Source organism: Crinia signifera, chromosome 3 (genome assembly GCF_055691185.1).
Source record: "Crinia signifera chromosome 3, ASM5569118v1, whole genome shotgun sequence".
Lineage (NCBI taxonomy): Eukaryota > Metazoa > Chordata > Amphibia > Anura > Myobatrachidae > Crinia > Crinia signifera.
In genome coordinates this window covers 221068072-221129019 of record NC_139219.1, presented here as the reverse complement: position 1 = coordinate 221129019, position 60948 = coordinate 221068072, and the positions used below count along the sequence as shown (strand labels likewise).

The following is a 60948-nucleotide window of genomic DNA, read 5'->3' as shown; positions in this document are numbered from 1 at the left end:
AATTTTTTGTTTATTGTATTGAAATTAAATATAAATAGGGGTAAACCCACTCTTCGATATTTGCTATGATGCCTTGGGACAAGAAGGCCAATTCTGGTACCATATGTGCCTTCTTGATACAGGCAGAAGACAGGAATTCACACACCTGGGCTGCAGCAGTCTATGTGGATTCAACATTAACGAAAAAAGAAAAAGTACACAATTCATACCGAGTACAAGTGCATGGCTGGACTGTGCTATTAATACCTTATAATGTAACAGGGATCATGTAAATTTAAAATTAGAAGAAACCTCATATACTGTTAAAAAAAAAATTTTTTTACCAAGTACACACTATGCCTTTCCTTTTAAAAGATGAAATGGAAACGTGCTTTATTATACAGATTGTTTGCTAAATTCACAGTAATACAAAAGATCCTAGCAGCAATATTACTATACTATCACCAAAAATTGAAAGGATTTAGGATTATAGAGATGGTGAGATGCGTTCAGCGATCCTCATCATTGTCATCATTAGTTCATATTTTCCATCAGGTACGGACAAGTGATCCACCTCCAAAACAGGCCAATGAGTCTTTGTTTAGCAAGAGACACATCGCTGGGAGCACACCCTTGTTATCACAACTGCACAACCCATCCCATCTTCCAATTACAAGTGTGAAAAATTTCTGAGGTGATATGGCTAAATCATTTCTGATATGTACACGCAGTTGACAAAAGTGCAAATTGCAGGTACAGGTCTGTCCTGCTATGTTGCTGCTGTGTATAGCAGCGTTTTGTAGTGGGACCATGATATGTACAAGTTAGGGCATACTGCTTCATATGCATCACTAGCCAGCTTGTATAACAATGAATAGGATCACCAGCTCCCATTCAGTGCACAGTGGGAGCATACGCATCACAGCAACAACACATGAGGACACATCTGTCACAAAGTGCATTTGTTTAGAATTCTACATAATAAAACCATAAATATTTTGCTTTATTGAGGCAAGTAATTGAAATAGAAAATGCAGTTAAACAGTATATGAAGCTTTATATTGTATGTGCCTCAGTACTTGCTTTATAAGATAGCTACCTCACATTACATCATCCCATGTTCTCCTTTGGCGTATTCTTTCAATGCACCTACTGTAGATGTCAAAGTGCTAAAAAAAACTTTCCTGTGTACCACAGCTCATATAAAGGTAAATGTTATGTTCTGTGCTGTATATTGTAGAATAAAGTTTTAAAATATAGCAGCATATCATGTGACTATAAATATGTGTATTATGTTTGGGCAGAATGGTGGTGTGGGGGTAGGTGTTGCAGATTCATAGTGCTGGGGCCTTGAGATCAGTTTTGACTAGAACATTCCCTGTGTAGGTAACACTGGGGTAACACTGAACTGTTCTGTATGTCACTGAGGAAGAACACAGTGCGAAACGCGTCTTATTAGGCATTGTGGAATAACCTTGGAATACAGAGGACAAGTAGGATGAATTGTAGTTTCCATCTATCATCATTAGGTTTCTTTCACTGTATTAAATACTGATAACTTTACTTACTAAATTGTAAGTGATTCTACTAACAGGTGAGAATAATACATATTTGACATTAATTATAACTTTCTCTCCTCTCACTGTGGGAATTTCTCCATTATAGCACATTTAATGTAAGTTGTCATAAGCTATTTTCTTGGATCGGAATCGTTCAGCTCTCTCCCCTTTCCATGTGACAGTTAGATTTTGTTTTGGAAATGTCATTTCCAGGAATCTTTTCACCTGAGGGAAAATAGAAACAATCAGTACAGGGATCAGGTAGGGACATTGTGCATTATATCAGTACAGCTGAAGCATCCAACAACAGAAATGTAGATTTACTCTAAGAACTGATTTTGCAACTGTCTTATAATACAGAATTTAGAGGTGCTGTTCATAGTTGCCATTTACACAATGTTTCTCCTCTAAAATCCTTCGTTACTGAGAAATTTATTCCCCAAGTGGTACGGTAAGATTTGTCACTTGACACATTCCAGCAACAATATCGCTGAAAGTAACGATGACAAAATGTTCATTTAATCATATTAAGTACATTTTAACTCCATTCCCTTCCTACATCCACATGCTGCTGCATTTTAAAGGTGCATACACACTGGGCATTTTTGCCCAGTATGTATGCACAGCAATAATGGGTTAAATCTCTGGGCTGAAAATTGCATTTTGTGTGGTTTTCGCCCTTTCAATCGATATTCCCGGGGGTGGACGGCTTTTCCCATAGCAGGATGCTATGAAAAGCTGTCCACCTTGTCGTTCATCTGCTGGTAATACTAGGAGATCAGCAGCAGTGGGCGCCAATGGTGCGGGAGCATGCATCAGTGCTCATTGCCAGGCCATACACACTGGGCTGCTTTTGAGCTGAAAGCGGCACAAACGGTAAAAGTGATCTGTTTTAAAAAAAAGTGTATATGGGCCTAAAGGGGTAAATTTACTAAGATGACATTTCTATTGAAGATGGGATGAAGATAAATAGCACTGTTCACAGAACTGAGATTACCTTTGTACATACTGTATTGGTCTTCAAATTAAAAACAGAATTATTGTAATGCTTAATTATACAAAAGAAGTAGATTGTAATACATTTTGGGGTATTCAAGTTGTCACCACAAACCTTGGTTGAAGAATATCTCAGATTAAGACACAATTGTTCAGAAATTGCTGAGAGACAATGAATTATCTTCTGTTTAGTACTGAGAACACACTTGCGGCCTGATTCAGACCTGCTCACTAGGCAGCGTATAGAAATCATTCAATGGACGCTCACCTCAACCTGGACTGACTTTTCCAGTATGAGCTTTCCGACAAATTCAGGATGGGCGCTGACATTATGCCCCCTGACCGCCCCTGCCCACTCCCCAGTGTGCGAACACCCCGGTTAGTGTGAAACTCACCAAAGAAGTTCACGCCAGGGGTTTGCATATACACATTTACACGTATGTGCAAACCCTTAACATCAGCCTGGGGAACGAATTCGGCCCGCTAAGAGTGGGTATGAGTCACCCCCTTGATCTGGAGGAAGGGTAACTTCCCTATACTAAAGCTTGACAACACATTATGAATGTGGCTGAAAGAGCAACCCAGAATAGTTTTTAGAAAAGTAAGGAACTTGGACTCACTTTGCTTGCCACAGGTTACTACAGGTTGAGTATCCTGTATCCGTGCATCCCTTATCCGAATTATTCCAAAAAACGTGGTTTTTGGAATCATTCAAATTATAATTTTTTTTTAACCCCCCTAACCCTCTTTTCATACTTACCAAGTCCCCGGGTGTCCACAGCAGGCCTCCGGCATCTTCTCCAGGGTCTCCAGCGGTCCCAGGAATGCATCCCACCGGTGCATTGTCACCGGTGCGCGCGCACACTCGCACGCAATGCATTCCTGGGACCGCTGGAGACCCAGAGAAGATGCCGGAGGCCTTCTGTGGACGCCCGGGGACTGCGTGGATGCCGAGGGACCACCGGACACCATCAGGGGACAGGTAAGTATGCCTAAAAAAAATTATTCCAAAAACCGAAAAATTCCCCTATCCGGAATGCTCGTGGTCCCGAGCATTTCGGATAGGGGATACTCAACCTGTATTCCCATTAGGTATCCATGGAGATTGTGAACTAGAATAAGGCCCAGTGTTCTGATGCAGTTTAGTTATGCTAGCCCAGGGGGTTCCATGTTCTAAACTTGAGCAAATTATTATTGTATGTGTTATCTATCTATCTAATTTAGGTTTAGTGGGTTTTTTACATTTGGAATGTATGAAGCTTCACTATTTTGCAATACACTGTTATACATAAAATGCCTCAAGCAGACATGCAATTAAATCAATGGATGTGCATCCATATCATGTATATTGTTTTCTGTAAGTCAAAGGACTATAGGTGCCCATACACTATTGTGATGTAAAGCATTGCAGCAGTGTATGGGCCACCCGACATCCCCTGAGCTACCCGGGATGGCCAATATATCACATGCGTCCCCGTCCCCCGCCTCTGGGAGGGGGTCCGAGTTGGAAGTTGGATGGGCAGCAGGTCCGACCACCACCTCAGATCCAATACGCATGGGACTGCGCATCAGACCCGAAGGGGACGCCAAACACCTCTGATATCTGCTGATTTCTCGGCCAAATCCGTAGGGATCGTGTGAAATCGGCCCAAATCGGACAAGTGTATGGGCACCTTAAGTATGTTTTTGCAGAGAAAAAATCTTTAGGTAGCAATCCAAAATGTAGAAGTATGGCAAAATAGTTCTGTTGCCCATTACAATCAATCAGATATCAGTTTCTGTTTTTCAAATCTGCAGTAGGAATTCACACATCTCACAGGGGTCTGTTCTGTAGTCCCAAAAGTAAATTTGGAAAGGGGGCAGGATCACCTCTAGCAGCTTTTTGAAGTACTGGACTTGCTGCCATGGAGATCTTGCATGCCCCCAAGTCCATTGTTTGTTTGTTTTTGTACCTCTGGAAAAAGGTTGGATGAATGGAAATATGAAAGCTGGAACCTGGTTGCTTTTTATTTTATTTATCAAATAAATTCTAACTATGCCTGAGCAGTGAGCATAATTATGAATATTTCCTTTATGCACAAGGACATAAAATAGAGGCGTGGTAGGTAGGGGGGGTAGGGTGTAGAATTAAGTTTTGCAAATATCATACCATTCTTCCCACCAAAATATTACCTGGTATATTATTTGCTGTTTCCTTTTAGATTCATTCAATAATGTGGAGATATGAAACGATAAATACAAACTTGTTTGGTCTGTGGGCAAAAGAATATACATTTTTACTAAATAGTCTAAACAGAATTGAATGGCACACATAATTGGGGCACAATATAATATACTTTGGTTTGTAATGTGTCATTTTACTATGCAGTTTGTGACAAAGTGGATCCGGTTTTAAAATGGGGCTGATGTAATAATGCTGGGTACAAACTAGAAGATACTGTATTTTTAATGATTGTGCTGAATCCAAGGGGTGGTCTAGTGTGTATGCTATTTGTCTATGATGATACGTGCTCCTCTGTACATGCAGTACAATGGAGGACATTGCAAGAGAGGGCATGTTATGGAAAGCAGCATAGTCCCTGCTACAACAATGCTGGCATCTGTTGAAATAATCTAACAAACTAATCAGCTCCTCACTGCCATGCTACATCTGTGTTCAGAAAATGTCAGTTAAAAGCTGATTGGTTGGTAGTTTATCTCAGTCCCATAATAGACTGTAAACCACAGGTTTTTTTTATCTGATATTTGGCTATGAACATCGCACCCAATGTGTGACAGATTGGAGATCATAAACAAAACCATACTGTACCTTAGTAAAGTCTGGCCAAGATGTTCGTAGCTATAGAGGACTATAACTTGTGACAAGGAGTCTGTGAAGCCAAAATACAGGTGGCAATGTGCTCCGAGATTTATACCCACACCCTGCTGGAAGCTAAGCTTTTTCCAAATTGTTCCTAGTGTAAACAGCACTAGGCCAGTCTGGTAGCTATCTTCTAAGGCAGAAGCACATCTGTTACCTTACTACAATGGGCAGTATTCAATGTGCATTTTGGCGATGTGCAGCGAATCCTGTTTAGGATTCGCTGCACATTCGCCACTGCTCGCCACGTTCCGGAGCCTCGCCGGCTCCAGTATTCGCTGCCCCTGACTGGCGAATTTTAACTCCTGCGGCGACGCCGCAGGGATCCCGAGGACGGCGGCAGGCAGGGAGATGGAAGTCTCGCTGCCTGCCCCAGAACGTTTGTGGGGGGGAGGTGGGCTCCCCGGGTGCCAGGCAGCACAGGCTGCCCCCCGGGGGTGCCAGCAGGGGACCGGGTATATTCACTACACCCGATCATGCATATGTAATGATCGGATGCAGTGAATATATGAATATCTAATGAGCGGCTCGGCTCCCGGCCCCCTGCTGGCTGGTCTGTGTAAAAAAAAATATATATATTTTTTTAATTAAATATATATCTTGCTAATAGACTGGAGGGAGGTTATATCAGCTCCAAGTAAATCTTCAATGGCCCTCTCGGTCCAGCAGGTCCAATTCAATGTCCTTCATCGAATTTATCTTACCCCAGAGCGCCTGAGGCACATGGGTAACTCCGCCAACGCCGGGTGCCCGAGATGCGGAGTCGAGCCTGGTACACACTGGCATTTAATTTGGGAGTGTGCGGGTGTCCAGGCGTTCTGGTTGGCTATTTGTGATGTTATGTTGGAGCTGGATGTTTCCAGTTCCCTTTTTAGTCCAATATGTTTGGTAATGGGGGTTGTGGATACCCGACTAAGCGGGCAATGGACCCAATTGATTAGGATCTTAACATCTTGTGCTAAAGTAATTATTGCAAGGAAGTGGATGGCCAAGGAAGGGCCATCGGCGGTGGAGTGGATTAATTTAGTTAATGCCACCTGCTCTCACGAAAAATACGTATATGCCACACGAGGGTGTTTTGCTAAATTTTATAGGATATGGGGTCGGTGGACGACCTCTAAATTCTACATTTCAGTATAAATACACTTTGATTCACTTTAGTTGTTTACTTATTTTTTGTTTGTGTGATGGCCTATATGTGTAGCCTCCGATCACGTTTGCACTTTATTTACGACAAGTTTTGGGTAGTGGTGGTATCCGTAACAAGTTCATGACACTTTAATGACGATAGTCAAATTATGATTAGTAGTGCACAGGAAATTATTTAATAGATATATTGAGCAATATGTTAACAGGTGGGGTCAGGAATAATTATATATTATATTTTTTGTTATGCTTATGCGTAGGATGATAATTTGGGAGCAGAAGAGAAAGCATGATGTGGTGCCACCTGCAGCCTTAGTTCTATTAGCATATAGGTGTAGATCTCTTATGTCTAGCGGGGGGTGTGACCGGCCACGGGGTTGTAGGTGTTATTGTATGTAATGTATTGTATTTTAAATGTTTGTCTATGAGAATTTTTGTAAAAGTAAATAAAAACTAAATTTAAAAAAAAATATATATATTCATGTGCTTACAGCACATGAATAAAAATAGCATGCCCCTCCTCAGAATAAAATTCCTGATTTTTTTACACCAAATGTCAAAAACAAAACACTTTATTTTAAAAGTTCACATTTCACTTCACCATAAAAAAAAAGCGATTGCTACTCGGTAAATCATGGCGAAAAAAACCTTGAAATGTATTCGCCATCTGGTCATTGAATAGGGTGATTCACCGTGTTAGTCAAAAATTTGCCTTACAGCACAAAATCGCCATAAAAACCTGGCGAATCAGCCTCATTGAATACCGCCCAATATATCTATCACATTTATCTTCCTATTACAAGCAGCAAACTGCACCTTCAACCTATAAAGTTGAAACAATGACATTTGAAAAGGCATTATATAACATGGTTAGTTTCTGGCTACTGTCTGGCTATTTATATTATATTTCTTAAGGTGATTCACAAATCAGCAAAATGTCTCTGCACCATGAATAGACACTGTGCACATACGCACAACGCTTACTCAAAGACAAGGAGACTCTTAACTGACCCCGACCATGGCAACAAGGTTTGGAGGGTCCCGGAAATCTGGTCCCCCACCCGGCCCCCCAGAAAGAGGGGCAAGCCTCCAGGAAAGCTGTCAATCTCTCGCTACCCCCCCCCCCCCCTCAGCGGGGTTCCGTGGGTCCAAATGAAGCGAATCACGTCTCTGTAGCCCTACCCACTGAAATGCAATGCCTGAAACACCAACATTGTAAGGCAGTGGGCCACAATGATGTAATCACGTTGGCCACACCCCCAAACAAGATGTGGGGGGTGCTCCACAAAATTGTGACAGTTGGAAGGTATGTCCTTCTATAACCAAATATAGTAAGGCATCTTTAAAATACAGTAAAATGACTTACATGTAGTTACTGAGATCCCCTTGCTATCTCCCTGCACAGTGTCATCTCCCGCTAGCACAGTGACTGTGAACAGGTATAGGTTTCCTCCAGTCAGGTTCCCAATGTTGATTGATTCATGCACTGTGTATTTAATAAAGGATCGATCTCCTACAACTTTAATGACATATGAGCTTTTATTTCCTATTGGTGCATCCCAGCTCAGACTGGCTGAATCAATACTAATATTGCTGGCTTTTAGGTTTGTAACACTTTCTGGTTCTGAAAAAAAGAGAACAGCCATCATTTATTTTATCTCACAAAAGAAGTATCCAGTATTTGCTTTTCCCAGCATACAAACTTAGATTAGATTTGTATAAAATAGACAGGTTTTTTTGGACCATTTAATAGTTAAAGAGACATAGAACTATCATCACTTTTTGACAATTCTCAGTTGAATTTATATTCAACCTATTCAATCTCAGTGTCGATTTTTTGACTAGATTATTCATCCTTCTGAGGAAGTTGCTGAGTCTAAAGGCGGGGAAACGCGTAAAGGAGACCCATAAGTTCCGGTACTTCTATACAACTTTAAACAAGCTTTGTTTTACTGCCATTGTCCCAGGAGCGTGGACGAGTCTTCCTGGCTGCATTGCACATGCAAGGAATCTGCAGTTGAGACCCATGTAATATCCACAACAGAGAGCCCTACCTGGAGCCTGGCAAGTTACCAAACCTTTAAAGCAATATCAATATTGACTGTTAAGCTGATTGACCAATTATTGGAATATGCATGCTAATATCTACTAACACCTAGGGGCTGTGAGAGAGCCACCTGTTGCTAATTGGACTAACCTGCCTATACAGGCTGTTACAGAACTTTCAGCCCACTAACCTTTGTTAGGATTATTAACACACCTGACACCCCTAAAGGGACAGTCCCATAGTGACCCCACTTCTAACCCTATTTTATTTTTCAAAAAAATTTTATGGTTGTTTTATAATTTGTATATTACCGGCCGGTGATTAATGTATAAAGATTAAATTGTAATAATTTTTAAATTAAAATATGATATATTGAATTATCACTTGGATCAGTGCTATCTCTAATTTCTATTGGTTGTCTTTCTGGTATCTCAAGGGGTGGAGTATCCCCTTGATAGTGACAGCTGCAGATCCAAGACTGTTATATATTGCAGACTTTTTTTCTTTCTAGATTTTTTGACTGTTGGAAAACACAAAAAATTTGCTGACCAACATGTTTTACTCCAAAATGCGCCCGTTTCTTTATTTTTTGCCATTTTAGCCGATGCAGATTTGAATTGAAACAAAGTCGAATCTGCATCAGCGAAAATAGACAATAACATACAGAAGTAAAAAATGGCCGCATTGTATAGGCATGTCTGGATTTTTTGGATTTTCAACATCCCATTTTCAATAGAATTCCCATCTTAGTAAATTTACCCTACAGAGAGATATACAGTACATGCAGATGGAGCCATTTTCATTCATCATGACAGTGCCCTCAGGCCTCTCCTTTTTCTATGGGGTCATATAGTTTATTAAACTACCATCCTGTCTGCCACTGCTGTGCCTCAATGTTTTATAAATGTGCTACAGTATATAGTAACTGCCATATGCTTGTGCTGGTGTTGGTCTAGCCAGGCAGCCTATGGACTATATTGGTAACTATCTGTGAGGTGATCAACTGTCCTGGTTTAATTTATTTATTTACTATATTGGTAAGTTTTTTAATACTTCATTAATTGAATCAGTTTCAGGGAAGGAGCATTATATTTAACCAAATTAATATTTTTGCCTGATGCTAAATGTTCATGTTTACATTTGCATACCACAGTACATTAAATACACATTTAATTGATCAATGCTCTATTTTGAAAATTAATGAGGACTCCAAATAGTTAAGAAAAAGCTTTGTAAACTGCTCTACAAAATTGGCTACCAAATACTCAAGGTACAGGTACTTACTTGTATATGTGGAAATAGAATGATTTTGGACTTTCACATTACTAAAAAAAGCAGAGACCTGGATTGTGTAATAATTTCCAGGCGTCAGACCTCCAATTATATTAGATGTAGTTGTCACATTTGTATTAGCAGTTGGATCTCCCAAGACCCGGATAAGATAAGAACTTGCATTTTCATCTGGTTTCTGCCAACTGAGTGTTATAGAAGTGGTGGTGACATTGAGTACAGACAGATTTGTCACTTCTCCTATAGAATAGACACAGAGAATATATCATATAAATATATATCAGTTAGAACACCAGACCTTGTTTTCAGAAGAAGCAGATCTAAGTGTCCTCAAAGATTGTTGCTTCTTATAGCTGTGTGGTGCAGCGGTGCGTGTGTATATAATATGGTGCACTGTTTGCAATACGCACTCATCATGAGAAACCATCTATAAGGACACATCTGTAGGATGCATTGTACATGTTGGATTTAAAGTGTTATCAGTGGGTAACTCCTTAGTCCCCAGCTTAATCAAGTGCTTATTTTTCATAAGTGGCTATTGGCTTTAATCATTTAGTAGCTGTCTACTTTACCCTTTCCACAAAAAAATCTTGTCCCCAGGATGCTCACTCTACACTCCTACCACATTCATCTCCACCTTACCTAACTTCTGCCCTCTGGTACCCTTTCTCACTCCTCATATCATCTGCAATCTCCCCTCTTCCCTAAATTGTAAGCTCCTAGGAGTAGGGTACTCCTCCCTCATGTTCTCACAGACCATTTATGGTCAATGACAACCTTTACCTACTAAATGGCCATTAAGCCCAGATACTCCACCCTCCTTTTCTCACAGGCCATTTTTCTAACCCTTCACCTATTCGTGACCGCCTCTACCAGTGGCTCTCAATCTTTTAGTCATGTCATCTACTGTATATTGAAGACAGGTTCCACCATTCACTGATTACTCCCTTACTCACCTTGTTTCCCATCTGTTTTGTGTACTGAGGAATGTGGTGCTAATTATCACTTCCCTGATGTGGACCACACATGTAGAAGAGGGTGCATGTTAGAGTGGAGCTATTAAGGTAAAAAACTTTGTTGGGTGCAGGAAAGGGGGTAGGGTATTATAAAGAAGCAACATGAGAGAAGGGGAAAAAGGAGTCAAAGTTATTGTTATCAAGATTGAGCCACATTAGACTAGTCTTGGATAGGAGGAGAGGGTCCAAGAGAGGAAAGGTTAAGTCAACTAATATACAGTATGATGATATATGATATTTCACAGAAATGGTAAAAGATGAGGTCAAGTTTAGGACCACTAGAGTGACAAATGTAAAATGCCCATCTTTTAGTCAATAGTGGGAGAAAGGTAAATAATCTTATAAGCAACAGTATTTGTGGGACTCAATGGATAAAGATTGGACTTCAAAACTGGAGAAGCAATTGAGGGGTTTGGGAATTTACTAGGCTTATCAAGACATAAGCTGGTCAGAGGTTTATATTAAAAGGGTTTATTAAAAGGGTTAAGTAATGCAACAACAAATTCAGGACTTATTTAGGACTTACATAGTGGCTATATCTGGACTGTGATGTTGTGTACTTCTCTCATTACAGGTAATAGAACCCTTGCAATTCTGGCCTGTACCTCTGCTCCTGCAGTTTTGAAATATATTGATTGAGTAATTCAAGACCTCCACTGGGTAGCTAGGCAGACCTATCACCCTGCAAATCACTAGGGAAGGCGGTGAAGGGAAAGGAGAGCCTAGAGTAAAGTTAAGGGATAAACAAAGATGATGTACAGATGCCAATTTATTACAGACAGGTCTGGCATTCTACATGGCACAAGAGAGAAGAGTATGATTTAGTGAGTGCAGAATGAGGTTGGCTGGGATACTAGCAGATCCGGGATCTCGGTAAGCTGCGATCCTTGCAGCTTACCGACTCAACCAGAATCAGCCCCATAGTGCAAATGTAGATTTTGAGGAGGATGAGGATCATGGAGGAACTAATGGACTCACCTGATGCAACAGTCGATTGATGGCCTGTCACATGTGACACTGTAATTGGTAATGGTGTGCTGAGGATGGCTTCTGTAGTTTTATCTGATGCTGATGGATACACTGCAGTCAGTGTTCCAGGTGACCCATTACCTATTAAAATTTGAGTGTTAAAACTTTTGAAAAAATAATGATATTCAAAATATATAACAAAAAATATTGTTTTTTACATATAGTTAGAAATCTGATGTTTTCAGAACATGTCTGTAGACATGAATTTATGTATTGTGAATGCCAATGTGATTATGAACAAAATTGAACCCCCCCCCCCCCTCTAAACATACCCTAGGTGCATACATTCTTACCTATCATTTCCGTAATTGCAGTTTGTACAGGTTGCAGTGTTGTTCTTGAACTAAATCTCTGAGTAGCTAATGTTGTGCTTCCTTCCAAGTAGCCAACGCTTCCTGATTGCTGTACAGATGCTGTTCCATTGGTCAGTGTCAATGTTGTTATTATATTGAGTACGGTTTCTGTAGTTGTGGCTGATGCTGAAAGATACACTGCAGTCAGTGTGCTAGATAGTTGAATTACCTATTTTGGCTTTGAGTGATCATACTGTTGAAAAAACAAGATGTACTGTATCAATATCCCAGCAGTTGAAATCATGATGGCCAGAATGCAGACAGTGGCATCTGAATTTTAGAAATCCTTATGATTTCAGTGACTGTTTAACTCTTAACCTCATCCTAATTTGTTCCCACTTATTCTGCTGATTAACTGTAAGAATACTACTAGTACTTACAAAATTGTGACTGTCAGGTAATTTTAACTGCCAGGATCCTGACAGTGTAAACTAAAAGAACATAACTTAAATGATTATAGAGAAACAGACTATTTGAAAGGCAATCAACTTGAACTAATATATTGATCAGATAAAGCTGTTGTAAACCAAAAGTTATTTAGCTAAAGCTGGTGCAATAGGACAGGCTACAAAACATATGTCCCGATTCTGAGCTAGATCTTGTATATAAAGTTGTTTTCTGCTGGCATATTGGATCCGCTGATGTGTCTAAAGACACAGTTGCAGATCATCTGCATGAACATAAGTAATTTTAATAATCCTCAAGTCAATGCTGGGCCAGTGAAGCTCACCCACAAAGTCCAAGCACACCCACAAAACAAGGCTGACAAGACCCAATTATTTAAAGTGGTCTCAGTTGCCGTCCAACACCACAGGGCTTGTTCTGCAGATGTGCCATACCAATCCTGCGCATACTAGTCCTAGGCACAGGACAGCAGCATACTGTCAGTGATTGAGGGACTGGTGACAGCTTCCATTTTTCATAACAGAGGAGTGTCCCTGCCGTTAGTGGGACAAGTTAGGATCTCCTTTGGAGGATGTAGATTTCCTGGCTTCTTAAGAAGCCAGTGGTGGCCAGCTTGGATTCAGTACTGAATCCCGGCGGTCGGGATCCCGGCATTCAGAATCCCGACACCGGAATCCCGACAGCCGAAATGCCGACAAGGGGCGGACGTGGATCGCCCCCCCTTGCGGGCTCGCTGCGCTCGCCACGCAGCGGGCCCGGTGCCTCTCTACGCTCGGCACACTAATTTATTCTCCCTCCATGGGTGTCGTGGACACCCACGGAGGGAGAATGTGTCGGGATTTCGGTGGTCGGGATTCCGGCGTCGGGATTCTGAACGCCGGGATCCCGACCGCCGCGATTTTAACTGCATCCCGCCAGCTTCCATTACCCCATTCGTCACACAGCTGGCAGAAGGTGTTGCAGATAATCCAATACTGTGTCCTAGGACACTCCTGCCACCCAGCGAATATACACGCCACACTGCAAATAGATGATTTGCATAGACACCCATTTGCAGGCTAGCATGCAGGAACAAAAACATGTGAACACTCCGGGGATCAAGTCAATCAAAATGATGGCCTAGGTTCCTAGTGTGTAAAATGTACACTATATTGTTGTTGGTAAAGATATAGTCAATGGTGTAAAGAACTCAAGTTACATCGGATCTCCTTTGTATGAAGATGGTGGTGATGTGCTTAGGTCTGTTAGAGTTGTATTTCCAATTCTGTAAGTGTTCTCTATCCACGTAAAAAAAAAAAAAATTGTGAGTGCACAGTGGGTGTGGATGGTGCAAATATGGGTATATCTAATAAATTGCTTACCCTCAGTGTACTCAGAGGCAGAACTACCATTGGTGCAGCAGGTGCATTGTACTGGGGGCCCTGGGAACTAAGGGGCCCAATGCTACCACCAACTGCTGTGTGGCATATTGTGAACTTTGCTTGGAGTGGATGAGGGGGGCCCATATTATATTTTAGCTACTCACAAGTTTTGCAACTGAGTATACACTAAGTTACTCTCATCCTGTGTTTGGATTACATCTGAGCTCCAGAACGGCCCACCTTTTTCTGCTGTGCCTAATTGATAATGCTGTCCCGCTTCCCACATAAATAAAGACAGTCACTCCTTTAGCTTATGGCACCTCCCCCAGCCAGTCCCCCTCCAATGGTGCTAGTGGCGTGTATGAAACAATGTATGAAGTGTGTGAAAAGCGGAGCCACCAGCAACCAGGGAGCAGAAAGGTAAATCCACATAGATACTTTTAGTACTTTTTTTCGAGGAGCTCAAGTAAGAAGTAAAAAAGAGCTGCATGGGGAGAGACACATCATAGAAGACACAATGGGTGAGGAGATTGCCATATAAGGGAAGACACGCTCAATGATGGGGACAAATGGAGGGAGACATGCTGGATGGGGGTTCCACATGAGGGAAGACACATTGTATGAGGGATAAACAAGTAATAAGTGGTGGTAAGGGGGAGAGCTGTATGAAGGATAAGAATAGACTGGAGAGAGATGTGTGAGGTGTAAGGGAGGACAGCAGTGCATCAATGGCAGTATGTGTATAAATGACAATGCTACTGTGGCCATTATGTGTAAGAGACACTACTGCTGTCTTCTTGTGTATAAGCAGCACTACTACTGCAGACATTATGTACTGTATAAGGGGCACTACTACTGAGTGCATTATGTATAAAAGTGACACTGGAACTGTGGGCATTTAATTGTGTAAGTTGCACTACTGGGTGGCACAACGTGTATAAGGGGTACTACTGTTACTTGTAACATGAATAAGGGGCACTAATGTATTACATAACATGAATATGGGTCACTATCATGAGATGTAGCATGAGTAAGACTCGTAACTATTTGGTGTTATATGAATTTAGAGCACTACATGCAGTGAAATGAGAATACAATTTTGCTATTCTGTAATTTGCATAATTTTAATTGAGTTACCTGTTTTGCAAGTTGTACTGTAGTCTGAACAACAGTCATTGCTTGAAAGACATAATTCATCACAGAAACATCCTCTAAAACAGGAATCATTGCGGCCCAGACAGCAAAGGATGGAGCCTGTGGAACAGCCTGTAAAGAAATCAAGTAAGCATTCATTATTCTAATGATTTGGATACAGACAGTACTGTAGTGCCAATCTTTTATGAATTTCAAACATTTGTCTCAACAGAAGTTTTTAAATAAAGGCTTCTATATATAACGATTTTCTTGAGGATGGTCTGATTCAGGCCTCGTGAAAGGGGGAGTCAAAGGGGACAGCCATCTCAGGCCCTGATGACACAAGAGGCCACAAACCCTTCTGCCGCACAAGCAGTGTGACACAGTAGCAGTTTGGGCTACTCCGGACTGCCGAGGAGCAGTGCTGAGTCCCGCTCTTGTGTACGCCAGGTGACAGTGGCATTTAAAGCATGCAGCAACCGCCTGCAGACCTTCCACTGTGCTGTGCCTACAGGTGAGGGACAGGGACGGTTAGTCGACCCCGGATATGGGTCATTGGGTCAGCCCAGTGTAGGTCAACATGCATTGGTCGACACCCTTAGTTCGACAGGCCATAGGTCGACATAGACTATAGGTTGGAAAACAGGGAGTGAGGGCCTGCGCTCAGGGTGTGTAATAATAAGATGATGCCAATGTTTAAGTATCTGAAAGTTTTATTCACTGACAGTATACTGTACACGCTTCACGTTACTTGGATAAAGTAAGTGGGGGTCAATGGTTAAAGGGTGGTGGTTAGTCTCAGTGGTGCGGCTGGGAGTCGAGCGCGCAGCACTCACACAGAACGTCAGACGCCGGCGGCGAAATCCCGCGAGACGGAACCCCGGAAGTCTCGTCTGTGTTAGGCTGTGGTACCGGCGGATCGAGCGGTCAAGGCGCCGATCCAGCCGCGGTGTGATAGAGCGGACATAGGAGAAGACTTCAAGGACCAGCACCACCCGGACGGTGTTATCAGGTAAAAGTGCACTGCGGGAGGTACGGGACGCCAGCCCCCCGCACCACTTACACCTGCAAGCCTGTGACTGTGTTTTTCTCCCATTGACTGCCTCTCCCCACCTACACAGTGAGTGTTTTATCCAGCAGCACCACTGAGACTAACCACCACCCTTTAACCATTGACCCCCACTTACTTTATCCAAGTAACGTGAAGCGTGTACAGTATACTGTCAGTGAATAAAACTTTCAGATACTTAAACATTGGCATCATCTTATTATTACACACCCTGAGCGCAGGCCCTCACTCCCTGTTTTCCATTATATCTTTAAAGGGTAGCCCTCCCTTTCCACTGAGGACCAGCAGCTTGGGTGACCAATATTGCCCAATAAGCTATAGCGCCGACCACTTTTCTCTTTACTATACTATTTTGTGGGCTAAGGTACTGGCAGCTTTTCCTTATGGGAATATTGGACACACGCTTAGGTAGAGAAAACCGGGCCACCCAGGTTTTTGATGACCTAGACATCACTACCACACTACAAGAGGATGGCCAGAGATTCTGTGACACATTCCTTACATTAGAAAAATTTGTAACCAAAGAATCAAAATTATGGTGGGATGTCACTACTTTACAATGGTATTTAGACCACAATTTGGTACCCAAGGGCTTGAGAATTAAAAAAAACACCTACCCATCACCTAGATGACAATGGATTCATGACACAGTGGAACCAAATCACCCATGACTGTTCAGTAAAATTGACACAGCTCATTATAGACACACAATGTACTGAACTTAAAACCCTGGACAAAGATATTTCTACACTTAACAACCAACTTGACAGATTCAGAGACCAAACAGAGTTCCAACAGTTAGAGAATTTATCACAACAGAGAATTTTAAGGAATGAGCAGACAATCATTAACACTAAAAAGAACAAAATTATCAGAGACAAACTAGGCAAGAAGCAACACAAACCGAAAGTTACCAGACAAGCAGATAGACATAAAAAAGAATCAGTGAAAACAAACCCCAGGACACCGACCAAAAAGAAACACCCCAAAAAACATAATAACACCCCTGTATATAAACGTCTCAACCTTACTTATCAACAATACATGACCCAGATACACAAGACGAGAATAACACCAACCATCACTCAAACAGAACACAACGATAGAGAGGAACCAGAAAACTTAGACCTTAGCACATTAAGTGGAGGTACCTGTGACACCTCTTTCTCCACTTATAGCATTACAGAGGACGATCCCCAAACCTATGAATCACTGGCTAGGCAGTCCCTAGAAAGAGGCACCACATTACCGTTTGTGACACTTAGACAAAACCCGTGTAACCCCACACCAGGACTGACACAGCCTGAAGACGGTAGGCCCACCACCCCAGAAGAGATTTCAGACACTTTAAAGACAAAGACAGCATGTGCAGAACAAGTTTTTTTAGAGATGACGGCAGGGATCGGGACCTGCGTAGAGAACCCGGTAGACCCGAATACAGAGACGACAATACCACAGACACAAAACACAAACAGAAACAAGAGAAAGCTCACCACATTAGAAGAGGATGCAGAGGAGGTAGAAATCAACACAAGAAGGAACAAACCACAGGACAAACACAACAAAAACTCCAACAAAAAAAGACAGACAGTACTGGGATTTTCAACATTAGCAACCTCCAACTTGAAGAAAGACACGTGACACTACTTAACAAAGGACTTAAATTTGCACCGACAGCCAAACAAGAGAAAGCTCACCACATTAGAAGAGGATGCAGAGGAGGTAGAAATCAACACAAGAAGGAACAAACCACAGGACAAACACAACAAAAACTCCAACAAAAAAAGACCAGACAGTACTGGGATTTTCAACATTAGCAACCTCCAACTTGAAGAAAGACACGTGACACTACTTAACAAAGGACTTAAATTTGCACCGACAGCCAGACTTGACAAATTTCAGACATACATGGACTTACACCGTTTCACCAGAAAATTAGCACTAGCCAAATACCACCACAAACCCCACCCATACCAACAGAAAAAAGAAACCGCAGACACATACAAACACTCCGATCTCAAACCCCCATCCAAATTTTACCCCCAGCACATGAGAGGACATTTGGTCGACACATTCGAAACACTAGTCACACATGACTTAGAAGATCTCAACATTAAGGGACACAAGAAACACATGAACCTAACCAAACAAGAGACGGAAACACTTAAAGAACTCAAAGATAACAAGAACATTACAATCAAACCGGCGGATAAGGGGGGGGTATAGTATTGCTGAACACTACAGATTACACACAGGAAGCATTAAGAATACTATCAGACCCCAACACATACGAAATCTTACCCACAAACCCAACAGCAGCATACCAACAAGAACTAAGAACACTTTTACAAGAGGGCAAAGACGCAGGCATTCTCACTGAAAAAGAACACAATTTCCTGGACAATAACAACCCGGTCATCCCCGTTTTTTACTATCTACCTAAGGTACACAAGGACACCCAACACCCCCCAGGCCGCCCCATAGTATCAGGCATTCAATCACTCACATCCAACCTTTCCCAGTATATCGACAGATTCCTTCAGCCATATGTCAGCACACAAAAATCCTACATTAGAGACACAACAGACATAATCAGGACACTACAGACAATTAAATGGGACGACACATTCTGGATCTGCACCAGTGACATTACTTCATTATATTCAGTCATCAATCACAAACAGGGGATAGAAGCTATGGAACATTACCTCAGACAAGACAGCACACTACCTATTGACCAGACATGTTCATTTTAGACTGCATCAACTACATCCTGGAACACAATTACCTTTGGTTTGGAGACAACTATTACAGACAGACAACAGGGACCGCTATGGGCACCAGATTCGCCCCTAGCTACGCCAATCTGTTCATGAGCTGCTGGGAAGATCGTTATATCTGGGCAGACAGCGGGCTAGGGGAGAATCTGGTGCTCTGGCGAAGGTATATTGACGATATCATTTTCATCTGGAGGGGGACTGAGGAGACTTTGAAATCATTCCTACATAATATCAATAACAATAACAACAATCTCATCTTCACGACGGAATACAGTAAAACCCATGTTAATTTCCTAGACCTCACAATTTTCATTGAAAACAATCACATCAATACCAAGATATATCAAAAACCAGTCGACGTAAACAGTTACATCCTCTCCACCAGCGGACACCACCCCAATTGGTTAGCAGGCATTCCCACAAGCCAATTCCAAAGAGTCAGACGAAATTGCACTAAAATATCAGACTACAAGGCACAAGCAGCAAACATGAGCACCCAATTTAGAGAGAAGGGCTATGATGAGACCAAAATCCAAGAAGCATACAAGAGAGCAGAGACCACGAACAGAGACGAATTACTCACATACAAAGACAAATCCGACAACAAAAGAGACAGCTTCAAAATGACGTTCATCACCAAATACAACTCTGACAATAGACTATTCTACAATATCATGCGTAAACATTGGCACATATTATTAGAGGACGAGATCCTAGGAGACATACTACCCACAAAACCCCGAATGATATATAGGAAATCAGCAGATTTGAAACAAAAATTAACTCACAATCACATAAAGATACAGGACAAGACAGACAAGAGCAAGGGTTTCTTTCACTGTGGAAGATGCAAACTGTGCAAACTCGGGCATATAACCACCACTAGGAAAACAGAGACTTTCAAATCCAAAATAACCTCAGAAGAATTTAAAATCACAGAACATATAACTTGCGATCACATGGGAGTTATATATCTGGCTAACTGCCCATGTGGCCTGCAATACGTAGGACGCACCATCAGGAAACTCAAAACCAGGACAGCTGAACACGTCAGACACATTAAAAACGGCTTTGAGAATCACAGTCTCTCAAAACATTTTAAAGACGTACACGACTGCAACCCATCAGGTCTGTCAATCATTGGGATCAAACTGGTACATAAGAACTGGAGGGGAGGGGATTTCATTAAAACCATTAATACTGAAGAATTAAAATGGATCTTCACTTTAAGATCCATGTTACCCAGGGGACTGAATGCAGATAACGAAGTCAGATCAATCAGCCATTATTGAAAAATAAGCAATTAACACCCCACCACCAGATCAGTAATTACAGGTTTAAGGACAATTTATTATGACATCAGGATCACATATGCCCAATACAACTGTAGAGGGACCTACAGCACTGTGACCTTGACTGCAGAGGTACCACTATTAACTTAGGACCCTCCCCCACATTCCTATCCACATTTGCAATTGATTCCCATTATGTCACAGTGCGCCCCATGTACACACTGGGCGATTTTTTGATCTTATGCAACCAATACCAAAATAATCCGTTTCTACTCTATTTATCGCAAACCCACACCCCCTGTTTATATGTTTATCACCCAGCACTACAAAACAGGTCGATTTATGTACAGACTGGCTTGCACGAATGATAAATCCATTAAGGGCGTTTTGCCCTTTTCCAAAATGGCCACCATCAGCACACATTAGGGCTGTCACGAGGATAAAACCCCGGTCAGAACTAAGACTCAGCATCACTCCCTGAAGAAGACCCACGAGGGTCGCAACGCGTTGGAGTTTCATCGTTACATCGATTTCATCACTAACACCTAACCTAGTCTCCTCCCGGCTGGGAGTCGAGCGCGCAGCACTCACACAGAACGTCAGACGCCGGCGGCGAAATCCCGCGAGACGGAACCCCGGAAGTCTCGTCTGTGTTAGGCTGTGGTACCGGCGGATCGAGTGGTCAAGGCGCCGATCCAGCCGCGGTGTGATAGAGCGGACATAGGAGAAGACTTCAAGGACCAGCACCACCCGGACGGTGTTAGCAGGTAAAAGTGCACTGCGGGAGGTACGGGACGCCAGCCCCCCGCACCACTTACACCTGCAAGCCTGTGACTGTGTTTTTCTCCCATTGACTGCCTCTCCCCACCTACACAGTGAGTGTTTTATCCAGCAGCACCACTGAGACTAACCACCACCCTTTAACCATTGACCCCCACTTACTTTATCCAAGTAACGTGAAGCGTGTACAGTATACTGTCAGTGAATAAAACTTTCAGATACTTAAACATTGGCATCATCTTATTATTACACACCCTGAGCGCAGGCCCTCACTCCCTGTTTTCCATTATATCTTTAAAGGGTAGCCCTCCCTTTCCACTGAGGACCAGCAGCTCGGGTGACCAATATTGCCCAATAAGCTATAGCGCCGACCACTTTTCTCTTTAATAGACTATAGGTTGACAGAGATTGTAGGTCAACATGAAGGTCGACTTGAAAAAGGTCAATATGGTGGTTTATTTGGTGTCTATGTTGATTTATGTCGACATGGACACCATAAAGGTGTACCGCTTCACTTGCCATTCTTCAGACATGGTGCTTCGCTATGCTCAGAACACTATTTTATTCTCCCTCCACACCCTAGTGGATGGTAGGGTATGAAAAACCACCTTCTTTGCAAAAAGTCCTTTAACCGACCTTTGTCATGTTGCCGTAAAGTCCCTGTTAACCTATAGTCCATGTCGACCTAAGCCATGTCGACCTTTTATAGGTATCGACCTCACAGGTGCCCGACACCACAAGATAGGACAGATGGATGTTTAAAAAGAAAGAGAGAGAGTACGTGAGTGGCGAGCCTTGCCCAAAAAAAGAAGTGCAGGGCAACAGACTGAAGAGGATAAAATGGGAGAGCAGAGAGGATCTTTTGGAAGGAAGCACCAGAAACCCTGTGCCAGGTGGACCCCGGTCTGCAACAAACTTTTACACCCTTTCACCCCCCTGGGACCATTTATGAAACCAGTCAGGCGTAGTTCAGGATGCCATGGGTTGGGGGAGCAGGACTTCCACTGGGGGCCGACAGCACAGCCTCAGTATGGGGCCCGGTACCAGGAAGACTGAGGCAACCCTGCCTCCTATCCAACCGCACACACCCTGGGACAGCTTGCACTGGTGCCCAGACAAACAGGTTGTTGGTTGAGGAGAAAAAATCCCAGAGTGAATACCCAGGTACCAGGAGAGACCGGGCACCCACCTTGAAGTGAGCCCCATTGTGCCTCTAATATGACTTCCCCCAGGCCTGCTGAATGGTCTCTGCTGACAGCCTGCTGCCACACCAAGTGACCTCCTGGCGACACTAACCACTTTTGTCAAGATTCCCCCAGCTATGCATATGTAAGTATACACGGCTGGTACAGTGAAACTGTGAATGTCTCATTAATTAGTTATGGTTCCTTTGATTGCTCAATCCCGTTAATTGGATAACTGTGGTAATTCTAGAGCTAATACATTGTGATGAGTGCTGAACCCCAGGATGTGTGTATTTATTAGTCCAAGACCAATCTGGGGGATCCTGTTGGGTCGGCTCCAGCCTCCTGACACCCCTGGCCTCTCTGGCGACTCTTAATAACCTCAGGTCTAATCGCACACGTCCCCGTGACAGCGACTACGCATTTGAATGTCTGCCCTATCAACTTTTCGGGGTTCTGACCGTAGTTTTTCCGACATCGGAATCCTGACTTACACAGGCTATTTGACCTTTTCAGGGTCCACAATCCCCATAGAGGGAGAACAGAATAGGAATAGGTTTGAATTCATTCAGGCTCCTGACAGCCGGGATTCCAATGTCGGAGAAACGACCTTCAGAATCCTGACTGTTGGAGAGTTATTCTATACTGTACCTGTAGTTCTAATGTAAATATGACAGACCAAGACTAGTAGGGGCCATAGCACTCATAAAGTAATACAGAAGTTTGTTTATTGCACTACCATTTTATCTCATATTTCTCTCCGTACATTTTTGTATAATCTTAACAAGTTTAAGTTAATACCCCATATACTGTATATAAAAATATATCCCAAGATAATGAAACAATAAAAAGGGACAATTCACTTATATAAAATGTATTTTTAGTTGGATAAGACCAGCAATATACTACATTTAAATACTTTATTTCTGTGCATGACAATCCGGAACTTTTCTTTGAGTAATAAAGCAAAGTAACAATCAGAATGATTAACAAAAGGTGCCAACACACCCTGTGGAAAATGGGTAAGTGGTAGTAATCAGACGATAACATACATTACCATTCAAGGTGAAACAGGTACAACCACTAAGTAATGTAAACAAGGATGGGGAATAACATACTCAAACAAATTCAATATCAAGTAAACAATTTAGTAAAAAAAAACAAAAAACAACAGCAGAATATATGAATACAATAATGTCCTTGTGCATGGAAGCACAACTGAAATTGTTTATTTAAACAACTGTGGGGCTAATTCTAAATTGGGCAGATAACTGAAAACGGGGAATGTTTGCATATATGACACGCACAAATACAGATGGAGTCACACTTGTTCCTACCGCCATCTGTATAAATGTATATATTTTTCATATGGCCATTGTATTCTGAGTAGAACAGAGTTTGGTCTGTCTTGCTGTTACATTGGTTGTTTTTGGTTGGCACCAGTGCCAGCGCACAGAATAATCTTGTCTAGTGGGAATGGATGATTTGGATCAGGGCCTAATTAAATGATCCAGGTGCCCTAGGCTAATACACATGTAGCCCCCTTTGTAATGCTGCTAAACATATGTGTATGGGCACACAGGGACTTGCCATTCATACTGCCAATGTGCATGTAACAAAGGTTATACAGCTGGCATGTAGGATCTAATGCTTGAGACGTGTGTAGGAGACTTTGTTGTTTCGGATATTTGCTATATCCTTTTTCAAGATGTGAAAAAGGATATAGCAAATATCCGAAACGCGTTGATTGACCTGCTAGAAGTGAAGGAGGGCAGCCAAGCAGGACCACTCTTCAAACGGACCCAGACGCTTACAAGCAGCAGCAGCAGCAGCCCGGCCGTATCAGCAATACATTTGCCGCGCATCTACTGGGAGCCGTCCCCGCACTGGGTTGTTATCTCTCTTCACTCATATAAGAACCTTTTATCTGTTTGTCATTTTAATCATCTGTTTGGAATAAAGTATGTGAATTACCCTCAACACTGGCTGCAGCTCTTTGAAGAAAGATACCTTTACGGGAATGCGTGACATAACTCAAAAGTAAGTTGAGTAAATGTCCCATTGCAAAGCTGTTACTAAAGGGAAGCAGTGATAAAGAAACCATTATGTGTATTCCAGAATAGAATCTTAATGTAAGTTCTCTTCTGAGTGTTTTTTCAAGCATAGAGGAATCTTCATATATTGGCCCTTATTCTGATCGGTGCGGCCGGATCCGATTATGCGGCCAGGACCGTGCGTGCGAAACCCCGCCTTCCATACGGATCGCCAACTCCGTCCGTACGCGGTAATAAGCTGGCCGAACGGACCGCACGTATATTTTTCACGGAATACGCCTCCTCCATCTCAGGGAACCTCCCCCATCATTCGATGGTCGCAGACCATCGAATGCAGGACCGAGTGCTCCACCAGCTCCCACAACCTCAGACCACATGGACATTTTTCTGTGCAAAAGCAGGGATCTGGGCGGGCAGCTGACATCCGGCGATGTCATATGTCCGCCCCCTACACGTGCGTCACGGCCGCATTACCATACGTACGCCCAGCGTTTTCATGGGAACGCCCATGAAACGCGGGGCGTATGCATATGGTAATGAGCCCAAATAGCCCTTCACGCCCCTCTCCACCCCCTGTTCGGAGTGTTCACATTTCATGCGGGATTTGGCCGTATGCCCCGCTCGCACATGCGCATAGACGCCTCTGCACATGCGCAGACACAAAACATCGGCGGCACGAACGCACGCGGATATTACTGCACCGACCAGAATAAGGGCCATTGTCTGGAAGACTCCGTGTAAATACCTGAAAGGAATTGAACATCCCCCCGTACAGATAGTGTCCACCCTATCTTAAGTCAGCGCTGGTTACCTTATTTTTTTGTGTGATGTTGGACAAGAAATTAAGACATTTCAGAACAAACCATTGCAACATCAACATGTATTGGCCTACTTAACAGCCCAAACCGGAGGATATTGTTTAAACCTTGAAACTAACCTTGGTATACACTGCTGCAATTATCTGAGTGATAATGATACTGATCCAGACACCATTATTAGCAATTACATGAATGAGGTTTGTGATATGAAGGAAGAGTTTAGATCAGTGGTCAGGGAACTCGGTCCTCATTACCCCACACAGTGCATGTTTAGCTGGTAATCCAGCAGGTGCACAGGTGTACTAATTACTCACAGACACATTTTATAAGGTCCGCAGGTGGAGTTAATTATTTCACTTGTGATTCTGTGAGGAGACCTGCAAAACATGCACTGCGTGGGGTAATGAGGACCGAGTTCCCTGACCACTGGTTTAGAGCATCTCATTATGATAAAACTGTTGTAAATGATGATTGGTGGTCATGGCTAAACCCTGGTCCATGATTTTCTGGCATATTTAATTGCAAAGTTTATTCTTGTGATTATCATAGTGAATTTGATTATCTACATGATTTACAGGTGTGGCCTATGCTGTATTCACAAGGTCTCTTCAAGGAGAAGAGCATTTGAGAGATGGCATGAGATGATCTCGAATAAACTTTACATTCAGTGAAACTCCGTGGACTTGAGAGGACACTTTGGTCCTTGAAATTCTTTGAATAGGACAGGGAACATGTATAATGTGCCTGATCACAGTGAGGAATTGACAAAGCTATAATTCTGGTAGTTATAGATTTGGTTGCATATTCCTATAGATATCCAATATATACTTATAATCTGGAACTAACTCTTACCAGCTAACTATGTTAACGTTGAACTTCCGTCAAGAACAGATGAATTTAGGCCTACATAATATAAAACATGTCTACTGATATGGCTACAGTATGTCTGGTTTTAAACACTAAAGTGATTGGCCAGCAGTTGCACGTACAGTATATGGGACTGCCAGCTCCCATTGTAAAACATGTCCTACATTCCTGCTATTACAGTATATACCGATGCGTCCACTTTACAGCAACAACACAAACAGACAGATCTGTACATTCTACATATGCAACCAATTATGAAAAGTTGGAAAAGATCAAATATTTTTGGGGAACAAATTAGAAAATCTGTTTACTTGCCCATAATCAGTCAGGGCCAGTGCTAGGGTGCGCAACACCATCCCTACAAACTATATACTTTACAAAGTGATAGTGGGTGCTGGAAAAAAGGGTGTGGACTTACAAAAAGGGGTGTGGGCACACAATAGTACGCCCATTTTTAAATTATGCAAAACAGTAGCACAATCCTACCAGACGTAGTGCCCATTATTCCTATTACACCACATAGTAGTGCCCCTAAATTGCATGTAACTCTTTTCAGTACCAGATGCTTTCTCAGGGGGTTGGGAGGTGCTTTAATATGATACAACAAAAGTTATTTGCAAATCCACTGGCAAATGTTTACAAATGTAAGACCACTTACACAATGGTAAGTACACTTTAGGGTAGAGTTTCCTTAGATCTAAAAGAAAACTCAAACACAGAAAAAACCCATAGTGCAGCAATGTTGAAACATGAGGAAAATAGTGCTGTTTATTCAGGTCACTCACATTCCATAGGAATAAATGCGCATATCAATAGGTCTTTATCTCTCTCTCAATCCAACATGGTCCCCCAATTTACACGTTCCCTGGGGACTCGATAAAAGGTATATAGTGCAACACCGTTTTTCAAGGTTAAAAAAAACAATTTATTGGTTACACTCACATGTGATCAATAAAAACAAGCAAAATACCCATTCAGGGTGACAGGATCCAAAAATGTGCCGTGGAGATCACGCAAAACCCTCTGGATATCCGACCAGCGGTCCTCAGTGGGGATGCAGCTCCTTCCAGTGGCCTCAGGAATTTCCTGCCCGAAAGCGCGCTTAAGCTGAGTGAACACACCACCGAACGGACCCTATCCTGAGGCCACTGGAAGGAGCTGCATCCCCACTGAGGACCGCTGGTCGGATATCCAGAGGGTTTTGCGTGATCTCCACGGCACATTTTTGGATCCTGTCACCCTGAATGGGTATTTTGCTTGTTTTTATCGATCACATGTGAGTGTAACCAATAAATTGTTATTTTTAACCTTGAAAAACGGTGTTGCACTATATACCTTTTATCGAGTCCCCAGGGAACGTGTAAATTGGAGGACCATGTTGGAATGAGAGAGAGATAAAGACCTATTGATATGCGCATTTATTCCTATGGAATGTGAGTGACCTGAATAAACAGCACTATTTTCCTCATGTTTCAACATTGCTGCACTATGGTTTTTTTCTGTGTTTGAGTTTTCTTTTAGATCTAAGGAAACTCTACCCTAAACTTACCATTGTGTAAGTGGTCTTACATTTGTTAACACTCGCCAGTGGATTTGCAAATAACTTTTGTTGTATCCTATGTCTCTTTGAGCCTTTTGGTGAAGGCTTTTTTGTATTTCCTGGGCAGAGTGTCACTGTTTGCGCTGTGGGTTGCTTAGTAATTTACATTCCTATCTAGGTGCTTTAATATGCCAGAGCCTGCAGGAACAACAGACATCTGCAGGGTAAGCAGAGCGGGGAGAGCCAGAGCCGAATTTCCCATTAGGCAAGTGAGGCACCGGCCTAGGGGCGGCACATGTTTGGGGGCGGCACTTGGATGCCTGTGATAGTACTGTCAGCCCAAAATGTACCAATAACTGCAAAATATCCACTGTACTGTACTATATTCCATCTTAAATAGAGTGTAAATGGATAGGACATGCAGATACTGCCCCTATAAACTGTCCTACTTAGTAAACATTATTGTTGTGCCTAGGGGCGCCCTCATCCCTAAATCCGCCCCTGGGGAGAGCACCTATCCAGCATGGAGCCTCCTTGCTTTGCATACTCTGCAGAGCGGGTTCTGCCGGCCCTGAGCACTGCTGCTGTCAGTGAGGCAGTGATGTGCATCTTTTCTGTGAGTAGTGTTTCTGTGAATGCTAGTGTTTTACAGTTTTTCTGTGATGAACTTTTGTTGACTATTGGAAGTAGTTAAGGCATGCACTAGAACATGTGCAATTGTTGGGAAGTAATGCATGGCCATGTGATCTATTGGACAGTAGTGTATCCAATCAGGGCTGTCTTAACAATCTAGTGGGCCCCTGGGCAAAATAATTTTTAGGGCCCCCCCTCTCCTCTTCCTCCTCAAATACCCCCTCCACCCACCTATGTGCAGCAGCAGCAGCAGAGGGCTTGGAGCTTGAAGTATTGATCTGGGCAGTGTGTGGCGGGGATCCGGGCAGCAGCTGTCAGCGGCATCTGTCCAAGCAGAGGCGACTCATCGGTGGCGGCTGTGATCCAGGCAGTGGGGGGCTGGGAGCTTGATGTAGCGGTGTGTGGTGGGGATCCGGGCAGGAGCTGTCAGCGTTGTCCATCCAGGCAGATCGCTCAGAACTTGATGTAGCGCTATTTGCTGCCGGGTGGGAAGTGCTGCAGATTTTAAAAAGACTGGCCGGACACTGATTGGCTGAGTGTCCGGCCAATCAGCGTCCCGCCACACTTTTCAAAATCAGCAGCGCTTCACACCCGGTGGCAAATAGCCCTACATCAAGGTCTTAGTCGCCGCTGCCTGGACGGACAACACTGACATGTTTTACCATAACTTACCAATGAAATATATCCATACAAAAGTATAAGAGAATAATATTAAGATATGCTATCACATCAAATCAGCCAATTCATCTATAATAGTTAATGATTATGGTACTCTTTACTTAGAAGGGCGCCCACGATTTTGATCGTGGGCATCGTTAGTAAAAAATCTCGGGCATCTCGGCCATTGAATGCACTAAAAAAATCGGGTGCGATCAACCGACGAGATGCCCGAGATTTCCCATAGGGAACAATGTTAAATGTCTCAATTGACCCAATTTTCCTGTTCAATGCCTCAATTGACCCGATTTTTCCATAGGAAACAATGTTAAATGGGCCACAGAGGCCAAATAGGCACCCTGAAGTGTATAATGGCCACCCGAATTGTTAACGCCACCCCACGATCAACGTCAACCCGATGCGTGGCGAGCGCAGCGAGCCCGCGAGGGGCGGCGGTACACGTCCTACGACCTTTTCATACCCCCACTATCCACGTCGGCGTGGAGTTGAGACTAGAAAGTGTGGCGAGCGCAGCGAGCCACCGAGCCCGAAGCGTGGCGAGCGCACGCGGACAGCTGTGAAGCCCGCGAGGGGACGCGGATACCTGTGAAGGTATCCGCGTCCCCTCGCGGGGCTCGCTGCACTCGCCACGCTTCGGGCTCGGTGGCTCGCTGCGCTCGCCACACTTTCTATTCTCAACTCCACGCCGACGTGGATAGTGGGGGTATGAAAAGGTCGTAGGACGCGTACCGCCGCCCCTCACGGGCTCGCTGCGCTCGCCACGCTTCGGGTTGACGTTGATCGTGGGGTGGCGTTAACAATTCGGGTGGCCATTATTCACTTCAGGGTGCCTATTTGGCCTCTGTGGCCCATTTAACATTGTTTCCTATGGAAAAATTGGGTCAATTGAGGCATTGAACAGGAAAATCGGGTCAATTGAGACATTTAACATTGTTCCCTATGGGAAATCTCGGGCATCTCGTCTGTCGCATCGCACCTGATTTTTTAGTGCATTCAATGCCCGAGATGGCCGAGATGGGCGCCCTTCTAAGTAAAGAGTACCATGATTATGTGTTGGCACTGATAGTACAGCAGACTTTATAGGTGGCTGACGATTTAATTAACCCTTTGAGTGCAAACATCTCTGTAAAAGATGTTCAAAATGTCCGCTAAAAATGCCAACGTCGCTCACATTTGTTATATAAATTCAAATAAAAAATGGTGTGTAAAAAAAGATTATATTCCCTATATAAAAGGTAAACATTACAGGTCATTATGATGAATACAAAAGGTTTGTTTGGCAATTTTCACACCTATTTTGATAAATACACTTGGCAATCAAAGGGTTACGTTTTCTTTTGTTTCTTAAAAATTAGCCATTTGTACAAAAGAATTTCAGGTATTTTGCTCAGTGTTTCCCTCATTATGAGTCACACATTGTTATGATTGAATGAAAGCAAGATTAATGTACTGTAAAATATTTAACCTTTATCACTACAGTAAAAAATAAAAGCAGAAGGATGAACAGTTTTGTAATTTGCTTCTGAATATTTTGTTAGAACATGATGGGGTCTGACTTCACTATGGGCCTTATTCTAGTTCACTCTTTCTGACAAAATCCTTCTTAGATGGACAAAACCATGGGGGTTATTCTAGTTCATTCTTTCTGACAAAATCCTTCTTAGATGGACAAAACCATGTGCACTGCAGGTGGGGCAGATGTAACTTGTGCAGGGAGAATTAGATTTGGGTGGGGTTTTTCTTCAAAGTGAGATATATATTGAAGTGTAAAATCATGCAGTCAGTATTTTCCCTGCACAGAAACAAAATAACTCACCCAAATCTAATTCTCTCTGCACATGTTACATCTGCCCCACCCGCAGTGCACATGGTTTTGTCCATCTAAGAAGGATTTTGTCAGAAATAATGAACTAGAATAAACCCCCAATGTGCGCTGCAGGTGGGGCAGATGTTATTTGTGCAGAGAGAATCAGATTTGGGTGGGAGATCTGTATTGCATTGTAAAAATAAAGCAGCCAGTATTTTCCCTGCACAGAAACAAAAGGACTCACCCAAATCTAATTCTCTCTGCACATTTTACATATGCCCCCCCCCCCCCCCCCTGCAGTGCACATGGTTTTGTCCATCTATAAAGGATTTTTATCAGAGTGAAGAGTGAATTAGAATAAGGCCCTCTGTCAGGAGTACAGTTAGGCTCTGTTATGTTCAATACGGTTTCAGGGGCAGATTTACTAAATGCTATCTATCGAGTGCAGTATATAGATATTTATTAAGTGATAATGTGGCTGGTTCCTTATCACTGGCCACCCCGCTCCTAACTGTCATTTTTCGAAGACTGTAACTTGAAAGTTAAGAACTGATTGGCCGGCGATAAAGTACCAGCCACTTTATCACTTCAACAAGCTTAATAAATCTGCCCCAGAGTTACAAAAATATAATGTTCCACCACTGGTTATTTTTTTGGCCTGTGGTAGACGTCAGCAAAACTTCATATACAAGAAGTTCAGCCATAACATTTCGACCACTGTCTGAATTATTCCCCCATTTTCCCCTGAATATGCATCTCTGCATATTTATATACCGTATATTATATAATTCATGTGAGTAATGTAACATATAGGCTGCTTCCATTTAAGGTGTCACAATTTAAAATGTCTATGCACTTTATCTATAAAGTCCTTCTAACTGTAGATTAAACCCAGTAGCGTAAATTTGTCCTAGTTGCCTGGAAGTCAAATAAAAATTGGTGCCCCCCCCCCTCCCCCCCCACACACACACATAGGGCCTCATTCAGATCACATCGGTGACCGATGTTGCGCATCTGCGCATGCGCAGGTGGGTATCTGCGCATGTGCAGGCGTATGGTGCATGCACCCACGTCGACCTTTCGGTTCACCGGGTGCACGCATCCATGGCGGCGTGGGGGGGGGGGTCGGAGAAGGACGGGGTGCGCCGGGCTTCCCCATTACCATATGGGAACGCCCAGCGTTCCATGGGCGTTCCCACGAAAACGCTGGGCGTTCTCATGGTAATGAGGCAGTGACGTGGCTCCGAGGGGTGGGTAGCTCACATCACCGGATATCAGCTGCCTGCCCATATCCACGCCAGCGTGCACGCAAATGTACGCAACTTAAAAGTCACTTTTATAGGCGTGCACGCTAAACATCATTCGATGGTCGGTGGGCGGTTACCCGAGCCATGCGAATGGATTTTTATGCAAAACATCCATTCGCAGCTGTTCGGCGAAGCCACACTTTGAGGGGGCAAAGCCGCACTTTGAGGGGGCGGCGGGGGGGGGGGGGGGGGGGCGGTCGTTCACCTTGCGAATCAACCAGAATAACCCCCATACATACACACCACCTTATATAAATATATGTATACATGCATGTGTGTACGTATGTTTAGAATAGAGTGTGACATGTCTTTGGTCCTGCTAGGAGGGGGAGTCAGCCACAGAAGCGATATCAATAACTTATAATAACTGATTCAAATTAACATGGAGGAGGGGTGCCCCCTTGGAAGCAGGAGCTCTGCGGCAGATGACTCCATCGACTCCCAGAGTTACGGCTCTGATTAAACCACATCTGATGAGAGAAGTAGCCATTAACTATTACTCTGGCCATTATTTCTAGCTAGCACCTTCATGGTTTAGATATAGGATTGTGTATTTCAGATCCACGCATAGATACAATTTTATTTGTGTGATTTTCTGTTGGTTTGTCTGTATTGTGTTGGTTTTATTGAAAGAGAATAAATCATTTTAGAATTATTTATGTTTAGTATAAGTAGTGTTCCAGAACAAGAGTTTCTTTCTTCTTCTTTTCTGCTCTAACCATCCGGTTAGTCAGATAGCCATCTCAGGTCTGTAGCGGAGGCCAGTTAATCTGCATCAGATGGCGCAGACACAAATCTATAATCTATGTCCTTCGTAGCAACATAACATCTAAAAGTATTATCCGGTCATTATATCAGAAACCTGTTCTACAAGCTCAGCCTGTTTACATCGTTTGGTAGGAAAGGAAAAAATAAAAAAAGTTAAACATTTGATAGTATGAAACAAAACACAAAAGGTAGTTCTGATGTGGAATTTACCCACAAATCGGTTTTGTTCTTTGGGCAACTTCAAGAATACCAACGACTCAGTAAAGATAGTAAGCCAAAGCTGAAACGGAGTCTGACTTCGGCCTCATATCCTTACAGATTAGCCAGAGAAATAACTTTGTATGAACATGAGCAATAATCATTTGCAGCCTGAAAACATTTGAAACACTGGATAGTTTGGTTTCATTATCCAACCCATTTGATACTCACTAGTGCTCAGCTGATTCTCTGCAGTGAATGGAGATAACATTCATACATAAAGAAAAAGATAATACTTAAATAAGTATAATCAGGCGCACCTAATAATTAAAAAAATAATATTGGATTAAAAATAATAATTTTTTTAAACACAGCTGTGATGCTGCTCCCAGGACAGAAACAATCTGGACCAAAGAATATAAAGAAATGTATATAGAGAGCGCACTGTATTGATCTATTGTATTTAGTTTATTCAATGTAAACAAAAAACATATATATATATATATATATAAAACAAATACATACATATAAAAAATTCTAAATTTAGCAGTTTAAAATTGCAATTATTTAATATAGGTCAATAGTATCCACTCTACATAGTATACTTTGGGTGCCTCAGAACCCTTTTATTGGGGTCAGTCATTGGTTTAAATATTTACAGATGATATTGGCTAATAGAGTTCCTTTAGAATTGATTTATAAGCAAGCAATCTGCCTGTTTGCATATTATAAATTCCCTCAAAGAACACAGTGTTCTTTAGTGAAATTGGCCTGAACGGCTACCATTATAATTCAAGACTGTAAATAGATGATATTACCGGCTTTGTAGATGTGATGGTCCCGCTGTATGTGGGTCCGCTTCTACCAGAGTTACTCCAATGGAATTGGAGCCGGAGCCGGGAGCAGACACTGTAGTATGGCAGGAATGAACTCAAGGGATCCCGGACCCGCTACTACCAGCGTGACTCCGATGGACGGGAGCCGACGCTGGGAGCCGACGCTGGCATCCATTAAGTGACAATTGTATGTTATTCAGGTATAGGTTGGTTTCGGTGTTAATGAAACAGCTGTGAGTGACTTAATTTACGTGTAATCACATTCATTGGAAACAACATTTTTTTAAACATCTTATCTTAAAACTGAATATGTATATCTTTAAAAAAAAAAATTGTTTCCATTGAATGTGATTACACGTAAATTAAGTCACTCACAGCTGTTTCATTAACGCCGAAACCAACCTATACCTGAATAACATACAGGTGTCACTTAATGGATGCCTTAAAATGATTGGCTGAACTGCCTTTTTATATCAGGTCAGTAACACTAATTTTCCTTCTTCTGAGGAAACCGTCAGAACTTCACGGACGGAGAAACGCGTCAAGAGTGATATTGTACATCCACTCATCATTCTAAATCTTAAATTACGTACTGGGACTGACTCCCCTATTGGTGCCTGTTCTGCAATCCGCCTGAAATGATACGGCAATTGGAAAAGGAGACCTGCGGCGATCCTTTATGAGCAATAGCACGGCTATTATATATCCAAGCAAAAAGGTTCACTCCACGGCGACTCCCAGCGTCGGCTCCCGTCCATCGGAGTCACGCTGGTAGTAGCGGGTCCAGGATCCCTTGAGTTCATTCCTGCCATACTACAGTGTCTGCTCCCGGCACCGGCTCCAAGTCCATCGGAGTAACTCCGGTAGAAGCGGACCCACATACAGCGGGACCATCACATCTACAAAGCCGGTAATATCATCTATTTACAGTCTTGAATTATAATGGTAGCCATTCAGGCCAATTTCACTAAAGAACACTGACTGTTTGCATATTATAAATTCCGTCAAAGAACACAGATTGCTTGCTTATAAATCAATTCTAAAGGAACTCTATTAGCCAATATCATCTGGAAATATTTAAACCAATGAATGACCCCAATAAAAGGGTTCTGAGGCACCCAAACTATACTATATAGAGTGGATACTATTGACCTATATTAAATAATTTCAATTTTAAACTGCTAAATTTAGAAATTTTTATATGTATGCATTTGTTTTATATATATATGGTTTTTGTTTAAATTGAATAAAATAAATACAACAGATCAATACAGTGCGCTCTCTATATACATTTTTTAACATTCATACATGGAGATAAACTAATTATTGGGCTGTAACTCCTCCCCTAATCCATTAGCAGTTTATGGTCGGCAGTATTTATAGTTTTGATAATTAAAATAATGGGCAAAATATTTTGTGGTATATAAAATAATACACTTGGGTGGGATTCCCCAGTCACAGTTTTGCACTGAGGGAATAGCGATGGGCAGTAGAAAAATGTCAGCGATTATTTAAAAAGTAATTCTGTTAAAAAAATGTTAGCATTCAGCATTGTGCTTGCGCAGGCTAATATCAGCTGATTCAAGAGGGCGGGTCAATGATGTAACAAACCATGGTAGGCTCACTGTGTACATCTTGGATTTTCACCAATGGCATCATGATGAACCATATACAGCTCACTGCGTCATCGCCGTGTGCACTTGTATCAGCTAATATTAGACTGCGTGAGCCCAAAGAGGCAGTCTGACTGTGGAGGAGGAGTGATGAAAAAGTGCCTGAATATCATTTGAGAAAGCTGCCCTGCGAGAAGGGATATGCACGAAGAGGAGACCAGTGTCTGTTCCTGGGTACTTGGAAAGCTTTTGGTGCAATCCAGTAACTGGAGATTAATCCCCCCAAATCCTGTGAAGCCCTGCGGTTGAAATTTTACTATCTCCCCACTTGGGATCCCTGTCATCAGCATCAGTAAGATCACAACCAGGGGCTGGGCAATGGAGAGCATATTGTAATCAGCCAGACGGTGCTGACACAAACATGCATGAGTAATGCTGCCAGAGGAAATACACGCTGCAGTAGTTAGAACCTGTAGTGACTAAGACCCTGCTGCCCCACATATATATTCATCTGCCTATTGTGCCCTTTGATGACACCTTATTGCCGTGTATAGTACTCCTAAACGGGCAAGCTATTTATACAGATTTAGGAGGATATTCAATCTCCCGCAGCCATCTCCCAACGGGGGAGATGGCTGTGGGGCCCTATTCAATTATTCAATGCGGTCTTCCTCAACAGCATTGAGCAGGGGATCTTGCAGAAGAAGTCAGACTTCACAAGCAGTCGGGCTTGTTCTGCCGAGAACGGCCAGAAATTGCCAAGCTCCCAGCCTCAGCTCGCCGATTCCCAGGCCACTTCTCGGGGCCACGCTCCTTTCTCATCCTGCGTCAGGCGGGACACTGAATTCTGCCTGCAATTTCTCGTTCGAGCTGACCGAGAATGGGACAGGGTCACAACAGTCGAGCCAGCTCGACAGCCGGTCCTGGCATGGTGGTCAAAGTGGACGAAAGTCTCTTCGTGAAGTGCAGAAAGCATGTGGGAAGGGTGCTGCCTCAGCAGTGGATTTTTGGCGGAATCTGCAGTGAGACTGGTGCCTGCTTTGTCACTGCAGTGGAGAAGCGAGATGCCACTAAGTTGATGTGGAGCCATCAATGAATTTGTAGCTTGTGGATCGATGATCTATTCAGATTGTTGGAGGGCCTACAACACGGAGCAGCTTCAGCAGGCCGGATATGAGCACGCGTGTGTGAACCACCGATATAACTTTGTTGACCCGGAGTCAGGGGTTCACACTCAGAATATAGAGCGGCTGTGGGGGGGGTGTGGTGTAAATGGCGAAACAAGCGCCAAAGAGGCACCTCCCGCAAACATTTGGATTCCTACCTGGAAGAGTTCATGTGGAGAAAGACTCTGGGCGCTAGTAATCCATTTTGCCGCATTCTACATGCTCTGACGCTGCTGCCGAAGGCAAATGCACTGTCTTCATAGTAACTCTATTCTTCTTTTTTTTCTTAATTAATTGTTTCACTTGATTTCTCTTTATAAATTATATTAATTAATGTGTTATATTTATTATTCTTTATTAAGTGTTATATTTATTATTCACTAAATTTAAAGTTAATCGATAACACATGTTGTCATTACTGTGTCAGATGTATGATATGGCCGGTGTGAATGTGCTCCCAAAACACCCCCACTATCCAATGACATGCGTCCTCCCAACCTTTTCATACCCCCACTATCCATGTCGGCGTGGAGTTGATTTCATATAGTGTGGTGAGTGCAGCGAGCCACCGAGCCCGAAGTGTGGCGAGCGCAGCGAGCCCTGAGAGCGGACGCTGAAGTAATCTGCGCCTGCTCGCCATGCTTCAGGCTCGGTGGCTCGCTGCGCTCGCCACACTATATAGAATCAGCTCCACGCTGACGTGGATAGTGGGGGTATGAAATGGTGGGGAGGACATTTTCCACCGCCCCTCGCGGGGATCGCTGCACTTGCCTCGCTTCGGGGTGGCATGGATAGTGGAGGGTGGCTAAAAATCTCATTGTGTCATTGCAGTGTAGTTAACTTAATATAATTGAACCCTATAAAATCGCATGCGATTTTGCTTAGGTGTGATGGCATGCGATAAGCCCGGGGCCAGAGAGCAGTGAATAAATTACTTAGGAAGATCGCATCGCAACGCTCAGTACTAAAACGGGACATGCGATGCGATTTCCCTACACAGTGTAGCCCACTAAGCAAATTGCTTAGTGGGCGCCCTGGTACTACACAAATACCGGGTATTACATACATTAGGGCATTTTCGTGTTTTGTTTTGGATCTGGGTCTCCTTCGTGTTTTGGATATGTATTGGTTTTGTCAAAACCACCTTGTGGGTTTTGGTTTTGGATCTTGATTTTTTGGGGGGGAAAAATCATAAAAACAGCTAAAATACGAGAATTTGGGGGTGTTTTGTACCTACAGGATTATTGATCTTAATAACCTTCATTTCCACTCATTTCCAGTTTATCCTGAACACCTCACAGTATTATTTTTATCCAGTTTAGGAAAAAAGATACACCGAGGTAGCTGCACGACTAAGCTAAGCGATGAAACTGGCACAAGCATGTGGCACTGGAGTGGTACTGAAGTGGTAGACAGGATATCAAATTTATAAACTTTGCCCAAAAATATGCTCCAAAGTGCACATACAGATGTAGCAGGCTACATATTTGCAGGGGCTGCCGATTCCATCGCCAGCCACCGCCAGTGGCCGGCTGCCGCCAGGGGCGCGCTCGCACGTGACGCTTGCACGCCCCATGTCTACGGAGCCTGAAGGGAGTCCCCGCCATCACCGCCGGTCCCCCTCACGGCCCCGACAACCCCCCCCCCCGAACTGGGCAGCGTCTCCCTGAAGCGGAGACGGGCAGGGAGATCCTGCCCAGCCACCGTGATACTGGGACGCACGTGCGCGTGAGATGCACGCGTGTCCCAGTCCCGCTTGCGCTCGCTAGTGAAAGGGATCTGGCGGGCGCTGGGCAAAGATGTAGCCTGCTACATCTGTAAGAAAAAGAAAAAAGTTGCATGGTGGAAATATCCTTCCCAACCACCCTTATTTTGTATACTTTAACAGGACATGCACACTTTAACAAAGCAATCATTTCGGCAACAGGGACTGTCACTTGTGGCTTGTTTGGGCCACCACAATACAACATACCCTCCAACTGTACCGTTTTAGCCATATCGTATAATTTTTTTACTGGCTAAAACCAATGTACCTTTTGTACCGATTTTCATTCATTTCCAGCAGGTGACAAATTGTCTGATTATTGCTATGCTTTTCCTGTGATTCGGCAGTCCCTAAGGCAGTGAATCCGTCTGTATAGTTGGTCAGTGCTTTGTCCATCACTGTGCTGCTGCCTCTGACTGGACAGCAGCACTAACTGCTATATGATGGTTGGTCAGTGTCACTGCCACACCCCATTTACCCATGGCCACACCCCCTTACCCATGGCCACGCCCCTCCCCCAATATGTACAGATTTTTAGGTATGAGATGGTGGAGGGTATGATACAAGCTGCCAATGCTCTCTCCCTGCACAATTGACTCCACATAGGCAAGATGTCATCATCATCCTCTGATTTCTTACCTATTCCTTTCTACTCACACTTTACCATCTAGATGTAATTTGGTAGTGGGAACGCAGCACCTCAATTAACTGTTTAAGACCCACTGCATTAATGGCAGATACTAAGGGCCGGCGCCGCCACTAGGCAGCCTTAGGCATTTGCCTACGGCGCCGGCCACTGGAGGGCGGAAGTTGGAGCAGCTGTCCCCCCCTCCACCCCTGTCGCCGCCGCATCACCCGTCGCCGCCCCCCGTGGAGTGACACGCCAGGCTGGGGTGAGTCCGCAAAATCTAACCTGGTATGTGCTGAGTCCATTAGTAGGGCCCATTATAGCAGCCAGCATGTCACCACAGGAACCGAAAGCTGGGATCCAAGGGACACTGAATTTTGAATATGGTGCCCGAGTCCAAAACCAGTGAGATCTGAGAGTGGAAAGATTACATTTTGCCTTGTGTTTGGATCCAAAGCAGGCCGGGATATTCGAGTCCAGCCCGGATCTCCTTCAATACCCAAATGCAGATGGGCTCAGTTGAAATTAACAGCTTTGCTGGTCATCTAAACGCCGCCCGCACAAACGCCCGCCCGCCACCTGCACGCAGATTTCGTAGAACATTCTGGTTCATCCTCACCATTGCGAACCGTGAGTGATGTGGATGGACTGCGCATGCGCATATCCGCTTATGTTCATGCCATCTGTGCAAAAGGACGCAGTGATTTGTGTAGTCGCCAGCCCATTTGCACAGTTCAGTGCGGGCGGAGGGCGTGTGGCCGCAAACTGCAGTTGCGCCCATGGGATTGGCCAGCGTTTCATGTTGTTCCCATGAAAACACTGGTAATTCCCATGGTAATTCCCCGATGACGCGGGTGCCGGGGGCGAGCAGCTGATGTAACCGGATGTCAGCTGCCCAGATCTAGGCCGTAGATCTAAGTCAGCAGAAAAATCATTCAATGGCCGTCAACCATCGAATCATTTCTGCCCCACATGCAAGTTACAAATGGATGTTTATGAAGAATATCTGTTTGCATGCGTGCGGGTGAAGCTGCATGCAAGAGGTGGATGGGCGTTTGTGCAGGCGACGTTAAGACGACCCGCAAAGCAGCTTTGCGGGTCAATCAGAATTACCTCCTTCACCCGCACTCATACGAATGGATGTTTTGTATAAATATCCATTCGCAGCTTGCGTGCGGGGCAGAAATCATTCGATGGTTGCCGACCATTGAATGATTTCTCAAGCGCTCGCAGGTCTATGTCATTCTTTGCCGACTTAGATCTGTGGGGCCCATGTACGGGAAGAGGGCTGGCAGCTGACATTCAGTGACGTCAGATGCCCGCCTCCCAGCACCCGCATCAAAGGCAAATTACCATGGGAATGCCCATGAAACGCTGTACGTTCCCATGGGCGTAACCAATGTCCTCCACCCCACGCACTTCTGCACACAAATCAATTTGCCGCACCTACCTGCCTAACACGGCTGTACAAGTTTATGTGCATACGCACTAACAAAACATCGCTTCCCTGCGCAAGTGTTTTTCATCACTGTGGGGGCTCTGTGCTCTACTGAACATGCCTCCAGTCTGTCTCCCATGGGAATAGATAATGTGAGCAAAAGCAAATCATGAATCACCGCAGCCTGTGGGTAGGATGGCGGGACTGTGGGAAAAACAGGCTTTTACACAAGAAAACAGGTATTAGAGATGCTTATGCTCCCTCTGGTTCTCTTTGTACAAGCCAGAACCTGGCAGTGTAAACATTTGACACTGCGATCTGCTGAGAACATACAGGTATTTCATTAGACATAGGCTTATTGGAGGATCTGTGCCAGCACGTATAAAGGAATACATTGTCCCCAAACTACATCCCTTTTATCTGAGATAAGCATTGTTAAGGAAGAATACTTTCCATGGCTCCGCTACCACCAATGATAAATAGGCCCTTTTGTTCTGTGAGACAAGACTATTTACATGCACTAAATACATGCAAATTCCTTTTTATTTATCAGACCTCAGCATATGCTTTAACTGCAATACTTCCTTCTACATCTTCTAGGTGAATTTGAAATAAATAAAAGTAATTGTCCTAATGTAGTATTAGGCTGAGGTTGGTTTGTGAAGTATCATTCAAACCCCTTAAACTATGCCTATTTACAGCCAGAACAAGAAAATTGAGCATATAGCCAAATGTATTAATCTGACGGTAAATCATTATGTTTGAAGTTCTAAAGCTGATACTATTAAAATGCTGCAAATTGCAATATTAGTAGGATGCAAAGATATCTACATCTTGAAACTGTTGCCACTGCGGGAGGCATGGCCAAACTGCTGATTGCTAGACTCCGCCCTTAAAATTATGCATCATTTAGTCCCACCATCTCCACAAGGCACTGGGATGCGAGAGATCAGGCCACTCTTCTGTGGTTGTGGGGGTCTACCCCCCAAAAATAGAAACCTCCCACAGGTTGGCGTGCCAGTTGGACCAAACAACGCCTTCATTCTCACTGTTGACCTTAAATCTGTCATCATGGGAGTTGCATACCACCAGGGCTGCAACTGGGGGGGGGGGGGGGGGGGGGGGGCTATTGGGTCACATGCCTTGGGTGCTGGATGTAATACCCATATGTGCATGCAGGGGAAGGGGAGACAGAGCTGAGCCAAATGATTGCCTTGCTAGGTGACGACAATCCTAGTTTCAACCCTGATACCACAGAATTATTTTCCAGACTTATATCTTATATGCTCTATGTAGTTTGTGTGCTTTCATCAAAGACTTATAATGTGTATAGCAGTGCCTCTAACAAGGATTTCTGGTTACATACCTGTGTCTCTGTACTAGGCTGGATGTGTCCAGGGCTGCCATCAGGGGGGTTCTATGGGGACATCTGTCCCGGGCCCTGCCGCTCTGACAGAAGGGAATGCCCGAGTCACTCTATTCCAAAGTGCCTGCTCCCTTCTCTTATCACCGCCCGGCCGCGGGTTGCCCGCAGCCCCTCAGCCAGTGGCCTAACAATGCTTGATCCGGCGCAGACAGAGGCTGGGGAAGAGATGGAATGTATTTGCGCTGACAGAGCCACCCGGCAGCTGCTGCCTGATCACTGTAGCTAGCAGCCCACTTTATGTATGTATTATATAAAGGCTGCTCGGGAAGTGTATGCACAGCATGCATGGTCCAGTCAGTTAGTCAGATGATGGTCAGTTATAGTTTCTGCAGAGGTAAATCTTCCCTCTGCACGCTGGTCTCTGAACTCTTGACCTCACTAAGGGGAACAGGAAGTGCTGCTTAAGGACAGTGCTGCTGGCTACACACATGGTTCTTTTAACCTCTTCAACTCTGGGGAATGCAGAAAACAGCACACAAATTATGCCGATCTCGCACCCTTCATTTGGCCAAATTCACTTAAAATTACTTGCACCCATATGGAGGTGCGAGCGCACTTAAGCAAATTCAGCCTGCCATAGTGCGCCCGGTGCTGATCATCCGCACAGAATATGATCGACCCCTGGGACTGGAAAAAGGCAGCTGAGGAGCAAGGTTAGTGGTGGTGGGATGGGGTCACAACTTTAAATAAATATATATTATTTAGGTGGGGTAGGAGTACATGTTATATAGTGAGACCAGGAGCACAAATATAGAAATAAACGGGGTCAGGTAGCACCAACTGAAATATGCATGAGGGCATGTAGCATAAATGAATGAAAGCACACAATAATACAACATAAAAGGTAACAGGTGTCACACATCATATAAGGGGTAGGGGCAGGTGGTATGAATTAAATACTGTACATTATTAAATATATGCCTTATATATGCATCTAACTTCACAGCATATACATATACTTTATATGCAAACTCAACCAAATGCCTATATATATATATATATATATATATATATATATATATATATATATATATATATATATATATATATATTGTAAAGCGCAACGGAATCTGCTGTGCTATATAAGAAACTGTAAATAAATAAATAAATATATATATATATATATATATATAATAGAAATCCCAAAAGAGGGAAAAACAGCACTCACCAGTCTTCTCATGAAAGTATAAGTCCAGAGTTTAATCCAATCGATAGCCTGCCGTTGTTTCGGTCCTGGTGCGGACCTTTGTCAAAGCGATGGCAATGTTTGGAAAAAACGAGGAGTTTGTTCCGGGCAAGCAGCTCTCATCCCCGTAATGTCAGTACGCACCACATAATCTCTGACATTTTTACCTCTGCTGTAACATGACATGATGCGGGACTCATTGAGGTTAAGGTCAGGGTCTGTGCCTAAAATTGGCCAGAGATCGCAAGTAATGGTGCTGATCTCACCACTATTGTAATTAAAGTGATTGACCCAAAGCAAAACCTTGGATAATTTCTTTTTGGGCCTAGATTTGAGGGTCTCAATACGGGATGCACAGAGTGCTTTAGTTTTGGCTTTAGACAATAGATCCAATGGATATCCCCTGTCAGCAAAGTTCGTCGACATCCTGCAGCTGTACGGTCAGAGCAGATCCTGATCGCCCTCAAAAATTGGGAATAGGGGAGCGAGAATTTGAGTTTAGTAGGATGAAAGCTCCCTGCATGTAAAAGAGTGTTGCAATCTGTCTCTTTACAAAATAATTCCGTACTAATCCTACCACTTCCGGGACGTGATGAATTGAAGACGCTGGCCGGAAGTCATGTGTCCTAGATTGCGGCACAACCCCGGACCATGTATAATGGAAATTTAACGCTTGAGAACAGGGGACAATTATAGTATATACCAGATTTGGATTTTGGCGGGAATCAGACTAACACCCACCCCCAATGCTTGTCAATTAGACAAGGTATTTAAACAAGGAGAGCAGAGGGAGAAGACACACCTTGAAAAAGATCCGGTGAAGGATCGAAACGCGTTGGTGGAGTCTCTCTCTGCAAGTTTTTTTTTTTTATCCCTGGAGACCAGCAAACTGGTGGGGCGGAAACATCTGGATTTGGCTGTGAGCAGAAAAACGGGGCCCCTTTCTTTGCTCTGTTCACCCATATAACATCATCATTTCCAGGTCAGACCGGTCCTACACATTGAGGCGGCTCCAGTGTGGATTTTATATAAAGTTTTGTTTTTATGATTTGTTAAAAATAAAGGTTACTATTTTATTCAAATTAGTACCTCTTTTGAATCAGTCCTGTCAATCCCATAAAGTCTGCCAAACAGTTGTTTTAAGTCAAAGGGAGGAGGTGAACGAGGAGAAAGACCCACCTGACAGGCCATTTGAATTCTTCTTCGGAGTGAGTAATTGGATTAGGGGTAATTAACCCCGTGACTTTATTTTCCATTTTCAATATTGGGATACACTGTATACAGTGTGATATGCGCTTCTGTACATTAAACATTGTGTCTTAAGTCGAAAGGGGCATAGTCTCGCTGGATTGCTGTGGCCGCAAGCCACGCACCTTTTTTCCATCACTACGGGGCCCCCAGCCCCTCTATTTTACTGAATAGAGGCAGTGAGCATGCTCACACAGTCTATTCTCCGCTCCCCCCCCGCAGGACATTGCCATCCCCTGTCCCTATTTCGAAAATAGGGACAGTTTGGAGGTATGCAAACACACACACAACACATACTGCATACATACATGCAATGCATACACACACACACACACACACACACACAGGCTGCATGCATACAAATACACACTGCCTACATAAGTACATACAGCACACCCACAGTGTACATTCATACATACATTACATTTACACACACACACACACAAAGACAGAGCATGCATAATTGTATACATCCAAAGACACACAAACACACACAGAGCAATGCCCATTACACATAAGGCCACATGCCGCAATGCCCATTACACATAAGGGCCACACACTGTAATGCAGGACTTGACAACATTTTTTTTAAATCTAGGAGCCAGGATGAAAGTGTTGGAGCCAGCAAAGGTGCGCGCCAAAAATGTACACCTTAATGCCTATTACACGTGACACACCCACTACATATTATACCACATGCCATAATGCCATTACACGTTATGCCACATGCCGTAATACCTATTACATATTATTCCATATGCCATAATGCCATTACACGTTATTCCAAACTTCGGAAGGCCCATTACACATTATGCCACACACTGTAATGCCCATTACTTATAATACCACATGCCTTAAAGGCTATTGCATATTATGCCACTTACCTACAGTACATTGCTATGGGTTTCTTGCTTGATGCCAGGGGTTTCATGCTGGATGCCAGGGGTTTCATGCTGGATGCCAGGGGTTTCATGCTCGATGCCAGTGGTTGCATGCTCTGCCAGAGGTAACATGCTCTTTGCCAGGGGTAACATGCTCTATGCCAGGGGTTGTATGCTCTTTGCCAGGGATTGCATGCTCATTGCCATTGGGATTTACCCCTCCTCCTCTTGCCTCCCTCTCCCTTCCCACTGTTACCATACGCGTTAATAGCAACAGAGGGGCAGAGTGGTGGACACACTCACATGGCTGCCAGTCTGGCTTGTAATCAAGCGCGATATTTCAGATTGGCAGCCCACTGTTTTCTGCCTGTCTGTCACCACTTTTGTGCAGAAAAGCTATATGTCTAATGAGTGGTCTGGTACAACCCTAAACCACCCTTTTACACCCTTTTAAATTAACCTACTGTATGCTCTCACCTTCTACTCGCTGTAGTGCTGAGATATATGTGTACTCCAAATGGAATGCAGGGGCTTGCCCAGCTTCTGTTGCCTGGGCTGGGTAGGAGCTGCTTTCAGAGGCTGGACTCCAATTGAGGGAGATGCGAGGAGGCTGGATGGCACAGCTCATCCCCAGGTGTTGCCGTGGCAGCAGTAGCAATTCATCCTGGGGCCAATCGGGGAATTGGGGGGTGGCAGCTGTGGGGAGGCCAGATGACTTTGGGCCGCTGAGCGCTGCTTGTCACTGGCTGTTGCCGTGGTATCCAGGGGCTTGGGGGATGAAAGCTGTGGGAGGCCGGCTGGCTATTGACTAGGGAGCATGGCAGTGGGGGCTGTGGTAGCAATGTACCTCCCTGCCTACAGCCTTCATAGGGGACATGGAGCAAGTTACAGTATATTGGCCTCAGGTAACAGCTGGACAAGCCGTGCGGCGCCCCATAGTGTTACATGGCTCATCTTCCTGTAAAAAAGGCCTGGGTGTGTGCTGGATACAGTGGAGGTCAGATACCGTTTGGGTGGGGTATATAGTGCGGGTTCGATAAAGTGCATGTTGTATACAGTATAGGTCAGATAAAGTGCGGGTTTGATAAAGTGCAGGTCGAATACAATAGAAGTCAGATACAGTGTTAGCTGGATACAGTGCAGGGCCGTTTTAGTGCAGGTTGGTTACAGTGCAGGTTATAGTGCTGGGTGGGATACAGAGTATGTCGGACACAGTGTCGTTTGAATACATTGTAGGTAGACATGCTGGCTGTAACCTAGAAGTAATAGAGCACTTACTGTGACAGCATGCAGGAGGGTCTCCCTAATGGTAAATGCCCACAGTGGTGTCTGTGAGGACGATGATGAACCAGGCGCTTCACTGTTCACAGCAATCTCAGTACCTGCGAAGCCTGGCTTGTGTGTGGCTGTAGCGCAGCAGCCCATGGTTTGATAAGAATGCAGGTATCAATTGGTTGAGAGCCATGCAAATGGACCTTTCGACCAATCAGCTGTCAGCCCATTGATTTCAAATCAGACTTTAAGGTACTTGTTTCCTAGCACGGCGTCCAATATTTTCATCTTAGCCGCATACGATGCATGCGATGCGATGGTATAAGATTTTTTATTGTACAACCACCCTGATGGGTCCTTACAATGTTAAATACCCCCCCATTGCCAATGCCACCCCCAGGATCAACGCCAACCCGAAGTGTGGCGAGCTTAGTGAGCCCGCGAGGGGCGGCGGTACGCGTCCTCCACACTTCGGGTTGCCGTTCAAGCGCCCATCAGGGTGCTTGTACAATCAAAAATCGTATCCGATCACATCGTATGCTATTGTATGGCATACGAAGCGATGCAATATTTTATTGTACAACATCACGTTGCATTGCATACCATCGTATACCTTATTTAGTGTTATGGTATACGATGCGATGGGTGCCATGCTAGGTAACAAGTACCGACTTTAAAATTGGTGTGTGTATCCAAAACCGTCATGATCAGACATTGGGAAGATGATGTTTTGCCTAATTTTTTAATTTCAAGTCAGGTGGGAAGATCCGAGTCCTGTTCCAAATCCACTCAGATTGGTTAAATTTGTGTGGGCTTGGTTCTCTGTAAACTAAGCTCACTCAGCACAGACTACTATGTTTTGGTTCTGTTTTAGTTTTGACTCTACTGAAAATCATTGTTGCATTTGTTTCTGACAAAACCATAAGAAGTCCAAGTGGTTTGCGTTTTGTTTTGAATCTGGATTTCTTTAACATTTTTATAAAATTTATAAAAACAGCTAAAATCATTTAATGTGGACCTATTTACAGTATTATGGATTTATTTTTATCAATAAAATTAATTTCCATTCATTTCCAGTGGGAAATGGCTCTTGAAACGATTAGCGAGGGATTTTCATGCCATCCAAAATACGCGAGTTTTGATTTTTAGATCTGATATCAGAACATGGCGGAATGACTGAAGTCACTACTCGGTTCGACTCGACAACCTAAAGTTTGGGCATGTTCGTTTTTCAACACACCCAAGTAATTTTTATTTTAAACACAATTTACTTCTGCATTTTTTATGTAAATTGCAATTCTACATCAGTCCTAATAAGTCTATGTTGTATTTACTTCATTAAAGAAATACAAAATCTGACAAAAATTATTATTTAACCAAAGCATTTAAACAAATGAGGCAGCCTGTGAGCTACAACCCTCACACCACCTTCCCTGACTGCACCATATTTACAACAATGAGAGTTAATCAGCGTTAATTTGCAATCCTATCGTTTATCGAATGACTGCGCATGTGTACGGATCGGTGCTTGTGTGCGTAAGCCAAAATGAAGACAGTAATAACAAAAATTCGAATTGCAATCCCTTTGCAATTTGAAAGACGGGAAGTCTGCATTTGAAAGTGGTAGCCTGACGTTTTCTGGGAGTGTCAGAAAAAAACACAGGTCTGCCCAGGAGTGTATGTGACATCAGCGATGGCATTGATCAGCCTGTCTCTTTTGCATAGCTTTGGATAGGTCAAAGCGTGTCACATTTGCACAGACTGGGAAAATCATTTGATGGTAACCGAATTGCATTTAGATGTGCGACAGGATAACGGATTTCAAATTTTTTTTTCGGATTTTACTCACACATTTGCAAGTGGCAGGTTTCCACTCTAGGCCGCGACGGCTCTCTACTCGCAATCATCTGAAAATTTTCAGATGAACGATCAAGTCAGAATTAGTCATAATGTCTACAGAAAAAATGACACGTGCAGAATATAGCAAAGACTCTGCTATATCCTGTGCCAGCACCATTTTTCTGAGGACATTGCCCAAAAGATGGCACCTGTAACAGCGGGAGACAGGGCTGCCATAAAAAATTGTAGGGCCCAGGACTGACAAAATCGGCAGGGCCCCCCTCCCCCTTGTCGTACCCCTGGCATGTCTGGTGAGACCTCCCGTGTCCGCAGCATTGGCCGCACTACTCAACCTCTACAGGTACTGTATATTGCATCAAGTGAAATTATGACAAGTTATGCTTGATTTACAAACAGCGCACAAGTATACAGTACATATATCTGTCAGCACATCCCAGTGATCACAATGCCAGCGTTCTGTAGACCGACGGTGGCATCCTAGCACCAGCCTACATTTGTGGGACTACATCATGATGTCAAATATATGCTCATTTTATAATTTACAAATTATAATAATTATACTTGACTATAGAAAGACAAAAAAGGAAGTATGTCCAGGCAGTGAAAAGAGAGAATTCATAGTACACACAGAACACATTGTTATATACTTGCAGTACCTACACAGAACACAATGTTACAGTATATGCTTACAAGATATACACAGAACACAATGTTATATACTTACTGTACATACACAGAACACATTGTAATCTACTTATATAGATGCTCTTTGCAAGTTTGAAAAATCGTTCTACAATAGTCATTTTATGAAACATATCTTCCAAGTAGGCTATGTATGTTATATGGACATTAGTGCAATGTATATTTATCAACTAGAATTACAGTATATACAGGAGTAACCTTACCAGAAAGACTTAGTCCAAACAGAGTCCAAAGACAGATCAAAGGAACCCAAGTGGTAATAAATATCATGTCTCCTTTTGTAGAGATGGTGCAGACATGGATCTGCTCAGCTGACAGGCAGACAGGTGTCTGCTCCGGATTACAGTACTGCAGGTCCTTATATCTCAGACAGCAGAGTACAGAGAGATGGAATTATATGCCCAACCCCTCTCCACACCCACACCTCCTGACTCTGAGACACACAGTCTACATAGAGTAAACCAGTACACAGTGTATTACTTTAAGAAGTACTAAAACCTATTTCACAGCACTTGCTATTAACACAGATACAGAGGGCAGTGGTTCCCAAACTGTATGCCTAGGTACCATGGGATGCCTCAGTACACTGGCAGGAGTGCCTTGGGTTGGTGGTCCAGGATCAAATAATTTTTTGGTCAATTTAAAAGGCAAAACTAGTGCAGGTGGCAAACAATCATAACATATGTAAGAAGCAAATCCTGTCCCTCACCACATAACTGACCACACGGATAACATATCAATACAAAATACTTTATATAATATTTTTTTACTCAATTTCAACCCGAAGCCCGGCATTGCACACCATCCATACTGGGCTCACAAGAATGACGTCATGATGTGACTACGTAAAGCCACCCGAGATGGACGGGATCATGTCACCATGGTAACCCTTGATATAATACATAGCAAATACAATATACAATGCAAAATATGAAACCTGCAACAATGTAAAACTTGTAACATTAATAGAAGTTTTTAAAGTGCCTCCAAAGGAAAGTTTAACGCAAACATGTATAAGAAACATTCTCATTAAGTCCTTTGGGCGCAACTACGTCCAATTTTATGATTCAGCTAGTCTCACACTGAATTCAGTTGAGTGATCTATTTTCACCACAAAGGGAAGCTGGAATCATGTCAATTATGCAGCATCATATAGAATTCAAAGGATGCTTAAATTGTACAAAGTGCCAGGCTGATCACTAGAGCCGGTGGCCAGGGCTTTGCGGATTGGTGAGCGATGTGCCGACATGCGATCCTTAAATCTACCTTCAGTTTTGCCTATATAAGAGGGGCCGCAGGTGCACATGATTTCAGCATGAGTCACAATATACCTTATGACGAATATGAGGGCGTTTCCCTGTATGAGGATGATTACAATAACTGCCTGATACCATGTATTGACATGCCACACAGCCACATCGTGTACATCCTGGAATTTTAGTTTTCAAAAAAGAAGAACCTGAGGGGTTAATATTACTGTTAGATATTAAGCGTGAAAGGTCAGTTTTGACCAGCCAGTCCTTCAAATTCTTACCCTTTGAGTAACAGGCCATCAATGATTTTGTTGCAAAGGGTAAGTTTGTATCCGTGGCAATTATAGGCCAATGTTTTTTTGAAATAGTATTCATTTTGGGGGAAAGACAATTGAATTTATTAACCCATGGAAGTTTATTATCGACATTATGTCTTGCTTTTCTAACAAAAAGTCAGATCTTTCTGACTCCAATGACTTCTGTTTAGCTGCCAAATGAATATTTGATGGATAGCCTCTTTGCTCAAATTTATTGATAATCTATTGGTATGATATCATTGCTCCGATCACTTTTGATTCTCAAGATTCAAATCATTTGTGAATAAAGGAGACCGCATTTGAGGCTCTGGGGATGACAACTTGTCATTAATAAGGGCTGATTTCGGTCTGTGGGTTTTGTATATACAGTTGAACTGATATTATTAGTATTATTGGAGATGGAAATGGTTACATCTAGTTACATCTTTCACCCATATTCGCCGAGCGCTTTGTTGCACACCAAAAGAAGTCTTATACCCCCTGAAATTCTACGCCACCCACTTTTCCATGGCACCTATTCAAGTTGGGTGTTACTCAACAAAAAACAAAAAAGGGAATTACACTGCAACTCCACACATCACTCATACCATCAATACAAAATTCCGCCTTCCTCCAATGGAGAGAAAAAGGTCTATCCACAGCCATCCAAGTATTTGACCCTGGAGGCAAAATCATTTTATTCCATGATCTGCAGGAAAGATACTCATTACCCAACTCCAACTTTTACATGTATCTTCAAATACGGCACTATGTACAATCACTACAACTCACACACCCACCCAGAACTCACTGATGAAATTCTAAAGGTACTCATAAAATGGGAAACCTGGGCTTACAAACTTAAGCAAATAAATACTCTCATAGTCAACATACCCTCCACCAAATACATGGTCAAGCTTGTAGACAGATGGCACCACGATGTAGAGGGGGTTACCTCAGGGGAAGATTTAATGAAAAGCTATGCCACCACGATGTGGACCTTGCACTCTGCATACTTACAGATGGGGCTGGCTTCATCTAACGCCAGCCCCGCCATCACGGCAGCCCCGCCAGGGGGCGCGCACGCACGAGATGCACGCGCGCCCCCTGGGCAAGGGAGCCTGCCTCCGGTCCCCGCCGTCGACATCCGTCGCCCCCCACCGCACCCCGCCGTCGCCGCCCGTCGCCCTTGCCGCCCCGAGCGCCCCCTGAAGCGGAGATGGGCAGGGACACGCAGCGTCCACGCCGAGAGACTGGGACAAGCGTGCATGTGAGACGCACGCGCATCCCAGTTCAGTGAAGCCCCTGCCGCCGGCGCTCGCCGGCAGGGAGGGTCTAGTGAGCCCAGGCTTAGGACTCTTCATAGAGCCTATATGTCTCCTAGTGTCAGAGCCCACTTCATCCCTGGAGAGGAGGGACGGTGCCCAAAGTGCCCAAAGTGCGGAGACACCCATGGCCACCTTGGACCTACCTCGGCAGTAATAGAACCTACCCATGCACCACTCACCCTGAAAGAAGGCACCAAAACCGGCAGAACTGGCCACATCCATGTCCAACTGCAAACATGTGCTGCCGGTTGAAGTCCTCCAAAAAGGAAGACCACAACCGGAGGTCGCCCTTCATCAACCCAGACAAGCGAATGGTGTGGTGCAGGCTGGAAATCCCTGCCGTGGCCCTTCCAAGCTTCCCGGCAAATAAAACCCCAAACTGAATCTTTAGAGGAGGAATTCCGTGTCCTACCTATTCCGGTGCCAAGCCAGCCACAGCACCATAGCGGGGACCCTAATAAGAAATGCGCCTTACTTAGAGCCAGCAGTGGGTCCACCGCAATCCGGGGGGTACCAGAAGTGGCAGACTTGCAAACCGACAATTTGGAGTCATTGTTATCAAAGCTCTTTCCTTTTGCCGAAGGGGTCTCGGCCCACTTCTTTCCAGGAAATGGCTTCATAACTAGCGACTCGGCCATGGAGGTCTGGCTGGTGACCTCCATCCAAATCTCCACGTCCTTGAAACCGAGAGGCAAGGTGGTGTTACCTTCCTGATTATGACAAAACTTATCATCGTAATCCCTCTAGACCTGGGGTAGCCAACCCTAGTCCTCGAGAGCTACCAACAGTGCATGTTTTGCAGGTCTCCTCACAGAATCACAAGTGAGCTAATTAGCTCCATCTGTGTATCTTTTAAAATGTGTCAGTGATTAATGAGTGCAGCAGCTAGGTTGTCTGGAAAATGTGAACTGTTGGTAGCTCTCGAGTGCTAGGGTTGGCTACCACTGCTCTAGACGTATCTCTTTTACTTCAAGAACATCTCATTAATCACGAAGATGTACTTAACTACATTGGGGTGGTCCTCTGGCTTCTCGTCCAGCTAGCAGGACGAAAAACCATAAACCCCTTGAGCCAATGGTGGAAACTGCGATACGCGTGCTCGCCAATTCCACCAGGCTTCTTAGCTGTGTCGAACCCAGACATTAATTCCTCAGTGAGGGTGAAGACATCTACAAATTTACAGGCCCTAACCTTAACGCTGACCCTTTTTACGCAGACCCATGGTCACTGCAATGTTTGAGCAATGCACCATCTCCCCCTGCAAAGGCAAACTTTGTTAGCAACCTCGCACGCAACCAACTTCCTAAGCCTGCGCGGGCACCCTGCTGAGCCTGACTCTTCGCTACTAGCTGCGCTGTCCGTAGAGGACTACCCTGAAGTGGAGACATGTGCAGTATTAAGCTCACCGGATCCTGACGTGGAACCCTCATCCGCAGGCCTGACAGAAACCCCAGCTTCAGCCGCTCCAAACATCGGAACCAGAGTAGAGGGACCAACCAACCCGATGGCATCCCCAGATGCCCCTGATACCACGGGAGGTACTGGTAAGACAGCAGGTTGAGCATCAGGAACGATGGAGGAGAGCGCAGGTGTAACTGCCACGTCCAATAACCGTAGTGGTCGGCAGTAGGGAATCCGAGGCACCCACCGTCCACCTGGGTAAACCTTCCTTTCTGTGATACTATCATTATAATATTAGTCCAGATGCCCAAACATTAGCTGCTGCTTCTGGTACTAGGTCCTGAGCATACTGCTGTGCTAAATCCTCTGCTGGGACCTGTGTAGGTGCTTCTGCAGCAGCCCTTTTATTCAGCTCTTAAGCAATACTCAGGAGGCAGTACATGTTATCTACAACAGGTGGCAGTGCTGAGCTCAGACATGGTCTGTACTCTGCGTATCTACATTGTTCTGATGACTCATGAGTCCTGCAAATAGTTCAATAGTTCATTTACTGTAGTTCACAGATTCATACAGATCCCTGAACTAATCTCTGACGCTACAGCCATAATAAGTCTGTACAGGACCTCTGAGCTACCATGTGTGGCACTATGTATTGTGTGTATGGAGCAGAACTATGCACTGCCCTGCTCTCTTCTCCCAGTATATTAGTTCACAAGCTACACTCCCAATAAGCCACAGACACAGTGCTGGCTGCTGCATGTTATATACTGTAGCTCTGTTTACTCCACAAAACCAAGATGTATGAACCTTCATTATACATAAAGTGCAGCAGTTGCCCCTAGCAACCAATCAGCCTCTGTTACATCCCAGACTGTGCAAGATAAATTACAGAAGCTGACTGGCTACCCCGCAAACTCTCCACCCCATCCCTCTCTAAGGTCAGTTACATTCGGGCAAAGGGACATGTTTTTCTTCTAATTACTGTATTTTAAAACCAGAAAAAAAGTGACTTATTAAATGACTCAGAATTTGGGTATTTTACTTGCATATTATGGAAATTAAAATAGTAACCACAATGGGATTAATATTGCAGAGCTAAACATGTCACTATAAGGGTGCTGTATAATGTTTTGCTTTTCTAAAATAGAATATAATCGGATTCATTAAACCTATCTGATCATTCTAACAAGACTATGGGCGGGATGTATCAACATACATCTCCGCCCTTCGCACGGCAGCCGCCGCGATGCTACCGCATATGTACTAACATATGCGGCCAGCATCGGGCTGCGGTAACGGAGACCCCCGCGATACCTGTGATGTGGGCTGCGGGGGTCTCCGTCACCTCCCGGCGGCTGCCAGTGTCCCCCTGTGTCTCCTTCTCCCCCCTGAAGCCGGATGTCCTGCCGGCTGTGACACCAGGGGGAGGAGGAGATCAAAGGAGGACGGGAGGGGGTGGGCGCGCGGACGGCGGACGGCGGGCGGCGAAAGAAGCCCATAGGCTTCTATAGGGTATCGCCACCCAGGGGGTGGCGATACCCTCCCTTGCGAAAACGGGGCGGACGGGTATTGATACATAGGAAAATGCGGTAAAACGGGTGTTTTACCGCATTTTCCCGTTAGTACATCCCGCCCTATAACTCCTCCAATGAGCTACTGTCGTATTAGAAATGCCTGCTCTGTGTGTAATAATCTAGTCTAGTTCATCCACTTCCATGCACTCCTCTCAGTCTCTAAACCAGTGATGGAATAATGAACCAAATTAACTAGACCAGCGATTCTCAAACTGTGGGTCCTGACCCCAAAGTAGGTCCTGACCACCTCAGCGTGGGGTCACAACTATGACCATCAGGCAAATGTGTCTGTGGAGGGGGAAAAGGGTATAAATCATTAAGTAAAAACCCACTGCTTCCTTCTTTCATTACCCTGTCACCCTTTTTCATCCCCCCTTCCATTGCCCACTTGACTCCCTGTTACAATAGCCGTCACTTTACTTCACTGACCACACATGTGGCGGCCATTCAGCAGTAACTTGCTGTGGTCCTGTCAGCTGTGTAGCTAGGTGGCATGGTGCCCGGAGCAAGGACATATTTTGCGCCCCCCCCCCCCCAGTAATTAATTGGGGGCCTGGCTAACATGTGTTGGTATGTTACATTTGAAATATATAAGACGCTGTAACGGAATCTGCTGCTCTATAAAGGACACTGTAACGGAATCTGCTGCGCTATATAAGACACTGTAACGGAATCTGCTGCACTATATAAGACACTGTAACGGAATCTGCTGTGCTATATAAGGTGCTGTAACGGAATCTGCTGCGCTATATAAGACGCTGTAACGGAATCTGCTGCGCTGTATAAGACGCTGTAACGGAATCTGCTGCGCTATATAAGGTGCTGTAACGGAATCTGCTGCGCTATATAAGACGCTGTAACGGAATCTGCTGCGCTATATAAGACACTGTAACGGAATCTGCTGCGCTATATAAGACACTAACAGAATCTGCTGCGCTATATAAGACACTGTAACGGAATCTGCTGCGCTATATAAGACACTGTAACGGAATCTGCTGCGCTATATAAGACACTGTGGGCGAAATTTAATAGGGTGCGTTTTTTTTATTTTTGCGGTTTATTTTTCGCAAAAACGGCCGTTTTAAGACATTTCCCGAAAATCGCATATTTTATATGTTGCGATTTTTAGAAAAATTCGCATTTTTTAAAGGTGCGATTTTTAGTTAGACTAAAAATCGCATCCAGATGTTTTCCCATTAAAAAGTATAGAACTCGCATATTTAATGGGTTGCGATTTTTAGTAAAGGTTACTAAAAATCGCAAAACAAATAGACCAGGTTCTGACTGGTGATTTTGTCAGAAACATGCACAGATCATTGAGATCTGTGCATGGTTCTGTTGTAAAAAAATAGTAAAAAAAAAACAAAAAAAAAACCAACCGCGTGCGGTCCCTCAAAAAGCCAGTGCTGGTATCAGAGGGACAAACAAATAGGGGTTCCCTTGATTTAATGAAACCAGCTCCAGGCTCAAGGTCCAGCGCTGGTTCCCAAAATACGGGGGACAAAATGACTAGGGTTCCCCCGTATTTTAAGAACCAGCACCAGACCCCACCAGTCAGCAGGGTAATGCCACAGCCGGGGGACACTTATTATATAAGGTCCCGCGGCCAAAGCATTATCCTCCTGGCTGGTCAGCATGGGCAGGGGTCCTGGGGAAGTGAGGACCCCCCCAATGAAGGGGTCCCCCCCCCTCCAGGACTTACCAGCCCATGCTGAATGTCCGGGGCTGTCCCCGATGCCCCTGGGCGATGGGCATCGGGCTGATGAAAAGTGTAAAAAAAAAAGAATAAAAACTATTGTCTTATACTGTAGAACTATGAGTCCCAGCAAGCCTACCCCGTATGCTGGGACTTGGAGAACCACAAGTCCCAGCATGCGGGGCATTAAAAGGCCCGCTGGCACTTGTAGTTCCACAGTACAAAAAATAGTTAAATAAAACACACACTGACACCCAGAAAAATAAAAGTTTAATACATCCACAGCCCACACATACTGATACTTACCTACCTTGAGCCCGTAGGTCGGTCCCTGGATATAATAAGTGTCCCCCGGCTGTGGCATTACCCTGCTGGCTGGTTGGGTCTGGTGCTGGTTCTTAAAATACGGGGGACCCCTAGTCATTTTGTCCCCCGTATTTTGGGAACCAGCGCTGGACCTTGAGCCTGGAGCTGGTTTCATTAAATCAAGGGAACCCCTATTTGTTTGTCCCTCTGATTTTATGATACCAGCACCGGCTTTTTGAGCCCGGGGCTGGTTATGCTCAGGAGGGGGGACCGCACGCGTTTTTTTTGTTTTGTTTTGTTTTAACAATTTTTTTACAACAGAACCATGCACAGATCTCAATGATCTGTGCATGTTTCTGACAAAATCGCCAGTCAGAACATGGTCTATTTTTTTGCGATTTTTAGTAACCTTTACTAAAAATCGCAACCCATTAAATATGCGAGTTCTATACTTTTTAATGGGAAAACATCTGGATGCGATTTTTAGTCTAACTAAAAATCGCACCTTTAAAAAATGCGAATTTTTCTGAAAATCGCCTACCTTAAAAATATGCGATTTTCGCGAAATGTCAGAAAACGGACGTTTTTGCGAAAAAAATCGCAAAAATAAAAACCCGCACCCTATTAAATTTGCGCACATTTTAATTAGTAAAAATCGCCCTAAATCGCACCCTATCGCACTTTTTTGCTGCAAATTCGCATCTCATTGCATATGCGAATTAGCTGCAAAAAATGCGCATTTTTAATGTGCGATTTGGTGCGATTTTTTTCTTGCGAAAAAAATCCCACCCTATTACATTTCGCCCAGTAACGGAATCGGCTGCGCTATATAAGACACTGTAACGGAATCTTCTGCACTATATAAGACATATAAGACACTGTAACGGAATCTGCTGCGCTATATAAGACACTGTAACGGAATCTGCTGCGCAATATAAGACACTAACGGAAATCTGCTGCGCTATATAAGACACTGTAACGGAATCTTCTGCGCTATATAAGACACTGTAACGGAATCTGCTGCACTATATAAGACATATAAGACACTCTAACTGAATCTGCTGCGCTGTATAAGACACTGTAACGGAATCTGCTGCGCTATATAAGACACTGTAATGGAATCTGCTGTGCTATCTATGGCGCAGTAACGGAATCTGCTGCGCAATATAAGACACTAACGGAAATCTGCTGCGCTATATAAGACACTGTAATGGAATCTGCTGCGCTATATAAGACACTGTAACGGAATCTGCTGTGCTATATAAGACACTGTAACGGAATCTGCTGCGCTATATAAGACACTGTAACGGAAATCTGCTGCGCTATATAAGACACTGTAACGGAATCTGCTGCGCTATATATATATGGCGCTGTAACGGAATCTGCTGCGCTATATATATGGCGCTGTAACGGAATTTGCTGCGCAATATAAGACACTAACGGAAATCTGCTGCGCTATATAAGACACTGTAACGGAATCTACTGCGCTATATAAGACACTGTAACGGAATCTGCTGCGCTATATAAGACACTGTAACGGAATCTGCTGCGCTATATAAGACACTGTAACGGAATATGCTGCACTATATAAGGTGCTGTAATGGAATCTGCTGCACTATGGCCCTTATTCTAATCGGCTCGGTACGGCCCGCGTGCGGCCGTACCGCCGATGTTTTCTCTCTGCACATGCGCAGAGGTCACTCTGCGCATGTGCAGGGGAATTCTCCGTGTTAAAAATTTAGACGCCGCAAAGGGGGCGTATAGGGGCGTGAGGGGCTTCATCCCCTCATTTCCCTATGTGTACGCCCCGCGTTTCATGGGCGTTCCCATGCAAACGCGGGGCGTACGCATGGTAATGAGGGCATGACGCCACTCATGGGGGCGGAAAGCTGACGTCGCCGGATGTCAGCTTTCAGCCCCCATACAAGCTACCACACGGACGATTGTCCGTGTGGTCTCAGCTTGCGGGAGCTGCCGCGGCGTGCGGTCCTGCCTTCGATGGTCGTCGACCATCGAATGCAGGGGGCAGCTCCCAGCATGGTGGAGGCGTACGCCTCCACCATTTTCGTGCGGTTCGCCAGCCGTCCGTGTACGGACGGCCGTGGCGAACCGTATGGTGGGCGGGGATTCGTCTGGTGCGGTCGGAGCCGCATATGCGGCTCGACCGCACCAACCAGAATAAGGGCCTATATAAGACACTGTAATGGAAATCTGCTTCACTATATAAGACACTGTAACGGAATCTGCTGCGCTATATAAGACACTGTAACGGAATCTGCTGCGCTATATATGGCGCTGTAACGGAATCTGCTGCGCAATATAAGACACTAACGGAAATCTGCTGCGCTATATAAGACACTGTAACGGAATCTGCTGCGCTATATAAGACACTGTAACGGAATCTGCTGCGCTATATAAGACACTGTAACGGAATCTGCTGCGCTATATAAGACACTGTAACGGAAATCTGCTGCGCTATATAAGACACTGTAACGGAATCTGCTGCGCTATATATATGGCGCTGTAACGGAATCTGCTGCGCAATATAAGACACTAACGGAAATCTGCTGCGCTATATAAGACACTGTAACGGAATCTGCTGCGCTATATAAGACACTGTAACGGAATCTGCTGCGCTATATAAGACACTGTAACGGAATCTGCTGCGCTATATAAGACACTGTAACGGAATATGCTGCGCTATATAAGATTCTGTAAATAAATAAATAAATATACAGATAAAGATATATACAGCACGGCGGCAGCAGAAATCAGAGAGACTCACACCCTTCCCCCCACCCCCACCACCCCTCTCTTCCCCTGGGCCCCACCAATCCCCAAGTTTATTACCATAAGTTCATTACCATAATTAATTAGCTTTATAAAAAAAAATAAGAAATCCACCTTAATAATTATATATATTCAGTGGCAAACGCAGGATTTTTAAAGCACAGCCGTTATGTTTAAAACTTTCTTTGCTGGAAATACATACATATATATGAATGGCACCCTGTAATGAAACTGAAACAACTGGCTCTGGTGCCAACTACCCCTAAAGGAAACAATATCAACCTCCACGTGGACAGCACTCAGCAGACTATCTTCAATCAATAACCAATGACACTGCTAAAGGGCATAGTTTTGGGCTCATATGCCCTTTAGCAAGATATAATAAAACACACACACTGTAAGCACCATTCACACACACACACACACACATACACACACACACACACACACACACACACTCACTGTAAGCACCATTCACACACACTCACTGTAAGCACCATTCACACACACACACACACACACACACACACACACACACACACACACAATTCTCTCTCACTCACTCACACACACACACACACACACTGTAAGCACCATATACACACACACACAGTAAGCACCATTCACACACTGTAAGCACAGAGACTCGGGTCCTCCGCATGACCTCAGCGGCACCCGCAGTGCTGCTGAGTGCTCTTCTGGGACAGGGACCAGGTAAGCAGGCAGGCCGCACGCGCCGGGCAAAGCAGCCGCCGGCGCACGCTGCCCCTTACTTGTATTGCAGAGCTCATTTGCGGAGGGGGGAGGGGGGGGGGGCGGCGCCAGGTGCCCAATTGGCGCCCGAAGCGTGTGCTCCAGTGGCTCCGCCCTCCCTACGCCTCTGGGTCCTGTAATCATTTTTATTGTCTGATGGGGTCCTAGAGCAAAATAGTTTGAGCACCCCTGAACTAGACAAACTAATCTCCTGAACTAATCCTTTGGTTGAACTAGTCACCAAAATGACTAGATTTCCCATCACCAACAGACAGTGCACTTAGCTAAGGCTGGTCTGGAGCTGCTGTACTTCTACCAGGGAGCTGAAAGAACTTCTGCAAGAGGAAGTGCTTCCTGTAAGGACCTGCCTATATACCCCTCTTCTAAGGTCATGCCCCCCCTAAATTCACGCAAAGGCTAACTACAAAACTGAAACCAACTTTAATCAACTAGCAGTCATTAACTCTTTCCTGCCAACCCAAAAAATGTAAGCCTCTTAAGTACGCTCTGGCTTAAGCAGCCCTCGCTTAATCTAATTGAGTATAACTTTGTTTTCCTTGATCTAAAAAGGATATACATC

At 44.1% G+C, this 60948-nt stretch overlaps 1 protein-coding gene across 1 annotated transcript; it reads right to left on the bottom strand.

The window, feature by feature from the left end:
* Positions 1 to 336: 336 nt before the first annotated feature.
* On the bottom strand, positions 337 to 49298 carry LOC146062655 (uncharacterized). Its single transcript, XM_083174726.1, has 8 exons — positions 49175 to 49298; positions 15179 to 15307; positions 12216 to 12401; positions 11872 to 12003; positions 9872 to 10117; positions 7907 to 8164; positions 4707 to 4786; positions 337 to 1763 (listed from the first exon to the last, which is right to left on the bottom strand). Exons 1-8 carry the CDS (start codon positions 49239 to 49241, stop codon positions 1650 to 1652), a joined length of 1212 nt encoding a protein of 403 aa, XP_083030852.1. The 5' UTR covers positions 49242 to 49298; the 3' UTR covers positions 337 to 1649.
* Between the last annotated feature and the right edge of the window lie 11650 nt (positions 49299 to 60948).

Excerpts from the sequence above, each read along its gene's own strand:
- LOC146062655 (XM_083174726.1), bottom strand. The coding sequence starts at position 49,241 with ATGATATTTATTACCACTTGGGTTCCTTTGATCTGTCTTTGGACTCTG. Across the intron at positions 15,308-49,174 it reads GTTTGGACTAAGTCTTTCTG|GCTGTTCCACAGGCTCCATC; the intron begins GTAAGGTTACTC and ends ATTTCTTTACAG. Across the intron at positions 8,165-9,871 it reads TTCTATTTCCACATATACAA|AACCAGAAAGTGTTACAAAC; the intron begins GTAAGTACCTGT and ends TCTTTTTTTCAG.